At 37.5% G+C, this 72,089-nt stretch overlaps 1 protein-coding gene across 1 annotated transcript; it reads right to left on the bottom strand.

Moving 5' to 3' along the window:
* Window positions 1-26,710: 26,710 nt before the first annotated feature.
* On the bottom strand, window positions 26,711-54,879 carry TBX18 (T-box transcription factor 18). The gene is made up of 8 exons (XM_079148287.1): window positions 54,076-54,879; window positions 52,767-52,971; window positions 50,269-50,370; window positions 47,031-47,202; window positions 39,056-39,223; window positions 35,995-36,059; window positions 29,810-29,904; window positions 26,711-27,748 (listed from the first exon to the last, which is right to left on the bottom strand). The coding sequence occupies exons 1-8, from the start codon at window positions 54,380-54,382 to the stop codon at window positions 27,024-27,026; spliced, it is 1,839 nt and encodes a 612-aa protein (XP_079004413.1). The 5' UTR covers window positions 54,383-54,879; the 3' UTR covers window positions 26,711-27,023.
* Between the last annotated feature and the right edge of the window lie 17,210 nt (window positions 54,880-72,089).

Genomic DNA, 72,089 nt, shown 5'->3' with positions numbered 1-72,089 from the left:
TCACAATCAAGTTAGTTCACATTTAATTTATTTTCAACCACATTGGTTTCGATCAAATTATCGCCTCCTCCTTTGGAAGACCACAAGATCCCACATCTTTCCTGTATTTTTATCTTAGCCTCTCATAACTGTTATTTCTGTACTTATTTTCTAGACTGCTAAGTTGTAAATTTCTTGGGGAAATGACCTTTTACCTCTAGCTCCAGCACACCATAGAATGTCTACTGTTTATATTCACTTAATATAGTGAATGAATGAATACCATTCAAAATTATCTCTAAGTATGCTAATGTTTATCTTTGTAAGCAACTAGTTATTATGTTTTGCACATAATTATTATCTTTTAAAAATGTAAATGAGTCTGTTAACATTAGATAATTGTATATAAAATATCTTTGTTGTGAAAATGATGATCAGAGAATCCAAAATCATGATCATCCCCATGTCTCAGAGTTTTTGTAGAAAAGAGCATCTATTGGAAAGCTGATTTTTATTTCACTCACATCTGCCCTCCCTAGGATCACATTCCACTTAATTATTTATTAAAAAATATGAAAGCTCCTCAACAACTGGAACTTGGTGAAATGAACCTAAGAATGACTTGTCTAGTGCCCCCCACAAGATCAAAATGAATCCTGAGGTCCAAAATTTACCATATTTCACCTGTTTCCTAACTATTCCTTAATTCATATGTTGCTATTCAGCATTCTTAAATGAATGATTTTTATTTTAGAGAAAGGAGGGGGAAGAAACTTTAGTGTTTTCATAAGGTACTTCAATAAACATTTTCTCTCTTGAATATCAATCATCATTCATGATGACTCTGATGATCTAATTCATGAAATGATTTAAGCTATACATGCTATTAAAAGCTGAACCTAATAAGTAAGAATCTCCAAATATTGTCCATCACCAATGACCTGGATTTCTGATTCTGCAAAGACTTGATATTTGATGTCAACATCTTGATAAGCTTTGCTCGTGACTAGGTTTAGGTATATTTCTTTAAAGCATTTTTAAAAGTTTCTAGACTGAAATGTCAAAATCATTTAACAGAAGAAACTTAATTTCACTATTATTGATCCCATTTTAAAATATAAAGTGTTCCACTAAATTTGGTGTCAAAATTGGAGCAATCTTAGGTTGTGTAACCAATGTTAGCAACAATGATAGAACATTCACAGATCCAAATTCATTTGACACATAGCTGCCAAATGTCTTTCAATTCACTGATTTTTATTTTAATAATCAGAATTACTGTATACAAAATAGTTCTGAATATCAGTACTAGTGTACTTCCCCACTGTTGTGTACAGTATACAGCTAGTAAGAAAAGAAGTGAGATAGATCTGGTGCAAAATAATGGACTTGTTACCTTTTGTAGAGATTTCCAATTCCAATCAGTGGGAAGAAATGGGGAAGGGGAGGAGGTCACCTAACAGGCGATCTGTGCACTCCTTTATTATACAATATACCTTCTGGACTCCAAGAATTTTGGGACTTGTAAGAAATATTTCTAACAGTTTGTGTTCTCTCCCTCTCCCATGTTTGAGAACTACATATCTTTAAAATCTGAGCTATCCCAGGTATTAAGTATACTCCATATTATAGGGGACCAAATGAAAATTGATATGCAAATGAATATTCCTTTAAAAATGAAGATACAATGATTCTGTTTATAATAGTTTGAGCACTATATTCTATATACTTGGTATAATTGCAGCTTTCCCTCCCCCTGATTAAATCTGCCAAATAGCTTACAGAACTTCATCATCATTTTCTTATGTCTAATACCACCCAAATTTCTCCTTTTTTAGAAATTCTTTTGTTCAGCATATATGCCTGTACTTAATGTAGTGATGGAATGATTTCAGATTAATTATGTGCCAGGGTTTGTTAACAATGTTAGGTGTATAAGATGATCTAACCTCACAACCTCCCTATGAAATAGATGATGTTATTATTCTCTTCACAGACTAGGGAACTGAGTCTTAGAGGAGTTATGGGACCACCCAAGGTTTTACCACTACAAAGTGTAAGAAACTAGACTTGCAAATTTGACATGGTTCTTATAAAATGATCATATAGAAACCAAATGATTTTTTCTGTGCCTATAAATAAAAATAAAACTATTTTAGAATGTCAGAAGGAAAACATGGTAATTCAGGACATATAAAAAATCAAAAGCTCATGTGAATTTAAGTCCTATGGACTATCAACTGTCTTTGATTTTCCCTTCTCTTATAGAATGGGAAATCTGAGAATCCATATAAAGTTAAAAACAAAGTTCACACCATGTATTGAAATTAAGTATCTTACATGTTATTATTCTGTGAGCTATTTCAGAATGAGTCCTGTCTAATTGATAGCTCTCAGTTTCCCTTCATGAGTAATGAATTGGGATATTTGACTCCCACATCCCAATTTATTTATTTTTAATATTATTTTTATTTATTTATTTTGATTATTCATTGTACATAAATGGGGTACAATTGTTGTTTCTCTGGTTGTACACGAGGTAGAGTTGCACCATTTGTGTAATCATACGTGTACATAGAGTAATGATGTTTGTATCATTCTTTTTCCTTCCTCCAACCCCTCCCACCCCTCTTTTTCCTCTATACAATCCATCCTTCCTTCATTCTTTCCTCCCTCCCACCCACCTCCATTATGTATCCTCATCCACTTATCAGAGAGATCATTCAGCCTTTGGTGTTTTGGGATTGGCTTATCTCACTTAGCATAATATTCTCCAACTTCAACCATTTGCCTGCAGATGCCATAATTTTATTCTTCTTTATGTCTGAGTAATATTCCATTGTATATATATACCACAGTTTCTTTATCCATTCATCAATTGAAGGGCATCTAGGTTGGTTCCACAATCTAGCTATTGCGATTTGAAAAGCTATGAACATTGATGTGGCTACATTACTGCAGTATGCTAATTTAAGTCTTTTGGGTATAGGCCAAGGAGTGGGATAGCTGAGTCAAATGGTGATTCCATTCCAAGTTTTCTAAGGAATCTCCACACTGCTTTCCAGAGTGGCTGCACTAATTTGCAACCCCACCTCACCAATACCTATTGTTGCTTGCAATCTTGAAAATAGCCATTTTAATTGGGGTGAGATGGAATCTTAGGGTATTTTTGACTTACATTTCTCTTATTACTAGAGATGTTGAACATTTTTTCATATACCTTCCGATTGTTTGTAGATCTTCTATGAAGTGTCTGCTCATTTCCTTAGCCCATTTATTGATTGGGTTATTTGTATTCTTGGTGTATTGGAGATTAGGGCTCTATCTGAAGTGTGTGTGGAAAAGATTTTCTCCCATGCTATAGGCTCTCTTTCACATTGTTGATTGTTTCCTTTTCTGAGAAAAAGCTTTTTAGTCTGAATCTATCCCATTTATTGATTCCTGCTTTTATTTCTTGTGCTTTGGGAGTCATGTTAAGGAAGTCTGGTCCTAAGCTGACATGACCCACATCCTAATTTAAATTACTTCTCTTCATAATGAAGAGAAATTTACAAGACATGTGCTATGGTTTGAGTCTCCCCAGTAGCTGTCTATGTGCTAGGCATGGGATTTTTCTCACTAACTTCCTCTTGTTAGCATTTTTATTGCATAATTAGTAGTTTTGTTGTATTATGCAAGAACAATTAGCATAATTTTAAGTATATTTTAGTATTTTTAGGGATGTATCACTCTATTCCCATTCAGTTGGATAACAGGTTCCTCATACTGGAAGAAACTCTGCCTCATGATAGTTTCCTGTGAGAGGAAAGGCAGAATAGGGATGGTTAGGAACAACTCCCATATATTCAAATTATAGATAGTATTGGGGGGTTGTAATGAATTTCAACATTGGCCAAAATTTATATTCAAGATTAGATATTGAAAGAAGAAATATTTACAGATCTCAGCTGTAGATGGATCATGAGTGAAGGAGAAAGAACAAACACTCTTTACACAAGGCAAAAAGGAATGGAAAAACATTTCTAGTTGAACAGTATTTGTGGGGAATTGAGCTTGAAAAATAGTTTTCTGATGGATTGGCATTTAGGTCAGCCAGACAATCAACAAGGGGTAGTCTGGGGAGACCATTTCACCCTTCATTCTACTGCAGGCAAAACCATGTTGATGTATAAATGTACCTCCTGGTTTCCAATTGTTCTCACTCAGCAATGAGGCATGAAGCCTGGGAAACCACAGATACTTGGATCTAAGAAGGTATTTTATTTCCCCTTTCAGGACTAGAGAGTGGAAAACACATAAGAGCACTCCATCTTAGTTATGCGAGTTCTCACAGGCCTATAGCCTTCTTCCTCTGAGCTTCAGGCTCATTAACTTGATCTGTACATAATTCTGTTATCAAGAAGTACTCCCTGGCATACATACCCTAAGAAAGGGGGATAACCGGTTGGATTTCTTCCCTCCTCACAGGCTGCATACCCTCACCTTCTAGCCTTTCAGTTGTCAAGAACAGACTATTTTAAGATGAAGCAGCAATAATCTGTCCAGATATACTTTAATCTGCATATGTTTTAAATTTCTCATTGAAAAGAGAAAGTGGCTCTCCCCCTTGCCCTACACACACACACACACACACACACACACACACACACACACAGAGAGAGAGAGAGAGAGAGAGAGAGAGAGAGAGAGAGAGACTTTTTCCCCTGGAAATGTCCATAACATCTTAATTCCCTCAGTAATGAATCAATCCCAATCTTTTCTATCAGGGAAAACAGGAGACAGAGCAATGCCTGCAGGGCCCCCAGCATGGTTTTTACTTTCACAAATCCTTAGAGACCTTACTCTACAACTTTTTTCCCAGCTGTACTTGGAAGCTGTAACAGATCCAGAGACCATTTTAGAACCTCATTTGTATTGTCCTGACACTTAGGAATCCAGTTTCGGTTAGAGGGATGTTGTCCAAGTTGGTGGGCTCAAAACATGACCTACTTTTTAAAACCCATCTGTTAGAAGCCTATAGATTTTCTTGGTTTGTTTGTTTCTGACTGTCTACTGAAAGGGCAATAGCAACAGTCTCGCTTTCTAAATCCACCCCCAAAATAGCAATAAACTGAAGCTCATCAGTAAGGCACTGAATGTCTTCCAAATTTGTAACACACACACACACACACACACACAAACACAAACACACACAATGAAACCTCCCCAAGGTCCTTAATCTCCTGGATTAGAATAAAGTTACAGGTAGGGAAGGTGGAAAGGAAAGAGGGAGACAGAGGGAGGAAGACAGAGATGGATAGAAGAAGGGAAGGAAGGTGAAACAGGACGAAGGAGAATAGAAAAAAAAACAGGAATGAAAAATAGAGCATTCATATGTGTTGATTATTCAACTAAATACTTTTTTTGGTGGGGGGGGGCGGGGTACTGGGGATATAGCCCAGGGGGCTTTTACTACTGAGCTACATCTTCTGCCCTTTTTATTTTTTATTTTTTTTTTATTTTTTGGTACTGAGGATTGAACCCAGGGTGCATAACCACTGAGTCACATCCCTAGACCATTTTTGCATTTTATTTAGTTAAGTACCTCGCTAAGTTGCTGAGGCTGGCTTTGAACTCGCGATCCTCCTGCCTCAGCCTCCCGAGCTGCTGGAATTACAGGTGTGCACCACTGTGCCCGACTCAGCTAAATAATGTATTTACCTAAAAGTCAGATTCCAGACTTTATCAACATTTCATTTCACATCATGTGAACCCCAACCCAGTTTTAGTTACTAATTCAGCACATTGCAATATGGTTTAGGGTTTTGTTTTTTAGTTTTTAAATAAAGCCCAGCATACTCATATCCATACTTCCAATCACCAATTCTGTGAAGAATCTCCCTTTTCTACCACAGACTCTTCACTCCACTCCACTCCTGCTGCCCTTATGGCTAATAGCTGTCAGAGGCTCTGTCTGGCCCTTTGGAAAAGTCAGAGTTTATGACCTGACACACAAAGTCCTCTACAACTGACTCAAATCTTATATGTTAAATTTGCCATTACAGTGTGTAGATTTGGATGCTCCACAAAATGGTTCTTTCACCTCTAGAATCATATCTATATTTAAGTAGAAGAAGAGCTGGGAAATAAGAAGTGGCATCTGTACTAGGAAATCAAAAGTTTTTTTCAAAAAATGCCAAAAACACATCAGTTTATATCTTACTAGCCTGAAATATTCACATAGTCACCAACAGCTATAAGGGAGTCTGGGAAGGCAAGTAATTCCCAAAAGAAAACTGGGGTTCTGATAGTAAGGAAGACAGGAAGAAAGGTTATTAGGTAAGCAACTTATAGTGTATCTCAGAGAGCCTAAAACCAACAATGGAAAGAGGTTACCTGATATTCTGGGTAACAGAAATGAGACAAACACACCAACTGTACAGGGCTCATCTTTACACATTAGCCTTTGAACTTACAGAGGCCTTTGTTATAACAAGTCACCTTTAAGCATATAAGATATAAAATATACCAAATTATTACCTCTTTATATAAATATTTTTATAATCTTTTTGCTCTTCTTTCTGAGTTCTAAGATAAAAGTCATGAATTGTCAACAAACAGGTGATATAATACATGGTTAAGTTACTATAACATTAATAATCCAACTATTTTTTCTAATTGAAATATCTTCATCTAGGGATAAAAATAAACAAATATTGAAATTATCCAGTATTTTAGCAAATATTCTGAGTGCAGGCACATTAAGGTGAGTGATATTTTTGTGTTGAATCAAGCAAAAATTACATAAATATTTACATAGCATCTTAGTCTGAAGGAAAAGAACTGTTATTAAAAGGGGTTCTACATAAGAATTTGCATTAAAATTAAAAATAAATGAAAGCATTGTCCTGACACTTAGGAACCCATAAATCAGAGTACATATGTATTCTCTCAACACTGTCAGATAGGTCAATGCTAGAGGTGAAACAGGAGTGAGGAATTGTCTTTTTGATTCAGTCTGCAAGCCTGTAGTGAGTCACATTCTTTATGTATAAGAACTCTGATTAGCAGAATATTTTGAACTATTGCCAGGAGAACGAAATAGAGTTTTTTCATAATCACATTGAACTATGCTGGAAGCACTCCTTAAGGGAACCAAGGAGAAGTTGCTCCTGGGTTTTGCACCAGAAAATTTTGCTGTCCTTCTTTTACTTTGTCACCAGTGCTTTGGGCCAGTCTTCTTACCTTTTGGTATTCTAATTTTTGGCTTCTGTACTATCTTGATCTTAAAGTGTATGCTCCAAGAGTTCTGTGTTTTTTCTTTCTTTGATTTTTAGTCAGTGTCTAAGCCAACACAAAAGGTAAGTGTCCCATGCCCAGATCTGAAGAAACTCAGACACACACAGTCCAGGAACTCAGCCTTCCAAGCTGCATTTTGCAATGGATTCACCATGTTAGCTTTAGGCAATTCATCTCTCTTCTTCCATTCATTCACTTTTGAATGGGAATAATAGTAGCTGTCCTCACTTACAGCACTGTTTCCTTTGTCATTAAATATTTATTAAGCATCCAAATGCATGACACAAAGTTGAAGCTGTACAGACTAACCACACAGACGCTATCCCTAACTTCAGAGAGCTTTCATAATTGTACATTTTACAGACAGGCAGAATCTGGGCACATAAGTACAGGGTAAGAATGTGCAAACTTGTATGGGTGCATGCCCTAGAGAACAAAGACTGCAAACCACATCGCACTTGCTGTTATTTTGACTGTGTATCATGGCCATGAATAAATGGAAAAACATTTGAATTTTTTAATGTTGGATTTCATACCAGAAAATAATTAGTTCTGTCTTCTTTCCTATTTGTACAAAGAACATTCTCTAGCATATGACCAGGACTGTTCACATAGCAGGTACACAAGGTGAACCCTACAGAAGAATAATAAGCAAGCCAAAATTCACAGCACCACTGAGATTCTCATTTGTTGGTGTTACCTAAGTGCATAACACCACTATGGCACTTATTCTTTATGGAGGTCAACATAAGACTGAATTACAATAGTTATTTCTGCTAAAAAAAATACTTTCTCTAGACAGAAGAGTACATTTAGAGAAGTGGCAACCTGGAGGGTATAGAATGGAAATTATGCTATGTTAATATGTCTCCAGCTATGAAGCCTCAGCTTTTCCCATTGATCTTGTGTCAATTTTATAATAAAGAGACAGTCAATTATGCTAGGTACTTTATAATTTTTGTGTGTGTGAGCAATAGTTGGAAGTTTTCATCTGGGCCCTAACTGTGTTTCCCTTGTTTGCTTAATCTAGGCTTTCAGTCTTCCTGAAAGATGAAAGTCTGCCATTTTAGTCTCAATGCCTCTTAATGTATGTGTTAAACTCACCACTGCCTCATTATTTATTAATGTCAAGTTATTGCACTTCAGTGGAGGATGGGGGCCAGAGCCACACAGTGACAGATGTTCCAGCAGATCAGCTTATATAATGAGAAATTGGACCAAATCTGTCGAAAGGGGTGTTTTGTTAAAAAACATACTGACTTCAAAGAAATGAGTTGTGGCATCTGCAACATCTACGAAGCAGTGCCAACGGAGGCGAGAGGGTCTGCAGACGAGCGACTCAAGTCATGCGATGATGGGAGCTTGCAGCGCAGTGGCTAGAACAACATCTGGGTTGCAGCAAGCTGGCCGGGACATTTTAAAAGAGCTCCTGTGGTGCCTCAAACTTTGATTTTACAAAGCTGTGGGGAAAGACACAGGCTGTACTCAAGGGTTCATGTGTCTTGACTTGTGTGTTTTATCCTTGGTCACTGTGGAGGGCCCCACTCAGCTGGGGAATTGGAAGACACTCATGGTCAGTCATTTTCTGACCACTCTGCCAGCTCTGCAGGGTTGTGTTGGGGTCTGAACAGGCAATCCCTGCAGAGGATGTAAAATAAGAAACACTTCTCATCAATCTATGAAAATTATCCTGATTGTTTCTCACCAAGAGACTCTCAAGGGATGCATTTGTGCAAGAAATTGACACCTATCAGTTGTTTGTTTGCTTTTTTTTTGTTTTTGTTTTTTTGTTTTGGATAATATACCAATTAGAAAGTAAATTGTGAGTGAATATGTGTGTGTGTGTGTGTGTGTGTGTGTGTGTGTGTGTGTCCATGCAGGCATGTGTGTGCTTGTGTTTGTGGGTTATGAAGAAGTTTGAAGATTATGTCCTAAAACTGAGAAATTAAGATTATCCATTGCTGGTATCCATTCTTAGCATCAGTGTTCAAAAATACTTGTTCCCTGTCCCCTCTTTAGAACATTTCTTCACTGAACACATATTACTGTGAAACTACTGTGTATTCACATATACAGTAGCTGAAAGCATCCCAGACAAAGAGAAGATCTGGGAATCTCAGCTGGCAAAACACCAGCTCCCAGAGCCACCACTTACTACTAAAATGCTTTGGAAGGTCCACCATACAGTGCAGGTGGGGGACTGCAGGTGGACGCAGAGCCTGCCTCTGGAGCCTGAAATCTTGGGTGCAAATCTGGACTTTGCCACATACGACCTTGGATGCATTATTTAATATCTGTTTGTTACCCAGTGCCTACATCTGTAAGATGGGAGTAAGAATAAAAGAACCTTTTACAGAAATTTGTTAAAAGCAAATGTGTTAATGCATGTGATTCATTTAGAATTTTACTTGACACAGAGGAAGCACTATCAGTATTTGCTGTTAAAACTCTTTCCCATCCTCCAACTTTCTGAAATGACAGGTGATGTTTCAGAACTGAAGACATCAGATAAGAAAACCATTTCTTCTCATGTATTCATCCTTCTCTTCCCCACCTTCACTTAGCCAAACTCTCTTCTGGATTTTCTGATTCCTTTGTTTCCAACTTTGTTTGTGTGTGTTTTAATCAATTAAAACTCCTTTTCCTTTCAAGTGTTTTACAAATTACAGGGTTTGGACATTTCCACTCCCAAAACACAATGAGGAGCAGAACTCAACAGCATGTGATACATGTAAATTAAGAAAAGGGAAAGGAAGCACAGGAGTCTGGCTAAGACTAAGCAGAGGAAGTTGCTAAGCAGAGGAAAGGTGCTAAGCAGAGGAAAGACCTGGGGGCATGGGGATGGAATTTTCAACTTTCACTGATTATTGCCTAACATTTACACACCTTTGATAAAGTAGGCTTTGGTGAATCCCACGCAGTATGAGAGACTTGGTTTGAGAATTCTTAAGCTATGTGACTTTGGAAAATTATTTAATCTCACTGGGTCTTAGTTTCCTCAAATGTAAAATGAGGGTAATGTTATCTACCTCCCAGCACTGGAATGTGGATAATATGATTGATATACAGTAGGGGGAAAGATTAAGAGTTCCTGAACATAGTAAATTCTCAATAAAGAGCAGTTAGGGTTATTACCACTGCTGCCCTGTTTTCAAATGACACCACCTCCCTGGAGCATTCTCTCCCCCTACCCTCTTTCTTTTTCCCTTTCTCCCCCTGCACTCTGCAACAGAGACACAAGTGAAAGAGCCCTTTTTGAGTCAAGTCACAACCTAAGATCAGATTTAGGGAGGAGTATGAGGGAAGAAATAGCCTAAGGCAGTGAGGAGAAGAGAGGGAAACTTCCCAGATTTTTTCCTTTCTTGATTTCAAGTCACAGATACTTAAAAGCATCTAAAAATGCCTACTTCTCACTTCTGATAGAAAATAAGTGGGTTGATGAAAGACCCCAGGCTATTTTTTCTTCAAGAACACAGACTTGCATATATCAGTTAAAATGAAGACCACATTCCAAACAATTTGAGGAGTAAAACTTTGTTTTCACAATGTCAATGACCAAAGTTCTATATGCCCCCCAAAAAATAAGCCAACAGAGCAAAAGAAATTAAAAATAACTTTTTATGATCATAATCTTCATGAGGTATTGCATTTGATTTGATCTCTTAAAGTGACAATCATCTGATGGAACAGTTTATGTTCACATGCTTTAAGAACTTAGAGAACCATCCCAATGTGGAAACCCATAAATGAGTCACTTTGGGAATAGCAGTATTCTTTTTATAAACTCAGTAACAGCAGAAACAGATCATGGTCTCTAGAATCCACAGTGATAATCCTCTTTATCCAACCTATTTTCACTTCAGAATGAAAGATGGTGTTGGGGCCCAGCAGATTTTTCTTTAAGTTTATGGTGGGTCAACTAAACAGACAAGTCCAGGCCCCTCTTTGATATCTCCCTTTTTCCTCTTATCTAAGCCAACTCAACTTACTTTTTATTGGATTTCCATTACTTCAATGTTCTCCATGGAGTCACAGTTCCTATAACTGCTACAGCTGATGGTAGTTTAGTACTTTGAACATCAGTAATTAAACCATTGCATCACACAGAGCAGGCATATTTCCACCCAAAGTAGCTATCTTGTCCCCCAGCCTAGAAGACTTGGCATGGTGCCCCCTCAGAAAGCCTGGATTGCATCTAAAGACATGTGGCAGAGGAAGAAACAAAAGACAGGCCATCCTGAGAAGACTCAGACTGGGAACAAAACTCTAATCTCCAGGGGCCAAGCAATAGCGAACCAGCCACACTAGGAACTACTCAACTAGTCAGTCTACAAGTTCCCACCTGGTTCTGAGCAATTTACTTGTATCCACACCATCTGCCCCACTCCATTCCTCCAACACCTCTATTATTTGAAAAATAAATCCTAAACCAATCTCAAATATGTCTTCTTTACAAACTACATATAACTCTAGTATATTAGATACATCTAATACATATTATAAGTCAAAAATAATTTTCATGAAATATGTTCAAAAATTATCCAAAGGTTATCTTTATAGAGAACCCTCTTGAGTTATAACCCATCAACTACCTATAAAGATAAATAGGCTTCTTTTGTTTTCAGTTTTGTTCTTCTGGTTAAGTACTATGTGGTTACTATGATGGATATAGGGAAAGAAGTAAAGGAAGGTAATACTTACAAAAGACCTAGTATATGTCAGTCCTAGTCTATGACTTTAAAGATTTCACCTTCATATTGTTAATGTAAGGCTAAGCATTCATAACAATGGCTACCATTTTTGAAGGAGGTACAATGATACTATATTCCATTTCTATGGGTTTCTCTTTTCAGTCCTTATATTCTAAACAAAAGAATTAAAAGTTCTAAGTTCTATACAGTTTCTTGGGATCCCAGTGTTCATACCTCCCAATTTTCTAATTCAGGAATAAGACTGCATATGATAAAGTGTTTGATAGAATGAGATTAAATTCCCAAATTATAGAAATATTTTTCACACTGATGCTTAAGAACTATACTCTCCAATATGGTAACCACTAAACACATGTGGCTATTGTAATCACACTTGAAATGTGGCTAATATAAGTGCAGATTACAGTATTAATTTTACTGTCTTAATTAATTTAAGTTTTAAAAAGAGAAATAATGTAAAATATTTTTCTACTAGACACAACTTTATTGTTTTGGATACTGAAACTTCAGTATCCAAAATAAAATGTGCTTTTAGTATAAAGCAGACACTGGAATTCAAAGACTTAGTAAAGAAAGCAAAAGCATGTGAAATCTTTCATTAATAAGCTTTATATTAATTACATGTTGAAACTATATTGAGGATACACTGGGTTAGATTATTAAAATTAATTGTATCTGTCTCTTTTTTAATGTGGCCACTAGAAAATTTAAAATTATATACATGGCTTATTTTATATTTCTGTTAGGTAACTATAATGTAGAAAGAAAATTATAAGGCAAATAAAAAGAGTGTTTCTATACTAAAATGCAGATAATAAAGAATAAAAAAGAAAAAGAAATGAGAAAGTACTTATTTAGACAACTGGCTACATGAAAGAAAATTGACCTTATCTGAGACTAAATATGGGCTCAAAATTACCCATACATTTAATTTTCTATTCCATGTTCCTAATCAAAACTGACCTTCAGGAACCTTACACTGGCAAACTTCCAGTGATGAGATTGCTCTGCATCATTGACTACTCAATGCCTGGATAAGACATGCTCCCTCCCCTTATCAAAGTGCTTAACATGGTATAATAAACACACGGCTAACAGCCATAGCATTAAATGTCCCCCTCCATGGTATTAGAGTGGGGCTTAATGAAATGGAAGGATTACAGGAAAAGTTTGTGTCAAAATGATTCTTTAAAGTGAGACCATAGATCAAAGTTCACCACTGCCAAATATACAACTTGAGAACAAACTCAAGTGCTGCTATTAATCATGGTTTCTGGGATTTGATGACACAGATTAAACTGCTGTAAAGAATACTGCTGTGCATCATGTTCCTGCAACTGTCATCAATGCTTCTGCCAAGAGTCCACAGATCAGGATAAAAATGCTGCTCAGCATTGACTGGAGGTGTCTCTCACTGAGTTAGTCAAGAATCAGGGCAACAGGTTTAAGTTCATGACAACACCTAAAAGGTATTTGCAAAGAGCACCATTTTCATAGGAAAGAAAAGTCTTGGGGAGATTAAGACACAGAGGAGGTGGAGCATGAGGGCAAGTCAAATGAGATCAGATACCATAATAATTTCCATTTAACTTGCAATCATATATGCATTTCCATTAGTATTCTATAAAATATTTTAAATAATTTATAATGTACTATATTTCCAAGGTCTTAAGGTATGTAATTTTTTTTTTTTTTTACATTTAAAAATCTTCCAAACAGAAATGCAGCTTAAGAGTTGATGGCATCTCACAATTGCTACCGAGCAGTCGGCATGCTGGTCCAATTTTAGCTGAGTTCTTTGCACTATTGTTACAACATGAGTTGAGTTTAATTGTCAAATAAAATGTCTTTAAGAAGGTTACATTAGGATACAGTGTTGAGAAACAAAGGCTATTGTGCACATAAAAAGGAATAGAAAGAGAAATATTGGGCATTAATTTAACATTAGAGAAGCAAATAGTTATCATTGAAGGAATCACATCGATTCCACATTTTCTCACAAAACAACAACCAAATATTTTACGGGACCAAACGTGGGAGAAAAAAAGCCAACTTATAGATTGTTTGTGTAAAAGGATAGCCTATCACATGCCAAATAATGCCATGGAAGACAGAAGGATTTCAAAGCAATGAGAGACTGGTGTGACTGATTATGTGTTGAATAGGAATATGGATAAAACCTTCTGTAAAGTTATGTTTTCTTTCTAAGCTGTTTAAAAAATGATGACCCATCTTATATTCCAAAAAAATTCAATATGTAAGTAAATGCCTAAATGTATGATAAGAAAGAACTTGTCCCCTTAGTTTATTTTGGACCAGGGTGACAAATTCAAAAAGGGCTTCCTTATCTTTTTGTGAGTATAAGTTGTCCCCCATCCTCCCTTCTAATATAGGGGATGTTTGGATAAAATTTTTGTATCTCCTCTTTCACTCTAATGATTAGTTAAAAATACGAATGAGGCTAATGATATAGCTCAGTGGTAGAATGCTTGCCTAGCATGCATGAAAACCTGGATTCATTCCCCAGCACCTAAATAAATAAATAAATAAATAAATAAATAAATAAATAAAATCATTTGGTGTCTTATAGGTGAACAACTTTCAATTGAAGCAATGGTGAAATTTTCAAAAATGAAATCAAATAATCTGCTCTCCTTTCTTTCTTAACATCTAAAAGAAACAACTGCAAAGATTTACCAAATAATGTGGATAGATTGTTTTGACTGACAGGGGAATCAAATGTTTAACAGGTGAAAATCAAGTACATACCAGTTGTCTTTGTGTGTTGAATTCATTTGTGTATGAGGCTTGTGTTTTCAATGACATGCTTTGGCAGCCACACAGGAAATTTCTCATCCTTTGTTAGTAAAACAGTATCACAGACTTGGGTTGCAGAAACAAGGGGCTTGGAAAACTATTGCCACTCACATTGTGTTAGGGGCAGCAGTACAGTTGTCCAGCACCCAAGTGTACATGTTCAAGAGTCTATTTAGACTCAAGCCAGTGTCCTTTCTTCCATCGTATCCCCCTATCCATACTCTTATAGCATGGCTGATGCCCTTTTCATGGGGAACACCCACTCTGAATATACATATTCATTATGTATGTTTCCTCTACTAGATTTTACTCTAGTTGTTCAGGGAAGTTCTGTGTCTTACCACTATAATCCCAACGTCTAGAATCATGCCTGATTCATAATGGAAGTTCAATAAATATCTGTTAAAGATTGAGAGAATAGCCGGGCATGGTGGCCCATGTCTATAATCCCAAGCAGTTCAGAAGACTAAGGCAGGTTCACAGGTTTGGAGCCAGCCTCAGCAACTTAGAGAGGCTGTAAGCAACCTAGTGAGACTCTGTTTCTAAATTAAAAAAATAAAATGAGCTAGGGATGTTGTTCAGTGGTTAAGCACCCTTGGGTTCAATCCCTGGTACAAAAAAAAAAAAAAAAAAGATTGAGAGAATAGATGAAAAAATGCTGCTATTAATTTTCTGAAAGCCATGAGAATTATTTTAAGTTTCCATTTCTAGGATTATATAGTATTATTAACATACTGGAATTATATTTTTTTAAATTTTTATTGTGACAAAATATATAGCACAAAAAATTCAATTTTAAACCATTTTGAGAGTAAAGATCTATGAAATCCCATATATTCAACACTGATGTATAACCATCACCACCATCCATCTCCAGAACTTTTTCATTTTCCTAAACTGAAACTCTGTACCTGTAAAGACTTACTGCCCATTTCTCTCTCCTTCCAGCCCCTGGGCAATCCCCATTCTACTTTATGTCGCTACAAATTTGACAACTTTAGGTACCTCATATAAGTGTCTTTATATAGTTATTTGTCCTTTTGTGTCTGGCTTATTTTAACAGGCATGTTTTCAAGGTTCATCCATATTGTAACATATATGGAATCTTACTGATTTTTAAAGCTGAATAGCATTCCAATACATATACTACTTTTTGATTATCCATTCACCCAACTTTTGAGTTGCTTCCATTTTTTGGCTATTTGAATCAATGCTGCTATGAACATGGGTATCTGAATGCCTGTATGAGTCTCAGCTTTCAATTCCTTTGGTTATATACCCAGAAATGAAGCTGCTAGATGACATGGAAATTCTATTTTTCATTTTTTAAGGAATCACTAGACTGTTTTCCAGAGTGATGATTTAACATGACCACAGCAATGCACAATGGTTTCAATTTCTCCACATTCTTGCTAATACTTGTTATTTTTTATAATAACCATTCTAGTGGATGTGAAGTGGCTCCTTTTTGTTACTTTGATCTGCAGTTTCCTCATTATCAGTGATGTTGTGCACCTATTCATGGGTTTATTGGTCATTTGTATATCTCCCTTAGGGAAATATCTATTCAAGTTTGTTTAATCAACTTGTATGAGTTCTTCATATATTCTGAGTATTAATCCCATATTAGATACATAATTTGTAAATATTTTCTCCCATTCTTTGAGTTCCTTTTTCACTCTATTGATAATATCCACTGATGTACAACAGGTTTTAAATTTGATAAAACCCAATTTATCCATCTTTTCTTTTGTTACCTAGAATGGTGTTTTATAATACAGTGATTTTTGTGAAAACAGTTGTGGGATCAGATAGACTTGAGTTCAAATCTTGATTTTGCTCTTTTAGAGCTGGGTAGCTCTGGACCTTTCCATTTCTTGTTTTGCCTCATTTACTTATTTATAAATTTGTACTGAATAATATATTCTTTGTTTGGGAATCAAAATATTTATATTTAACTGCAGAGTCATAATTCATTATAAGAATATTAGTCAATGATGTCAATAATCGTAAGATTTAAATTTCAAGCTGCTGGAATTTTCCTTGAGCCAATTCAGCAATAAGATCAGTGAACTTTGGCATGAGGTAAATTTTACCTGTAAGAAATAAGTTTATATTATTCTTCTCTTGGTCTTCACTATCTCAACACATTTGCTCCCCTTTTAAAAGGTCTGGGGTAAGTGAGATAAGCCAATCTCAAAAAACCAAAAGATGAATGATCTGGCTGATAAGCAGATGATGATACATAATGGGGGGTGAGAAGGGGGCAAGAATGGAGGAAGAAGGGACTGTATAGAGGGAAAAGAGGGGTGGAAGGGGTGGAGGGGAAGGAAAAAATAACAGAATGACTCAAATACCATTACCCTATGTAAATGTATGATTACACAAATGGTATGACTCTACTTCATGTACAAACAGAGAAACAAGCTGTACCCCATTTGATTACCAAAAAAAAAAAAAAAAAAAAAAAAAAAAAAAGGTCTGGGGAAGAAAAAGAATCTGCTCTGAAGCCCTCACTATTGGAAATAACTTCCCAGAGCATTTTGAAGTTTTGTACATGTATCTCCAGGGGCATCAGTTTCATCATAAGAGAAAGTGGATAGTTTCACTTCTCCCTTTCCATTTCCTAACAGTAAACTTTTAATATCACCAAGGGAAATCACAGACACTGGTAACAGTTTCCCTGTTCAGAATTAATAGCTGTTCTTCCTATAACAACAGAAGGGATGTTTTGTCCTCTGCTTGATAGAAAGGAGAAATACAAGACCTGATCATTGTCATTGGGTGGTGACAAGTCCAAATGAGTAGAGGAAAGAACTGCTGAGGTGCTCAATAAACTTATTTATTAAGAACAGGTAGCCTGGCAGAATCATGTAACGTTCTTCAGTTTTAATAGAGTCACAGAATAACTGCCTACTTAGAATAACCCTGCAGAAGTATCACCCACATAGTGGGTGAACTGTGCATCAAGAGAGCTAATATCCCCACTGCCCTTATCCATACTTTTCTTAGAACACCTGATATTCTCTTCTTAGCAGAGTTTCTAGAGCTTCACTGTACAATATGGTAGCCACTATCACATGTGGTTAAATTTTAATTTTAATTAATTAGCATTAAAATTTAAAACTCAGATTTTCAAATTAGTTACATTTCAAGTGCTCAGTAGCTAGTTGGGCTAGTGGTTACTGTATTGGCCAGTTCAGAGAATGTTTACACCATTCAGAAAGTTCTATTAGTCAGTGATTTTCTACAATACTCTCCACATCCACCACCCCCTCCCCTGGCCTTCATCAAATGGTCTTTCATCTTCATAGCCCTCCTTAATCCCTTCTATCTCTCATGCAACCCAAGGTACATTCTCCAATGTCACTGCCACTCTTGGCATCCTCAGTTTGAACACCATAAAGGTTATTTGAATTGTCACCTTGATTGAATTAAGAGATACCCATGATTAGGAGGTTTGTGCTATGTCAGTAAGAGTGTGTCTAGGAATGATTGGCATGTGGGATAGCAAACTGAAATGTAGATCCTCCCTAAGTGTGGGTAGCATCATCTAGTAAGATGGTGACTTGGATGGAATAGAAGTTGGAAGAACAATGAAGCAGTAGTAGATAAAGTTTGATTCTTCTTGAATTGGTTCTTGATTGCTGCTGAAATCACCTGAGGATATCAGACTCTCACTTCTTCATTCTTCCGAAGCGGACTCTGCCAGTGATTCTCCAGGGAGTTTCCAGAAGCCCTCAGGTCTCAGACTAGGGTAGTACTGTTAATCCCTCTCGTCCTGAGGCTTCAGTCTCTTGGACTGTACCTATTGGTTCCTTTAACTCTCCACCCTGCAGACAGCCATTGTGGACTATCCAGCTTCTGATCATGTAAGTCAAGCTAATAAATCTCCTTTTTATAATTAAACTTCCTTTTGTTTCTGTTCTTCTACAGAATCCGATTAATACAAACACTTGCCACATTGAGCATCATGTATTTGTATAGGTCATCCTCTGATGAGGCCCTGAGTTCCCCAAAAGAGCATTTTGTTTCTCATCACCACATCTCCAGTAATGGATTCTGGCACATGGGAAGTGCTCAAAAAATGTTAATTGCAAGATGACTGAGTGATTGCACTTCATGTAAATAAACTAACACATGTGATTAAGGAACCCAGGATGTCACTCACACCCCTTCCCCTGAAGTTATGACAGATGCACCATTCACATAGAAAACAGGAAAAAAAAGTAGAAACTAATTATAGTTTTCTCAATCTAGGCAGACATCTGGGACCTTCAAAGCAGAGCTATGGTAAAAGCTGGGCTAGATAACTCTGGAAGGCCTCCTGCCTTCTCTCGACCTCCTTGTCCCAGCCTATATCCATTTCACTCCCAACCTCTTAGGTGGCACTTATCACTAGGCCAAAATACTCCCATATGTTACATGGAAAAATGAGCACACATACCCCAATATGTAGTGCTTCACTCATCTGAGTTGCTCACCCATTAACATAGTACCAGCTTCTGGGTCAACAGTCATTTACATGGATTTTATCCAAGCAAAGGTTTTCTTCAAAGTATCTTGGGTACACACCAAGGAAAAAAAATTGCCTGACAGAGCACTCCTAATCCTTGGAGGGTTGGAGAAATCTCTAGACGCTCTTCTATAATATTATTATTCGGTATGGGAAAATGAGTACACTCTTCTAGAAAATTTGAGATTTATTTGAATATCAACTCACTTGCACAGATGCACAACTGATAACCTGAAAGTCACAATCCCTTCAGAGCCCCTTTCCCATAACTACTGGGATTCAATGTGCTCATCTCTTATGAAGCCTGGGCTTCTCGATCACCCTAACTATCTCACTCCAAACAACAACACAACTGAGGTTAGCTGGGAGTCCCTTGGATAAAAAAAAAAAAAAAAAAAAAAAAGTCTTACTCTGCTTCTATTGTTGCAAGACTAAATGCTAGGGATGCCTGCAATAGGAATAGTCAATTCCTGAAACTATGGCTTAATCTTCTGAGGCTCCCTAGATTGGATTATCTCAAATGGCATGTGATACCTTCTCTTAGGAATAGTTCCACTTTAGATTCACATAACATTCTAAGAGCTGTGGAAGATGTTAATAACAAAACATCTTCAGTTTGGAGAAGAGTATCTTATATAAAGGCCAGTCACAACCCTCTGATCATATAAGGCTACTCAAGCAGGGGGAATAAAAAGCAAAGAAAAGAAAGAAACCTTTCCCTTCCTGCCTTTTTGTGAGGAAAAGCAGTCTTATATGGCAGATGGGTAGCTGGTCATGCAAAACCTCCAGGTCTTCCAAATTTGAGGTTTCATTCTAAGCCCACAAACTTCACTAATTCATTTATTCACTCCTTTATTAGTCACTCTGTTAGATGCTGAGGCAAAAATAAATGAGATACAGGTCCCTCCCACAAGGACCCATTATAGGTGTACTGGTTGACCTACCTGAAAAGCATACACATTAAGAGATATTCTCTTAAAGAAGTATGCACGGAGTACTGGGACACTATTTTAGAGGAAGAGTTTATTTCTCCTAGGGAAAGGTTAATGTGAGGAATAGAAATTAGGAAACACTTCACTGAAGAAAGAAGTTCTTGAGTAAGTCCTTGAAAATGACAAAGTAGGTGGGGAAGGACATTGAGGACTGAGGGAGAAGTGTGGAAAGACAAGGATGCTTGAAAATGCTTCATGGGGACTCTCAAGGGGACAGTTACTTAATTTGCTCAATATCTTCTTCTAAGCTTACAGATGGATTAAAATGGCTACTCTGGGGGTCATATGCATCTTCCACACCTTTCTCTCCTTCGGATAGCAAGGGACCTTCGAAACCAAATTTTTGCTTTTGTCTCCTGCCCTCTCAGTACCTGCAAGGTAAAACTGAGTAGACTTCAAATATTTAAACGTAGATAATTTTAGTTCTTCTCCTTCCCATACATCAGGATCATCAAGCTCAGAAAAATACAATAGAAATATATAAGCGGTCTGCCATGATGTTTATTCATTATAAGCCAACCTTCTCTAAGGCAACAACTACTGGCTTTGTAACATTCCTTGAAAGAAGTGCCTCTTAAGATTGTCTTTGTTATTGTGGAGTGAGAGCTTCCATTTACATATGGTTCAACTAATTTTCCCTTGAAATTCGATTAGGCAAATTAAGACAAAGGAATCTCTAGTCTGTTTCATCAATCCATTTCATCAAATACCTTTAAGAAAAACAGGGCTGGCGGGCGGGGGCGGGGGGAGTCCAAAACTTTAAACGAGCCAGGTTTTCTTTATTGCTAATGATACAGAAACATCTTATTACAGTTCTGTGAGTAGAGCTAAATAAAAAAAAAAAAAAAATTTTTTTTAAATGATGTTATAGTTTCCAAAGAAAACCACAAGATAAACTCAGAGTGAAGGCAATTAGGTATCCTTGCTGCACCTTAGCACACAAGCAAGCAGTCCACAGAGACCATCTGGGATATGTAACATCACAATAAGGTGGAGGGCATCAACTCACAAAAAAGTGAAGAGGCAACAATTTTTCCTAGCCAACTGTGATATATTGCACATGAAGGGGTTTTTTTCCCTTCAGCAAAAATCATTTCAATTTTTGGAGGCATTTGGAGACACTAGCAGTATTGTTTTCTGCTATATCTCCCAAGCGTCTAAAATAATTTCAAGCAAATAGTCAATTCATAATAAATATGTATTGACTGAATAAATATTGAAAGTACTAACCATTTTCTATGTTGGTTGATATAAGGTTCATGAAGACCTAAGATCCTTTTATCTTCTCCTTTAGACAGTGGAAAAAATAACTTATTTCTCCAGGAACATTTCAGGAGCATTGGAAGGAAGGGTAATTTACCCAGTAGTACTACATTTATATAAAAAGCACTTTAAATCCATTTCTGTCACTAGCTCTACTATGAATAAGAAATGACAGATTAAAAGAGTTCATCAAAATATCTTGGCTCTTACATCAAAAGCACAAACAAAAGAAGAAGAAATAGATAAATTGAACCTCCTCAAAAATTAAGACATTTTGTGCCACAAAGGACACCATCAGGAAAGTTGAAAGCCCACAAAATGAGAGATAATATTTTCAAATCATATATGATAAAGGACATGTATTTAGAACACATAAATCTTATACCTCAATAATAACAGAACAGCTATATTTAAAAATGTGTAAAGGATCTGAATAGACAGACATTTCTGCAAAGACATACAAGCCAATAAAGCACACAAAAAAGATATTCAATGTCATTAATCATCAGAGAAATGCAAATCAAAACTTCAGTAAAATATTACTACCCCTAGGCTGACTATAATCAAAAAGACTGGTAATAACAACTTTCAGTGAGAATGTGGGGAAATCAGAGTCCTCCATTGCTGGTAAAGAATGTGAAATGATGTACCTTCTTTGGAAGACAACCTGGCAGTCCCTCAAAAGATTACCTGAGCACCCTACAATTTCACCCCTAGGTATATACCCAAGAGAAATGAAAACACTCATTCACATATTGCATAAAAGTTATAGCAGCATTATTCCTCATAGCTAAAAAGTAGAAACAATTCATATGTCCATCAAATGATGAATAAACAAATTGTGATTCATTATGGATATACTCAGCATTAAAACAAAATGAAATATTGGTATATGCCATAAGATGGAAAAACCTTGAAAACATTATGTCAATTAAAGAAGATCATCACAAAGGGCCCTGTATTATATGAATTCTTTAATATGACATGTCCTGAATAATCAACTCTAAAAACAGAAAGTGAATTAGTGGTTGCCCGGGTTTTAGGGGTAAGAAAGAATTGTCAATGGGCACAAAGTTTTCTGAAGGGTGATGAAAATGTTCTAAAATTGTGGTGATGGCTGTATGACTGCACATGTGATAAAAATCTTAAATTGTTCACTTTAAGTGTGTGAATTGAAAGATATTATGATATATCAATTATATCACAATAGAGCTGTTATCTAGAAAAATGTCTTAACCTTATTATTGACTTATTCTAGTAATCAGAATAATATGATTCAAAACATGGATGTAGAATGTCTATGTTGATCTAGACTTGTATAAACTTAGTGAACTGCACATTAATAAACTGCTTCATATTATTGTATCTGAGTCTCAGCATGAATAAAGCCCTTCAAAAAGACAAGCTGAAGTGTTTTCTCAAGGATTTAAATGTATTTTGAGTGGACTTGGAATGATCTCTAGAAATTTCACTAGATTGTCATATTTATTACATAGTGATATAATTTACTCCATGCAATTAAAAGCATTATGAAAAGGAAATTTTATTCATATATTTTTCTGTTCACTATAAAGCAGCAAATATATTACTAACTATCATTTCCTTCAAATATAAAGATACTAACATTTGTCCTATAAATTATAACTGAATAAATATAATTCTAAGAATTCCAAGTAATCAAATAAATTGAAAATAATTCTGGTATTGTTTCATTCTTTGTAAATTGCGTGTGTGTGTGTGTGTGTGTGTGTGTGTGTGTGTATCCAAAGATAAATAGGCATATATTCTAATATAGGAAGTTCATATGAATTTAAAACTAGAGGGAATGTAAAGATTCTCCTCTGAGTCACGCCTTTCATACATAAGAATACTGAGACTAAAACTGGCTAGAGTTTGCCCAAAACCATGATTGAAAAATCTGTGGTTTGAAATTAGCTTCCCTATTTCCAAGGCTAAAATGATACTTTTACCACACCAAAATTCCACAAAAAGTTACTCATCTGAAAACCTATCAGCATGTAGAAGAATTCTAAGTTTAACCCCAGTCATATGCTTTATATTTGAATATACATTATTTGTTTGTCCCTATCACTAATTTTTAAGCTTTGAGCTCCTGGAATGCTGAAATCTGGTCTATCCGCTTAGCTGCTAACATACTTAACCTCACTCTCAACTTATCTGAGCACTTATTTTTAAAAAAAGATGATCAATGAGATTAAAACATTTGGTAATAATTTAATAAAATTATTAATTCCTAACAGATGGCTTAGGAAAATATCCATGTAGATAAGCCAATAAATTCCCTATTAGGAAACCCAATACTAGTCCACTTTGGGAATAAAGAATTCTTTACAATTCTCTCTAACTGGAGAGAGCATCAGTGTAACATTTACCAAATTTACCATGGTTATTTTTGATGGCTCTCTACAGTTTAGTTAGTGATCCCTCTTCTTGCACCTTCTCCTTCCTTTCCAAATCTCCCCAGAATTGGTCTGCTCCTAATTAAATCTCCAGCTATCTCCAAAGCTGCCGTTTATTTCACACTAAGGTTGTGAATAGTGATAATTTCAAGTCTTGGTAGCATTAAAGAGCTATTTGCATTCTAAAAAAACAAGGTTTCTTTTTCACAAAATTTCATTAATTAGTGTACAGAGAGGGTGTAATCCTTCCATATATAGGCTACACTGTGTCTTCTCTGGGAACCAAAGGTCTCCTGACCCCCTACATTCCAGAAATCAGGGGTCAGCAACTGGGTGCCCCACTTGTGAAAAGCCGTTGACCTCAGGGAGGGAGCTTGTATGGAAACAAGTGTTAATTTTCAGAATGTGACTGGTCTTGATAGCAGCAACCTCATCCCATCACGATGTCCCTTGGAATGTTTTCCAGTCAAGGGGCCCAGAAGTAATCTGTCATCACTGGTCAGTCCTGCAGGCAGCCCATTCTTGAATCCTTGCCTTTCTCTCCTGGACCTGAAACAAAACATACCACTCCAACCGCCTCCTCTCACGTCCAAATTTTCATGTGTTCAACATTTGTCAGGGCCTTCACCTTAAATGACATGGTCAACACACCAAGAAATTATACTTAACACATGAAAAATGAGCAGCAGACCCATTTCCCCCTGCTTTGTAATCGAGAGCTACAGAATCTGTGTTTTCAGTATACATATGTGTGCTTATTCTTGGGAAAATATTTATAGAGACTTAAAATGATTGCCCTCCAAAATCATAAAAAGATTTAATAACACACTTTAATATAATTTCTTAAGCATTTTTTAATAAAATACAGATATGTACTTATAATTATCAATGTATGTACTTCCTTTAATATAACAATAAAAGGTTAGTCTTTGATGTGACATGGTAATTAATATATACAGTAAAATCTAATGGAAATAGCATTTGTACAAAATTGATAAATTTTGCCAAAAATTATTTAAAACTTCTACTCATATTGTGGTGTCATCTCAAATTACCAATAGGAAAAAGGAAAAATGCTCTACTTACTAATACATAGAGCATTACTTTGTTTCTCAAAATGAAAAAATATTCTCTTTGAATTACATAAAGCACTAAGACTGAGATGAACTCATTCTTAAAGCCTTTTCCCAAATATTTGTTCAGATATTACTATTGTACACAGAAAAATCTTATATAGGTCTACTTATTACAAGTATTTCATGCCCCTTAATGTTAATCTTAAATTTAAAATCAATATTAATTTTATGAACTGCTTAAAGAATCCATTAAGAAATTTGCCAATATCTATAAACAGAGTCATACCCTGTGCACATTCTGTTCAAACACTATATTAGCCTAAATATCTAACAATGGTGCTGTTTTAAAGAAGCAAATCAGGAGTTATACCCTTCCTCCCCAACTAAACTAAGGATGAGTTACAGCCATTTGATTAAGCAATGAAAGGAAACACTCTTTTTGCTTGTCAGATATATGAAATGTAATGAATAAGTCAGACACATGATTTTAGTTTCTCAGCAGAAGGGTAATGCATATTATCATGCATTCTTAGCCTTTTCTATTTATCTCATAAATATTTTTTATTTCAAGGAACTGTTCAAAAAATGTAGTTTTGAACTCTTAAACCATGTATTCATTATTTTAGGGGCTTTTAAATAAGTAATGCTGCTATCATTTCTTCATTTCCAAGGTTAAAAATGCTATTGAGGTTAAAAGTTTTATAGTTCCTTTATCATAATTAGTATCTTCCTCCTTAGTCCTCCAAGAGGGCCTTTATGGTGATGGGCTTTAGCCTTTGACTACAACACCCACAAGACAGATTGTCAGAGATAACCCTCTGAAAATTCCTTGCAGCTTTGGCACCATAAAGGCCTAAGACCCATCTGTTTTGAAAAAGACTTAAGACAGAGGAATATGGTCAAGGAAGGAGAAGGAGAGTTCCAATTTGCAGGAGTTATTAGACATAAATAAGTAGCATAAATGTCTTTTCCTTACTCACAAACCAGGGGTCTGGATATTCAAAGCAAGATGGAAAAAATAAATGAAAAACCAAGCAACACAAAAAACCTAAGGGATAGTTGATAAAATTATTCCTTCAGATTAGAAATATAAATGTTTCTCATTGGAATTGGAGAATTTGAGGTGGATTTATTTTCTTTTTGCCACTACTCAGATCATATATTTTTGCCCTAGCAAAAGTGAATTTGAAAATGTTTATAGGACAGTTTTCAATGACCTATTTGATAAACTAAATAAAATAGCAAAAGATCTTAAATACTAGGAATCTATTCTCTGCAAATGAGTAAGTACCTCTTGTATACCCAATGGAAAATGAAAAAATAATCACAATCTTCTCCACCTTCCATCAGAAAATAAAAATTCTGAGTTATAAATTTTATAGACCTTAGGTCATATAAATCTGTGGCAAATAAGAATAAGCAAGAATGTAAAAGCTAATCCTTCATAATTAAAAATACCTCAGAACTAATACTAGCACTTCAACTGGCTTTTGCTTTTTAGATTCTCACACTCTATCCAAGAATAACAGAAATCATAAGATTCTATGCTGGTTATCAACACTCAACTCTGAAATTGTTTAGAACATTTTTCTGATAAATTAGGTTACATGTCTTCATCTGGTTAGTATCAGTGCCAAGTTTTAAGTTTACCTCTTTGTTTTTAAGAGTCTGAGAATTTTGATTAAACATACTATATGTATGCCAATACTCAGCAACTGGGTGAACAAGGAGGATATAAAAGAGACTTCAATATGCCACACGCTATGTATATACAGTATCCACATACACTATAGATAATTACAGTCTCACCATGAGAAAGTCAAAAACCTCAGTGAAACTTAATTTTCTATTATATGTATATTTTACAAAAGTTACAGGTAGCTCCTTTCCATATTGCTTAAAAAAAGAAAAAGAAAAAGAAGATAAAAATACATTAGACAGGTTCAAATGAATTTAACTTAAAGGCTTCATCAGACCATATGTGCAGACACTTGAGATGATGACAGAGTTAAGCTTCCTAGGGTCCTAGAGTCAAAGAAACTCTGCTGACCCCCACTGCTAAGCAGGTGCACTCCTTCCACAGGGGGCAACATCTGTCGATCAGTCATGGTCCCACTTGGGGAGGACCCCAAGAAACTCCCTTGGGAAGAAACAATTTTCTCAGGACTGGCAGCCAGTTTGGGGGATGTAGAGAAGTTATATCCATATAAGGCACAGGGACTGTGTAACCTGAAAGTGTTATAGGAGCCCTGGTGGGTCTGGTTAGTAGCAAAGGCATTGCTGGAGGGTGAAGGCATGATGTACTGGAGCTGAGGGGACATTCCTGAAATCTGCATGGACAAGCTGGTCTGTGGGCAGCTGAAGGTGTCCCCATCAGTGCCACCCATGGACATGTTCACTGAGGTGCTGCTGCTCACACCTACATAGGAAGGAGTCCTGGGCGGAGCGAATGTCTCGCTGGTTTGATTGGTGAGCCTGTTGTAGGTCTCGGCCAGGGATGTGCTGTATCGGTTGAGGGTGAGGCCTGAGCGGGCACAGGCAGAATAGTCAGCTGGGGCCAGACTACATAGCTGGCTGGTGTTGGGCCCCAGATGGAAGGCAGGAGAGGAACAAGAGGAGCCAGACAAAAGGTGAGGATGGGTGGCAGGAACACCATTCCCAGTACTTTGCAGTAAGGTGGAGGAACTTGCATTGCCTATAAAAGAAGTTGAAATGTAAAGAATGACTCGCTGTTTTTCCTTTTAGTTTTACATGATACACATGACTTGTTACAAGGGGTGGCAGGGACTACAAAGATGAGGAGGAATTTATGATTTCTCAGCTTTGAAGGAATTTATAACCTTATTGAATTCATACTGAAACAATCTAAACACAAATCTTCTCAATATATTTTTCTTTTTCCAGTACTGGGGACTGAACCCAGGGGTATTCTACCACTGAGCTACATCCCCAAGACCTTTTATTTTTTATCTCAAGACAGGGTATCACTAAATTACTGAGTCTGGTCTCAAACTTGAAAGCCTCCTGCCTCAGCCTCTTGAGTCACTGAATTATAGGTGTGCACCACCATGTCCAGTTCCTCTCAATATTTTTTTAATTTTTTGGTGCTGGGGATTGATCTCAGGGATACTCAACCACTGAACCACATCCCCAGCCCTTTTTTGTATTTTATTTAGAGACAGTGTCTTGCTAAGTTTCTTAGGGCCTTGCTAAGTTGCTGAGGATAGCTTTGAACTCATGCTCCTCCTACCTCAGCCTCCCGAGCCTCTGGGATTGCAGGTGTGAGCCACCACACCTGACACCTCTCAATTTGTTTTTGTTTTTTTTTTTTGTTTTTTTTTTTTGCTGTACTGGGGATCGAACTCAGGGCCTTGTGCTGGCAAGGCAAGCACTCTACCAGCTGAGCTATCTCCCCAGCCCAACCTCTCAATATTTTTAAGACAAATTATCTCCTTAGGGAAAGATGTGTTTTTGTATTGCAGATAATAAAAAAATACTACCACATAGACTTTTCACACTTCGTCCCTCAATAAACTTTCTCAAAGTTTTCTTACTTAGTCTAATAAATATTAGAAATGCTGAATTTATTACTTTATAAAATATCGATCTTTTCTTGTTTTATATCTTGTTCCAAAATTGTAATCAATACCCCTTTTCTACCCATGTTCATCCTCTCTTTCAGCAAAGTTTGCTTTGGATCAATGTATTTTCTCACAAAGAAAGCCATGACTCAAAGAGCTAAACCAATCCACGCCCTGCTCAAGAACATCTGAAGGCCTGTGTGTATCAATGACTACACAAGGCAAGTCTTGGCCATGCAGTAAAGCAATAGTCTAGCCCCTCAAAAACTTCACTTCCAACCAGAAAACATGTTGGTGAATCACATCCTAACACAAGAGTAGAAGTTCAGCAAATAAACAGTCCTGTGAAACTTTGAGAAGGTAATTATCCTGCATCCAGTGATGGTGATGGTGACTGACTCTCCCTCTCTGGATTTGCTGATAGACTGATGTTTGCAAATTTGACAGAACTTAAAGGGAGAAAAAAATCCCCAAAGAGCTAGACAGGTTGTAAAACCTTCGTTGTTATAGTGACAATGTTATAGTATATAGCTTCTTAAAATAATCTAAAAGCTCAATATGTTCTATGATAATCTAAAACCCAGCAGGTGAAATTCTCATTGCAAGGTGGCAGGATCCATGGCAAAAAGCCTGCCACAGCACTGAGCTGATGGTCCTACCTAATGAACAGACCAAAGAGGTGTGTCATCCTTCTCACAGAAAGTACAAGCCCCAGACTTGTGGAAAGTATTCAGAGATGAGCCCAGTGATACCTGCCTGAGTGTACGGGACTTTCTCATCATAAACTCAACAAAAGAATGCTGCCTAGAGTCACTTACACTAAAGGAAGAGAAGAAAGAAGCTGGTAAGAAAAGGTGGACTGGAAACAGTATCAGCAATTTCTTGTGTAGGGTACTTGGCCTCAGAACCCACCGTGCACCTCTAACATTACTACAAAGTATAAGAGTCAGGTAAAGGTTATGACATAAATAAACAGCCTAAAAATCAAAGATTTAACCTCTGACCATGACAACCATTTTTTCTGACCATCCCCATACCATATAGAAAAGACACGGACCCTAGAACTGTTGGTGATGAGGTTGCCAACACGTTTGAAATAACTGCACATTTTTTAGCACCTGAGCTTTCAGGCAGGAATTGGCTGCAGTTATAGCCCAGGAAACCATGTGAGTTACCTTGCTTGGGAATTCCAGGAATATCTTCAAAGGTGAGGGTCCGCAGTGAAGGTCTCCAGAATGCATAGGATTCCACCAGGGCTTCCAAACCCATTCTAAACAGAAGGGTCAGGATTGGGGTGAGATGGGAGGGACAAATGAAGTCTAGTTAGGAGCAGTTGGAGCTTTCACCATTAATAAGCATTTTGGAAAATAAGCCCAGAATTGACAGGACACACCATACTGGCAGGTTAGGAGCTTGCCATGGTCAGAAAGAAATGTTTTGGAGAGGGAAACTTGAAGAGAATGGAAACCACCCAAAATGCCGTTAACATTCTTGGGAACCAAAGTCAGCCAATATGGGGGAGGAAAAGCTACCCCTTTGGGCCAAGGAGCTGAGGTGAAGAGAGTCCATTCTCACTGCTGTGAGTCCAAGGCACTGCTGCAATCTGGAACACACCTTCTCCCTGTGATAGAGCTTTTCGCTCTGTGAAGAGGGTGTTTCCACAAAAGAATGTTCCTGTTTTAAAAAAAAAAAAAAACTTTCTAAGAGGCATTTTTATCCATCATTCAGTGCCTCAGCAGCCAGCTCAGGCTGGCTTTTCTTTATTCATCCAAAGAAAACCAACTTTGGCCAGGGGCACCATCTCCACCATGAGCCAAGCAGGACCTGCCTTTCAGAAACAGGAACGCCAGAAGAGGGCAGCACTGACTTCTTCTGTCCTCACCCAGCAAGGTGCGAAAGGAGAGCAGGAAGATGATCTCAAAGGGATATCTGCTACATGGAGTTAGTATCCCTATCACAGATTTACTTTAAAGCCTCACCACCTATACTTAGAAAAAGGTGGTTACGGATTATTTACATGACATATATGTATTTTAAAAACATCAACAACTAAATATATGTGTAAATCGTCTGCTACCATAAGTGATTCAATCTTTCCCTCCTTATGTCAGGTGTGTAGTCCTCTAGGTTCTGGGATTGAAGCCCTTCACTCAATTAGCCATTCTCAAAAGAGCTAAGACCTACCACTCATTCCTCAACCTCCTCCGTCCTAAACGATTGTTAATCAAGATAACATTATAGCAGCGTTCAGTGTTGCACATCTGTAATCCCAGAGGCTCAAGAGGCTGAGGCAGGAGGATTGAGAGTTCAAAGCCAGCCTTAGCAAAAGCTAGGCACTAAGAAACTTAGTGAGACAATACAAAAAAGGGCTGGCGATGTGGCTCAGTGGTCGAGTGCCCTTGAGTTCAATTCCCAGTACTCCCCCCACCAAAAAAAAAGATAACATTGTGCTTTTTATGAAATGTATAGTTTTACCATAGGAAACGCCTGCTTCCTGAAGTATCAAATACTACTCAGACATCTCTTGTGATTGTCAGATATGCTTAGTAGCTAAAACTCAGGAGCTACCTCCTCTGGGTTCCCGGTATCCCCAAATCATGAACTATGGACTAAGACTAGAGGAAAAGACCACCAAGAGTCACATCACCTATACAATAGGGTAAAACCTCTCCAATCAGCAAAAGTGATTTGTGCAGATAAAACCATCTCACACCACTACTCCTTCTGTGCCAATGTTTTACACACAGAATTTGCTTCCTTAGAATGTGCAGGTATAGTCTCCATTGATCTACTGATTTCTGTCCCAGCTCAATGAGAAGCATGCCTATCCAATCTTAGTAACAAAAAGGACAGTTATGTATGGGTGGATGGGTGGCATGTGTGCATGAATGAGCACATCTCCTGAATACACTCAGGGACCTGACCCATCTCTTCAGTCGCAGGCTCAGGGGAATACTGTTCTCAGAGCATTCAAAGAGGCATCCCCAGTTCTACAGACACTATGAAAGGGCTGCCAAAGGAAGAGGAGGGTACAGAGGGGACCTGCACCGTTCTACTTGGATTACCTGGGAGAGAAAAAAAAGAATCTGACTTCTGATGTAATCAATGTGCCACAGAAAGAATCATGGCAAGGTCACTAGACTGGGATCAGAAGAAATAGGCTTGAATGCAAGTCACTGAAACTAATTGTGATCTTAATTTCGTAACCTCTCTGGACTTCAGCTTCCTACAAAATGAGGATTAGATTATGAAAGCTCTGAAGCCTTTTCTAGATCTAAAGTTGTTTTATTCTAAGTGACTTCTCCAAATCAAACATCATATTTGTGGCCAAAATACAAGTGAAATCCTAGATCATTCTGCTCAGTAGTATTTTCTGTACATTAAATTATTGATTTCCGTGCAGTTTGGCAGGCCTACTCAACCTCAAAACCCCAGGTTGCCTGTGAGTTCTAGTAATACTGGAGTAACAAATACTGGGTGCTATTTAGCTGAATATTCTATAGTTAGTGTAAACCAATACTAAATTTTTATGACTTTCCAGAAATAAGATTTTAAAAATGCAAATGAACATTAGGATATAGCTTTAGTTTTTTAAATTGCCTTTTATTATCACATGGATGAATTTTGATAATGGTAGTTTTCAATATTAAAGATACCAAAGTAGTTACAAAACAGTCTTGGGAGAGTTTATTAAGGTAATAAGACTTAGAAATTCATTCACTATAGAGATGTGTATTACTGCATTATTTACTTGAACAGTGTAAACTTGACTATGCTTCAAATCTATAAATCAAATTTTTGGAAGAAGTTATTAAGTATCACAAATATATAATGCTAAGCTTTAAAGAGATGCTCTGAAGGTGATATGTCTACAAGTGATCTGATTTGGAGCTATCGATATTTTCATGAGGCTGCTGTTTCACACCACAAGTTCCAGAAAGGATTTCAGATATTTTGCAGGAAACAGTTATAAAATATTTATTAGCTGAATCTGGACTTTTGTTAAAAAGCCTTCATTTTCTCCAGTAATGGAGACTTTTCCCATCTAGTTAAAGAAAAGATGAAAGGCACCTCCTGCAGGAGAGTAGCTAAGGCGATAATTTATACAAGGTGCCTTTGAACAACTTCCACATTTTATCACCACCCTAATTTATGCTATCAAATGGCCAAGTTTATTTAGTAAAATGGTTATGTTTTTCCTGAAGTATTTAAAGAGAAGAAATTTTTGTACCTTCCTGAGTAAAACATTTTATAGGGTCAAACCTAAGGCCTAACTGAAGAATGAAACTATTCTCAGCACATAAATTCGCTCTCACATAGCAAATGTCTTGCAGGAGAGCTTTTAAGGGACAAAGCTACTGATTCCTATAAAATAGGCTGTGGAGTCATAAATAGCCAGGAAAGGATAATTTTTAATTAAAGAAAATTGTTTTATAAAGTTTAAACAATCATAAGTCCACATTTATTTCTTGTTCTGCTCAATTTGTTTATTTTATGTATGAGGAAAAATTAAAATAGATATTTGTTTTTTTAAAAAAATAATTATACAACAGTATCAGGTCAATAAGGGACTATTTTTAATTTTTTCTCTTGAACTTTCTTCTCTATCAATAAATTTTAAAATTACATTAAAATGGATCCCACTATTATGTAAACTATAATGCACTAATAAAAACTCTTAAAAACAAATTCTAAAATATTGTAGTTCTCCATACCCCTAAAACTACTGCACTCTCCTGCATATAACTTAGGTTCTTTTTTTAAAAGGAAAATAATACATAAGTTCTAAATATTTAAAGCTGACCAAATTCTCTCTTCTATATTTGCATCTTTGGTAATTATGAGTCAAAAAATGTTAATATCAAATTTCTAAATATGGAATATCAATTTATAGATATTTAATATTCCAATGTGGCCCATGAAGAGCTTACCTTTGATAAACAAGATAGAGAATTTCAAGAGAAAAATAAGTTGCAACTTTATTTCACTAGCAAAAAAAGTAATGAACAGAGATCATATACTTCACCTATAAAAAGGTACCTAAACACTTGGAACAAAAAAATTTAATTTCAAAAATATTTGAAAACTGTTAAAGTATAATTCGTTTTTTCTGTGTGTCCATTAAAAACATTAAAAGTTTTATTACAGTAATGGAAAAAATAATAGCAAGCACCACTGGATGCCATGCCTACACATTCCTGAAACAGTCAAAGGGAAAGAAATATCAAAACCTAGCATTTTGACCTTACCATACCAAACAGCTTAGTAGTTTATTTTTATCAGTGCTACTGATTTTTTTACTGACTAAATTTAAATAAACAAATGTCTTTTCATTATGCTGGCATATCTAGTATACTTCCTGAAAAGTTGTCATATACATCATCTCACTTCTACTTGTAAAAGGTTCATTCACTGTTATTATCTACATAAAATATACTTGAAGAATATTGTTTAATTTTGGCTTCATAAGTGAACTGACAAGAGTGTAAGCAGTGAAATCTCCAGTGTTTGTGGCAAGTGAGATTTGCGGGAACAATCAATAGCTTAGGCATGGTTACTGGCATATACACACTCAATTTATTTTAATAAATGCCTTCTCTACTTAAAGAAAAATCTCTGAAACCAGTGCAAGATTCTAAAGTGGGTAAATACTAATCTGATATAAACACAGTCACAAGAAGATTCCATCAAAGCATTTATCAAGGTAGAGGAGTCATCGCAAAGGTTCCCTTCAGTCAACTCACTACATAATCTTAGATTACTAAATTATGGTTTAATTTGCATTCAGTTTTCAGAAATTCATCTGAAAAGCAGGTTAACCAGAAGCTATTAAAACCTAGCAAAAATCAAGCAAACATTGTCTCCATCTTGAAGCACATATTTAAAAAGACACAAAGACAGATTGTAATCCCAGTGACTCAGAAGACTGAGGCAGAAGGTCAGAAGTTTAAGGCCAGCCTGGGCAATTTAGTGAGGCTGCCTCAAACTAAAACAAAAAGAACCAGGGTTGTAGCTCAGTGGTACAGTGCCCCTGGGCCCAAACCCAGTACCACAAAAACATTTTTAAAATAAAAATAAATTTTGAAAAAAGACATAATTTCAATATAGGAAACAACTTATTGTGCATTGGGAATACCTGCAACCTTCCCACAGGATGACGAATTTCATAGGGAAGCCTCCTATTGATCAGTCCTGTTGATTCACCTACGCTAGGTTGACGGTTCTTCTACTCTTGCTGTATTTTAATTGCATTTTAGTTCTTACACTGCATGATATTTAAATGATGCCACTGCATATGAAGATGACATCAAGTCTCTGCAAGCAATTGAGTGTGTTCTGAGAAAAGGTCTTTGTTGCCTCCTTGCCCAATTAATCAACTGAAAGAACTAAAAATCTAGACTATTACCTGATGGCTTTCTTCCTAAAACTTCAAATGAAATTGTCTCTAAAATAACTGAAGATTTTGACTTCGCGTAGACAGACATGATTAATACTAAGGTTTCAAGAAGTATTAGAATAATTTTGGGAGTAAATTAACATTTAAAAATGTTTAAATACTTCTTTTTAAAGACAAGATACTTCTGAAAACATGTAAGTCAAAGTCTTACCCCGAAAAGGCATTTGTAGGACGTTAGTCTACTATTACTCTCTGTAACTAAAAGTTATTGTAGAAAATATTGCACTGAACTGTATTGGAATAGAATCATATCAATAAATTTTAACACTCTTGGCACACAGACTAGCTGATCTGCTTTTTGATAAAAATACTAGAGTGGAATTCATTATTGTAGCTCTCCCACTTAGTATAAACACCATAAACAAAACACTGAAAAAATAAACTGTGCAACTGTTAGCAGAATCAAGATGAATTTGGAAACTAAAGAACTTCAGCTCTTTTAGCAAAGGGAAAGAGTTTTATATTCCAGTTGGAAACCTGAGATAACAAGGGACCTAATCGAACTCACCAGACAGAATCAATAGACAGTTGTGTCATTGCTAAGGAAATTCTAAACCAACAGCAGAGGCAGAGAGGGTATCTACTTGGGACTTACTGAGGCCCTTGGCCTATAAGGGTAGACGTCTTCAAGGCCTCTTCAGAAGCAACATGCAATGTACTCCCTGAGAGCTTCCATCTTCACCCCAAAATCACACATGAAAGATCATCTCAGGGCAGCCCACACCATCATGCTCCAAAATAAGGTACATCCAAGGAACAACAGTATTAATCAATTTAAATTCTCCACAGAAATTATTTCAATACCATGTCAGTAAATTTAGCCATTTAGTTTGTAAAGGAAAATTCACAACAAAATATCAAATATATTTTATCACAAACAAAATGGTTTTCACTAGGACTCACCTGTTTCGACCAGAGTCTCGGAAGCCTTTGGCAAATGGATTCCTATCTATCTTAAGGCGTGTAATCTGCAGAGTGGAAAAAAAAAATCACATTAAATTTTATGCAAACATCAAGTAAAGTTATAAAACACAGAAATAATTGTGTAACTACAGATTATTCAAAGGTTAACTTGATAGAGAAGGCTACTGTGCTCCTCTTTCCATTCACCACATATTTTAATATCCTCTCAGTAAAGTTAAAAGAAATTTTTGGAAAGCACCCACAACATTCATATGCTATGAAAAAGATACTTTCTAACTCCTTTCAGTCTCCATAGATTAAAGTTTGCTTTGCTTTTAATATTCCTTTTTTTTTTTTTTTTTTTTTTTTTGCGGTGCTGGGGATGGAACCCAGGGCGTTGTGCTTGCAAGGCAAGCATTCTACCAATTGAGCTATCTCCCCAGCCCTGCTTTTAATATTTCTAGAAAAGGAGATCTTGAATCATCTGTTGATGATTTGCCTTTGCTTGAAAATCCTCTAGAAACTGAAGCTATTCCCTTGAACTTTGTGATGAGGTTTAATTGTGTTTCTCTTGCAATAGTGGTGATGGGAAACAAATAATAACTAACTTTTACTTATCAGCCATTCATATTCTTAAATGTTACAAAACTCCTCCACTGTCTTCTTCAGAATTAGGTAATATCCTTAAATATTCTGCCTTTATATTTTTCTTTGTCTCTCCTTTCCTTTCTAGTGCTCATCTGAAAATTTTATTCTTTTGTCTTTTATTTGTAGACTCTTAACCTGATCTCAGCACTACAGTGAACCAGAGGTAACCACTACTTGAAGATTCTAATGAGATCAAATCTTATACTTGTAGTAGAAATTAATGACAATTTAATTTTAGCAAGAGTTCCAATTTGTTGTCTCATAATCAGGTTCTTGCCCACTAAATATCACAATATTTAGGAGGAAGGGGGATTTACAAAAGTTCTAATCATCTCCATTAAATATTTTCAATTTTACTTCTGCCATCCTGAACTTGACACTAACAAATAACATCCCATCTGTTTCTTACCAAATCTGTACTTTGCCCAAAGAAATTTATACTCTGTTTTTTCAGAAGTACACTATGCTGTGCACTCTAAATTCCTTGGCTTAAGAAATCTACAAAGTTAAATAATATATTTCTGATTGCACCCATCTTCACTGAGGATGAATTTTGTTGCATAACACTACAGCAAAGAAAGGCCTCTGCAGTTCCCCTAGACTGCCTATGCACGCTCTCATCCCTCCTCCAATCAGCCATGCAACACTTAAGACACATGTGCTCCATATGACATTGTCTTGATATGTGGATAGAACTACATTAGAAAGGACATATGAAAGGGTTTGTTAATTAATTCACCATGTCTTCCAATCTATCAGTGAAGGGAATTTGTCTTCACAGATCATTATAGTTCAACTCTCTGTTCATTTCAGCAATGTTTAAATAACATTAAATAATTTAAACATTTAAAATATTATTACTAAAAAGACTACATATTTATATAATTGTGCCTGTCTAAATAGAAATATGTCACAATTACTATTATCATAATTTTTATTACTAACTTTACCACAATTATTGAATGCAGACTATGAATAAGTATATGAAGTTTTATGAATATCAATCATTTAGTTATCATAGCAACTTATACACAGCTATTATCACAATTTGGTTTTCTGTTGAAGTGACATTTTACAAGTAACTTTCCTAAGGTCATATATTATTAGCCAGTAGAAATGGACTAGGAAATCAAAAGGCTGTTAACAACTGGATGAATCTGCTTACCAATTTTCCATAAGTTCTTAAAACCAGTAGCTGGGACATTAAAAAGTGAATGTGATTGCATATTATTGTTACCAATTTCCCTTCTAACTTTTCCATTCTCCTATCTACTTGTCAATGTTTACTAATTGGTATTATTCGCTAACATGTGCCTAAAACTTACTACATTAGACTTACTGTACCAGAGGGTGGGAGAAAATACACACAGAGCACAGGTAATTCGTGTGTGAGAGAGAGACAGGGACCATGAATTGGTGTAGTTAAAAGCATACTAACACTCTGTCATTTTCTCCTCATGCACTGATTTCCCTAGGAAAATCATTCCCTGACCCTTATATTTTGAGAAGATCATCCTAATTATCTCTAGACCTTCTAAAGGTTCCATTTCATGTTTCTACCTAGAAGGGTATATGACACTGCGGCAGTGTGAGTGTGAAAAACAGGACAGCTTTGATTGAAGGACTAGTGTTGCCACCAGATAAAAGTGTTTAGCCCCTCAGTTCTGAGGAAAAACACATGGAAGGGATCTACATCTCCTAACAAGTTTTAAAACAGTGGATACCACAACAGAATAAAAATATCCTTAAACTTTTAACAGAAATATATACAAAGATAGGAAGAAGTGAAGACCCAAAACAATTTGGATGACCACTGAAATTTAAAAGAAAAAAATCTACCACAGGCCACATCAGCTATTACATAGTTATTTCTTATGGAAACTGGCTGGAATTGCATGTACTAAGCATTTACCTTTGATTTAATTCTCTACTTACTTGATTCATGCTTATGTTTACTAATATAGAAGAGAAATATTTCACTTTTCAAATTATTTCTAACTTTAATGAAAAGACTACCCCATAATCGCTAATCTCTCAGACTACTACACTTCTATCACTCTTTATCATGGATAAAGCACAGTTTGAAAGGAAAAAAGCCCTTTTTTGTAAATACACAAAAATGAATGTACAGGATAAATGGTTCTGAAATATTTTCATGGCCTACAGTTTAAAAACTAAATCCCATGCTTTATGATACAATTCTCTGTTCATATTTTACATGTTCATCTCCTCTCATCTAAAGAAGTCCTCATGGGAGAAGCCTTACTTGGGGAAATCATGGATAAAGAATACATACACACACTTTGCATGTCATATTTGGCAAATATTGTATGATAATTCATGACATTTAGATATACCAATAGAACACCTATTTTAAAAAAAATTCTAAAAAGACACCAGCTGAAAACAATACCTGCTGATTCTGATAGGCAGTGACAGTTGTGAAGACTGTCTCTGGAAAGGAGAATGCTTTCACTCCCTCCCCAGAAGGAACAGGCTTGATGGGAGAAAGATCATCTCCACAGTCTTTGCGAATCACGTGCACTCGTGGCTGGTATTTGTGCATAGAATGAAGAATAATCTACATCAAGGAAAGAAAACTCAATTTAATCAGAAACCTCTGACAAATCTTGACACTAAAACTAAATTTAATACATAAAATAAATTCCTGCTGAAAATTAACATTTCCAAGGATGAAGAAATGCCATTTTAATAAAATATATCAAACTGGAGAGGAATGACTAGGAAGTTATTTGTAAAATGTACATAAACATACAAAACAAAAATCATTATTTTAGTGAAACCCTACTTAGGGAAATCAATCACAGGAAATCAATATCAAATTTACTGTTGCTTAAAGTATACAAATAAACTCATATGAATTGTATTTACAATGAGTCAAATTATAAATCAGACCAATAAACCAATAAAAATAAAAATGAGATTGAAATGATTAAATTGCATAAATCATCCCCTAAAAATAAGCATTTATACACAAAGTTTTCTTCGGAGGATACTTTTCCTTCATCTGTGACTGCACATGTCCATTCAAGAGCACAAGGAACTTTAAAGACATCTTAGCATTTGCTTTGTGTGTGGCTCACAAATTCTCTGGATTGCCAGGAGAACCTAGTGTCTGTGTCTCCATCACAAGGCTTCTTCAAAACTCAGACTTAGGATAATGGAAAAGCTGGCCCTCTCAGACTCTGCTGTAGAAATCCACAATGTGGTTCAACTACCTTTTACTCAATTATTCCACTCTAAGAATTTATGCTAAGGATGTATTCCAAATTCAGAAAAGCTCTACATGTACAAAGATGTGTAATTTGTAACAATGGAAAAATTATAAACCATTTACATGTCCAACCTAGGTAAGTTAGTTAGGGAAATGAAAATTCATACCATGGAATTCAGGAGTATTCAGCTGTTACTAAAACTGTTTAGGAAATATTTAACTATAAAATGAAATATATCCTTTTAATCTTAAAATGATAACAGCACCAAAATTGTTTATAAATTTATCACAACTACATGGAAATATGGTAACAATGACCCACACAAAGATATGAACGGTGATCACCTCTGGATAATGAGATTATGGATGAATTTTTTCTCCCTTGTAAGTTTTATGCTTTGAAGGCTGAGGGAAGATTGGGTGAGGAAAAAATGTCTCATCAAGTGAGATTTTTCTATTCATTGCTGGAATTCTATATTCAGATACTCATAAATGAATTTAATTAACAAACTATTATATCTTTCCTAAGCTATAAGATTTAAATTCAGGTTTGGGGATATTATGAATTTGAAGGGGAAAAAAATTATGGGAACACAGCAATTGACCTGCCTCATATTTTTCAGGATGTGGGCAGTTTAATAAGCCAAATTCAAAATCTTATGTCAGCTCAAACAAAACTACACCAATACCTGAAGAGTGTATTTGCAGTCACAACAGGATGTCTTCACCTTCTGGTAATAAGCCTGTAGTCAGAGGTTTGTTGTCATTGTTTTCTTTTGTTTATGTTTTGTTTTACTCTAAAGTTTTTCTTTCTATTAGTGGAAGAAATGCCTGGATAGCAGTTCCAACTATTTTGCTGATTAGACATGCCTCTTAGGGAGGCAGTGTGAATAAAAGAAAAAGGCAGGAGACAACAGCTCTCATCAGCATCTAGGGACACAGGAATCCACAACCTCTGAAAATTCTTTCCAGGTCTAAGAGAAGGGCAGAATATCCATGACCTATTAGAGGCTCATGTAATCAAGTGAAAGGGTCACAACCAGAATTTTTTTTTTAAATAAATAAAATTATAAAATACAGTAGAAACTAGAGTGCATTGCTTATAGTAAGGATAAGTACTAAAGAACAGTTTCCACTAGCTGTGTGTATGTGTGCACTAGGTAATGACATATAAGGTATGTCTTGGGCTGGGGTTGTGGCTCAGTGGTAGTGTGCTCACCTAGTACACGTGAGGTCCTGGGTTCAATCCTCAGCAGCACATAAAAATAAAATAAAGGTATTATGTCCACCTACTACTAAAAAATATATTTTTTAAAAAAAGGTATGTCTTGTTATGAGTCTGGTAAGAAGCTTGAAAATCACAGAAACATTTAATTCTAATGATTCTAATGAATGATCAGTATAAACATATTTTCAGTAAGTATGGAATTTTTTCTCATTCCCTCAGTATATTATTCCTAGCAAATTATGATCACAAATCTTCATTTTGAAAGATGTAATTGAAATCTAAATTTATATCCCTGGAAACTCAATATCTCAGCAGGACTGAAAGGTATCTTATATTTAGTATTTTTTTTTTTTTTTTTCAAAACTCTTGGGAGAGGAAAGCAGATGACAGGTAAATTGAGGTCTACTTTCTGTTCTTTAATAAGGCCATGGCCCTTCCCTTTTTTAGATGAGGGTTCTGTGTAACATTACATTTAACATTTCTAAGTGTGAAAAAAACTAACATGAATATCGCATCTTATAGATGATGAAGCTAAGGCCTACAGAAGCAAGAGACTCCTGAATCCTCAGGGCTGGATCTGGAAGCCACTCCCTTGACCCGCAGCCTGTTTCTCACCACATCTGCTTGCATTCCTTCATGAATTTACACTGTGTGAACAGGCATCATCACTGGGCCAGGCTCAACAAGGGAAGTACAACTATGGTTCTTAGCCTATAGAGGTAGTACATTCAGCCCCAACAGGCCATCACTTGAAAAAATCATGACATAACTGTCCTGGTCCTCTTCCCAAATTATTTATTATAAATTTTTACCTTAACACACATTTTCAAATATGGACATAAAACCAAATGGCCAATTTTATAATAATAAATATTAATGTAAATTCTGCTTCACCCCTTTTCTATTTCTTAACTAATTTCTCTCTTGAGAAAATTGGTGTATGCTTGACATCTTGGGGAATACAAGAGTTTGAGGGAAAATGCTTCCTCTTCTCCAAGCTAAGAAACAAAATGCCTATGGTAAGCAAAGAACAGCTCTGATAAAAACCCAGAGAGAACTGGCATACCTTTTAGAAACAAATTACAGATCAATAGGAAAACTGAAGAAAAACTACTTTGCATTAAAAAAAAAATGCACAATTTCAGAAGATTGGAATGAACTGACTTGGAATGACAGAAACAAAAGTTTATTTGGGTTTTCTGTTCACCAGACAATGAAGAGTAGGTTCTTATTTAATGAGGGATCTGATTGGAAATTTCTCCATGTAGAAATTTTAAATAATTTATTTATATTCTTACCAATTAAAAATGACTTCAGGTGCATTATTTGGGGTAAGGTATAGAAATGACTAATGTATGCCTATGTATACATGTTAAGGAGCACTCGTCAATATCAATGTGAAGATTATTCAAGCAAAATAATATGTTTTCAACAATATAAGAATTTATCATATTTCTGAAATTTTTTTAGAGAATGCCATAAAGTTTCAGTTCTTCTTTACAAGATAGCATTATTTGCTTTTTAATGAACTATCAAAATTATAATGATGAGTGGTTAATCTTAGTTTGCTTATAAAGTAGAACAAGCAGAACCAGGAGAACCACTGGCCTTATTAAAAAAAAAAAAAAAAAAAGAAAGAAAGAAAAGAAACCGCAATGATAATGTCCATCACTGAAACTCAAATAATTACATCTGATGTGCATGTTCTAAGCTCTCTGTTCTGTTTAGACAGAGGATTTGGGTATTAGCACAGTCACACAAATCTATGTCCATAAACGCAGAGTACTTCCGCTGTACAGGCTTATACATGCTTTCTACTTTAAAGACTAGATTTGAGTCAAAAGAAGTATGATATTATTTATTTCTGATCTGATGAGTTGAAAGTGCCTGGGGTTTGACAGACAGGCAGCTGCGTCTAGTCTTGCAGAACAGTTGAATAGGGAAACACCCTGCTGACTGGAAATTTTCCAGATGACTTAAATTCCCAGGTTAGAATAAGTCAAGCAAAAGACCAAGAAGAAACAGATAGAAAAAACCTAGTTCCCTGTATTTTTGGTGATACCAAGTACCAACTCACTTTAAACGGTAGGGAACAAAACTATAACATCTGACTCACAAACTCTATAGCAAGGAAGCCTTATTTTTGTTTTATATGTGACACTGTATAAAGCACTCCTTAAAAATAAGTACTTTCATGTTCATCAGCTCACCTGATTTATTCAAAGTTATCTGATTCCAATATAGCCCATGAGAAAACCATGCCTCAAAGAGTGAAGTGATTTTCCCATGATCACCAGGGAGACTTTGTCAATAATATCTGTAATATCTTGTTTCAGCATCCAATTCTCAAGGGGGAAATAGGAAGATAGTGAGTGAGGGGATCTGTATCCTTGAGTCCTCAGCAGTTGATAACACAGGCCCTCCCACAGGCCCCTGACTATGACTGCATGGCCTGGCTAAAATACTTTCCAAAGCATCGCAGCACTATGGGTACAAGTTCTGCTGAGGTTTAAGTTGCAGCATTTCCTCTTAAATGTCTTCTAGCTTTTCAGGTAGATGCTTATCTAAATGTTTTCCTTCAGATGGCAAGATCCAAGTGAACAGGGAAACATGCACATAATGAGAAACTACCCAACCCAAGTATACTAACAATCTGCACATGGGTAGCCCAAGGACCAATTCTGCTTTATATAAAAGACAGTATAAAACTTGTTGAAGATTCTTCAAGGATCAGGTAGGGATTATAAAGTGTGCACAACATTCAAAGATTCTTAACTTTGGCATGAAGACATATTTCCATTCTGGATTCTCAAAAATATTCCTTTCTAAATAATCCCTGGTATTTAGAAAGCTGAAAAGTCACTTTGGGAAAACCACAATAATGTCATATCTTATGTGGTCCTAGGTCGAGTCACAGCCTGTGAGAATCTAATTCCTGAAATGGCATTGCATTAAATTAATAAAAGTTCCAGATCTATATGGAGTTAACAAATCACAATGCAGTATGCTTGCATATCTTTAGCAGAGTAAAACTGGGAATTGGACAAAAAAAAGGAGGAAAGCAACTTAGGAAATCACTTCTCATTTGAGTCCACAATTTTACTAGAAGTTACAATAACTTCCTTAATAATTAGAAGTGGGTGCTGGGGAAGGCAGAAGGGTAAGTACCTCTCGTGTGCCAGGAAAGGGACTATTGAATTATAAAGTTTCACCTGAATGGTATGGTTGTCTTGGTAGACCCTCAGTCATAATCACCAATGGAATTAGAAATAAATTCCTAATCTCTATTCTATCTTCATTTGGGGTCATAGAACTGAGTGAATAGGAGAGACACCTTGTACAGGAAGCCCACCCAATTTCTCCTGGATGTATCAAGATGGCATCTACCTCTCTGAGCTGGTAGGATGATAATCTGTGTGAAAGTTCCCTTCCTTCCCCATTTAGGCTAGAAACTCACCAAAGGTATGAACTACCACTTTGTATCTTTCACTACATTTTACAAAGTTTTCAAGGTATTTTAAATGATTGATGGAGAGAAGCACTTTCCCTTCCACACTCTCCTCTAGTGTAACTGACAGGTACATACATTTTTACAAAGGCAGTTTCCTTGTTTCCAAATTGCATAGAAACAGCTCTTTCCCTGCTCCCTGCACACATTAACTGCCTTCTTTTATTAAACTAGTACATCCTGCCACAATCTTAAAATTTTCACAAATAGATGACACACTTCTCTAGATTTTACAGCTTCTGTTGTTTTATTTTCCTGATAGTGAAATATTTTAATTATTTAGATTTACAGAGCTGAATTTCAATCTGTAATCTATTCTTTTATGTTTTAAATAAATGATATTGATAGTTAATTTTTTGTGTCAACTTGGCTAGCCACAGTACCCAGATACTTGGTCAAACACCAGTCTATAGTTTGCTGTGAAAGTATTTTTTAGGAAACATTAACATTTAAATTGGCAGACTTGGAATAAAGAAGATTATCCTCCATATTGTGGGTGGGCCTTATCCCATCATTTGAAGGTCTTAAGAGAAAACAGATTGAGGTCCACAGAGGAAAGGGAATTCTGATAGCAGACTACCTTCAAGGTTCAAGGGGCAATATCAACTTACCCCAGGTCTCTAGCCTGCCAGCCTGCCCTGTAGATTTCAGACTTACTAGCTCCCTGATAATCACATAACCCAATTATTTAAGTCTCTCTCTTTAGCTATATATATGTGTGTGTGTGTACATATGCAAATGTAAATACTCTTTGTATGTATATATACATACACATACATACATATAAACATACATGCATTATATTTTATGAAGAATGCTGTTTTAAATAAAGTTGGGTTCTTTGCAATACAAAATTACAAAATTAAAAATCATAGTAAATCACTAAATCTATATCTAATATTAAACATGTTAGATATTAGATGTAAAGCTAGTAATTTGGACTGAAAGAATCAGAACTATAAAATAATTTATTGATTTTAAAAGTTCGTACTTTATATATGATAGTAAATAGTTTTGGGATACAATTATCTTTTCAAAACATATATTATCATACTAGGAGAACTCAAAAATGGTAGGGTACTTTTAGGTTTCCAAAATATTTAATGCTAAGTGACGTTTATTCTAAAATTTCCTATGCAAAAAAGGAACTCTCAATGAATATTCTACCAACATTTCACAGTCAGCTCCCACAATGAGAAAGAAACCAATGTTCTTTCACTGAAATGAAGAATATCCATTTTAATTTGTCAACATTAAATTATAAAAAAAAGCATAAAGAATAAAAAGAAGGGAAATGAAATAATGCACTAAAATGTACAGCATGAAAGTGGATTCAGGAAAGAAATTTATATTATTTTTCTGATTCTGTTTGAAATCATAAAAGGCGACAATTAATAAACAAAAGCGCTACCAATGTGAGGTTTTACTAGATGTGTCCTAAAAACCTACACACTGCAAATGTACCACAATGAAATTAGTACTCGAAGGTTTTCATTAAGGTAAAGTGTTTAAGACACTGTCTAGCAACTTGCAAACCATATCCTGTCATCACCATATTACAATTTATGAGTTTGTATTTTTGTTTTAAAAGGTTTTCTCATAAATATGCTATCTTTATGTTACTCCTTTGAAAAATGAATACGTTGCTGTTTCTTTTATGTGTGATGTGTTCTTTAAGGCATTTCAGTTCCAATTCAATCAAAACATTCTTAAATGATGAAACCTAATAGAAATGTTAGTTTTGAACAGAAATCAGCATGCATCCAGGGTTACTTATTTATTAAAATAATTAAATAGAAATCTAGCATAAGAACAATGCTGCATAAAATTAATAAGGTGTTAAAAATGTATTATTGAAATGACTGAACTTTAACTTACATATCATGTTTCACCAGTTTTAAGAACAAAAGGAATTCTTGTTATAACATATTTTGACACATTAGATGTCATTACAAAACAACTGGGAGTTTGCAGATGGGACACACAAATAGCATAAGCCTGGGCTAGTACTGAGCCTCAGTTGAGAAAAGAGTTGAATGCAGGCAGTATACAATAAATCATTATTCTTATTGACCCAACTCCCAAGTAGTATTCATATTTAGAATATAAAAACTAGCATCTCATGAGATTTCATACAAATATTTTAGCTAAAATAAGAGTCTTTGCCTTGGATTTTTTCTCTCCAATGCAAATGTAGTATCTAGTTTTAACCTATTTTAAGTTTCATAATATACTTCAAAACCATAAGCATAGTCTCTGATGCAAATATAATCTGATTTTTGTACAGATTATGCATGTGCTGATCAAACAAGAAAGTAATATTGTGATTTTAGAAGTGTCCATTTCCTTCAGTCAGGCACAGCATAGATTTGGCCATGCCATCCAATGGTGGTGTATTACAGAGGCCATCTACTCACATGGCCTTGGTCATCCAGTTCATTGTTGGTGAGCTTCAGCTTGTCGAAGCTGATCACTTGTCTCATCCAAGTCTCCCCGGAGGCAGGTGAGTCTGGATGAATATACACCCGGGGTGGCACAGGGGAGTCAGCATTACCTGCTACCATCCATTTAGAGCTGTGGTAAACATACCTAGAAGGCAAAGACAAGATTCTCAGAATATGGACTATTTGTTTTTAGGAATTTCCAACTCAATAGTATCAGATGAAATGTGCATGCTTCTTTTTTAAGTATAAAATAAATTTATTTCCTCTTTATTTCCAGAATAAGCATTCAGGCACTTTTGAAACATATTCTGAAGTTTCAGGGGCCTACTGACAACTCACAGTAAGCAGGACATTAAGGGCTTAGTGAAAAATACACACACTATCACCCCCATAAATTTAAGTATCTTAATTCTAATGAATCACACTTGCATTAAAAATTCTATCTTTAGTGTGAGATTTTCCATTTTTCATCTGTCATGAAGAAACTATGAAGTTGTCAACATCATCTTTAGGTAAATCTCAAAATACTTGACAGTTATTTTAAAAGATCCCACTTCCTTAAAGATTACTTCCCATTTTAGGCTCTGTACAGATTGATGGAATAGATAACAGAAAGATGAGAGGAAATGGTCATATTTTGATAGGAAAATAGTCTTATTTGTTATTTAGAATTTTTTTCCTAATATTATGACATTACAAGGTTGAGGTATTCAGTTTAATTTAAAAGTTTTGAATAATATTAAATGTAGGCCTTGATTCATCTCTGATGGTTCTCTTTCTTGAAAGAAAATTATTTCAAGTAGTTTTCAAACACCACTAGTCAAGATATAAATCAAGCTTTGAAAATGATGGTATACCAATAAATGTTATTTTTCTAATAGACAAAATATCCTATGCTGTTTAATTATATATGCCAAATATACATAATTTAGTAAGAACACATTTAAATAACAATATTTCAAGTAATACATAAGATTTAAAATTTAAACCCATAATGACAATAATATATTAATGTAAATTTAAAATCTAGGAACTAGTATATTGGATAAAAAGAGTATAAAATGAAATTATGTCCTTTTCAATATTTTTGTTACCTTTGAGTATTAAAAACATGGCATACAATTTACAGCAATAATTTCTGAAACTATTTGCAAATGGTTTCAGAAAATTCTACCTGTGTAAGGTACAAATTTCTTTTTAAAACAGCATGAAACATTTTCATCACCTCTCTGGTGAGACTCTTTATTTCAAGTAGGGTGACATATTTCATTCCCTTTTGAACTCAATGCCTTCTATTATTTAATTCCTTTCTTGGGAAAAATACATTAGCAGAGAATTACAAGTAATTTTTAAAACATTTCTTTAATCGATATGATATTTTGATGAATAAGTTTCTGACTCTGGGCTTTTGTGGTTACTCATTTTACATTCTGATAAGGGGCAATCATTTTTAACTTGACCAAATACCACCAGTCTTTGACATCAAAGAATAAATGAAAATATTTTTAACATTACTGAAAAAGTTGGAAAGTAAAATGGAAATTTTAGAAATGCAAGAAAAAACTGCGCCATAGATATTACTACGTTACTACCAAAATAGAGTTACATGCTCTATCAAAATATTGCAAAATTATACACACTGAGTAGTTCAAAACTCCATACTCACTAAGAGAATAAACGTTACATGTTATACATTCTTCATAAAAGAGTCTAAATACCTATGCTAAATACAAATTCCTTTTTAGGGAGCAACAAAAGTGAAAGCAAATTTGTGTTTTACAGTTAGATGTTCTAAAATCTAGCATTTTAATACTAATATGTAAATTTTTCATATGTTCTGAGAAAGACTAAATAAGAATGAATTAAGTAAAATAAAACATCTAAAATATATAGAAGAGATCTTTAGGAAGAAATAGGACACAAACTTAGAAAAGACAGGAATAATTTCCAGGCTCATTAAGAATTACATTATCTCCCTCAGCACAAAGTACAAATTATAATATGAGTTTTAAATCACATTTAAAGAATGAACTTCAATACCTTCTAGCTTCTGTTATGCAACAATTTTAGCAAAACTTCCTAACAATTTATTTTAATTAAAATAAAAATTAAAATAAGTTGTTAGTCAATAAGTATATAAAATACAACTTATATACAAAACACAAAACTTTCTATTACCCATTTTTGTAGTATTTCATGCATGCCATTATACAAATTGAAACCTATATACTTTTGACACCATAAACCTGTTTGTCAAAAACAACTCCCTAATTTTTTAAATGATTAAAAACCAAATCCAATTTCACTTTAAAACTTATTAAACACTCTATTTTTAAAAGAAACAAAGAGGAGCAAAATTTAAACTGTATCCATCATCTTATCTTCCTAATGCTCAAAACTTCCTTTTTAAAATGTTAGTGTTTTTAGCTCTTTGGAAAAACAAAAAGCATTGCCATTGAAAGTAGCCGATTTACTTTCTTACAAAAGAAAAAAAGAACAAAGTTTGGCTCGAAAGTAAAGAACATGCATCTTTTCAAATTTCACCTAATGTCTAGATAAATATACTCTTTCAAAATCAAAATATTCTAAATGTTTTTAAAAACTGTTAACTATCAACTAAAAAGTCCAAAAGGTAACAATTCATTGCCAATTTAGAGAAGTCTTAATATCAATGAATTAAGAGATTTTATTTTTCTTACTTGTAGAAAATCTTAGTAATTTCCTCAAATTAAATAGAAGAGGCCTACATTTATAATTTTGAATATAAAAATATAAAGGAAGTTAATATAATTTTTTTAAAAAATATTAAGGATATAAAACATTTACCATAATGTCTATCTACAAACTTTACAAAACATTTCTTCCCAGAATCCTAACTGAAACATGAATCAATATAAAAGATATTTAGTTTATCATCAATTTTATTTAAAAAAATCTCTTTAGCAATACCAAATTGGACCCTATTAAAAGTCTTCAATTAAAATGATTAAAGACATTTCTGTATCTATTAAAGGCAAAACAAAAATTCAGTTTCCATATTTTCCTGCAAGAGAAGATATTATCTGGGCTGCAGAAACCCATAGGCACTGGATTATAGATGTAGAAATTGTACAGGCTTCTGGAAACAAAGATCATAGAAGTCACAAGTGAAACAGGGACTAGTCTACAAAATCCTAATATTTTCTTATTATCATGTATCCAAACGCTGTACCTGTATCTTTTGTTGTCCACTGGCACAATATCCATGGCAATATAGTATTGCTGGTGAGGATCTAATCCAGAGATCTTCACTCTCATTGCTGGAAACATGCGCCTATTTATAAGGGAAGGGAGAAAGTAGATTTGGGTTTTGTTTTTGTTTGTGAGTAAGAATGGAGAATGATTAAAGCAAAAAAATTTCTCTAATCTCTATTTTCAAATTTTTTAATTTGTTCTAATTAGTTATACATGACAGTAGAATGCATCTATGCACTTTGATAAATCATACATAAATGGGATATAATTTTTCATTTTTCTTGTTGTACATGTGGAATCACATTGGTCATGCAGTCATATATGACATAAGGTAATAATGTAGGTTTCATTCTACTATCCTTCCTATCTCCGTGTCCCCTCCCCACCCTCCAATCTCTGTTTTTAAAGTGATCAAATTCATAGCACTCCCTTCGGTGATGCAATTCAAAGTGTCAGAACATAGAACATATTCAAACTATTTCAAAATGTAATTTTTGCACCCTATGTATATGTGCTCCATGTTAACTAAAATGTCAACTAGCTAAAAATAAAAGAACTATTCCTACACTGAGGGAGTGATAGCACTAAAGAAAGCAAGCACTTTACTTCTTAAAACAAAATCAGTAAGCATATTTACTTTAATAATACAAATAATAAAATGGACCAAATTTCAGAAATTCCAAATTTCTGAAAGTGATAAAATATATTATAATGTGAAATTTTAAAAGGGGTTATAAAAAACCACAAGGAGCCAATGTGCCATGCTATAACCAAACAATATGTTCTTTATTGAGACAGGACTTCCTGTCTGCAGCATGGTAGAGGTGAAGTGCAAAAGTTGCTCTAAATTTGAAAGGTATAGTAAAACTTCTTTATTGAAAGCAGAAACTAAACATAATGTATATTTACCAAATAATTCCTTCCCCCATCACACCTCAAAAATGCTTTCTATTTTAACCAATCTTACTCAAACCTTCGCTAATTAAAACAAATGAAATTCCCATTTCTCTTGACTTCCCAGAGATATATATCAAAGGAGATACTAAAGTAAATGTACCTATCCTTTGAAAAGGGCACAGTAGCAAGAAATACAACAGCAAATTATTGTACATACTTTAAAAAACAAATACAGAAATTCCTTTTCTAAAAAATATCTTTCATCTTTGATTTATATCCAGAACTTCCAATTAATCTAATTTTGACTAATTTAGCCTCATAACACAAATTTTAGTAGTTATTTACCAATTTTTTTCTAAAACAATAATGCTATTAGAGACTAATTCCAGAGAAAGGAAAGTCCATTATTCCTAACTAAGCATGAGAACAGTTTAATATGCTGACTGTTTTAGTGTTATTTCAGTGCACCTGTAAGATAAAGAGTAAAGGTCTTTAACTACATCCTTTATACGACAACTGTTGCTTTGTGTTGTTGAAGACCAAATTTGGATCATTAATAAAAGCTCTGTGAAAATGTAGAAGGTAGCATATGGATTCAATAAAATATGTTTTTGTAATTTCTAATAAGTTCGGATACTTTTATGCTATCCAGGTTTTTACCATGTGTACTCCCTGAAAGAGTTGTGTGTGCTTTTTAAAGTTCCTTTTAAGGAAGCATATTATTAATAGATTTCACTGCACTAAATGAACTGAAAGTTTTTAAATGCAAATATAAATATCTCTGTGTCCACCTCAAAATAACACAATCTGACCAACAAATCAATTTATTTTACTAACTGATGAATGCGCAAATTTTATACTTAAAAAAACAATTTCTCACAGAAGGTTTTTTTAAAATTATTCTTCAGCTAATTTAAGTTTATGTGTTAGACTTCATTTAGGAAAAAAGTAACTACATAACTGCAGATCTACAAATAGGAGTTTTTTAAAATCAGGGTAATTATTCTTACAGTTATACATGATTAAATATATATTGCTGGTTAATTACAGTGATTTTTCATCCAACTCTAATAACAAAAGAGCACAATACATCATGTTCTCAGTGCCAGGAAATCTTCTGATAAAGAAACAACCTGGAAATTTCAAATCTGAAAAAGCGAATCATAGTTTGCTAAAGAGTAAACGGTTTTAAAAAGTAAAAAAAAAAGAGTAAGGGGAATAATGTACTTCCAGAACTGTTAACCGGAGCCTATATAAATACCTGGTTGGACTTAAATATGACCTCGAATCTGTAAGAACCCTACATGAGGAACGTCAGCCGCGATAGCTGAGGCATTAGCGGTCACACTTTTCTCCTGGCACTAACAAGTGGGCGGCCAGGCTGGGCCCTCCACCGACTGCACTTGGTGAAAAATAGGAAAGCCAGCCTCAAAAGTGAGCATGTCTGGGCCTTGTCCTATCTGTCAGAAAAGGCGACCCAGAGCTCCCGCCACGCTGCAGGTCCTTCTCCCTACTCCGGCGAGGGCTGGGTGACACCCTCCGGTTTGGTGGGGGCATCAGTTCCAGCTCGCCCCTTACCTGCCCGCCTTGGTGATGATCATCTCGGTGCCGATCTCGTGAAAGCGCTTCCAGAGTTCTGCTCCTTGTAGATCTACCCTCGGCGCCTGGGGAGAGGGCAGCGGCGTCCCAGGCCGGGCCAGGGCGGGCGCGGGGGACCCTTTCGGGGAGCCTCCCGGGGACGCCAGCGGGGAAGCGCCCGGCAGGAAGCCGTCCTCACAGCTGCCTGGACAGCAAAAGGCAGAGAGATGACCGGTGAGGGCTCCCGAGGGGAAGCCGCCCAGGAAGACAGACTCCTTTGCGGGCGGCTGAGGAGAAGAAAAGGACTGAGGGAAAAGGGGAAGCGTCAGTGACTTCGGGGCCACCTAGCGAACAGGCCCATCGATGGACACGGCTCCCGTGAGGCCCGCCCGGCCCCCAGGTCCAGAGCCCCGGAGAGGGGATTTGCTAGGCCGAGGCCCCAGAAGGTTTCGCGCCTCCGCGGGGTGTACGACGTGCGCCAGACTGTCTGACACAAGTCCCGGAGTACAGTCCCAGTGTAGACTCCTACGGAACCCGCGCCCCGAAGAGCTTGCCGCTAAAGCGCCAGGCGCCTGGGCCCCGGGTCGCGAATGCCTGGGCCTGTCTTCACTACAGGCTTCTGAGGCGCCTCGCTCTGGGCTCTGCCTGAGGCATCCTCTAGAAACCTTTTCAGACCCCGCTCCCGGCCGCTCAGCACTTCAAGTCCAGCAGCAAAGCGGCGAGAAGAGCGCAAAAAGCAAGCCAGCTGTCGCCGTCGGTCTTGGCAGGGGAATCAAGAAGGAAAGGGAAGGGAATAGCTCCGCTATCCCCGGGAAACCACGTTTGCAAATACGCCGCCCTCTTCCTGGTTTAAACAAACGGTTTAGGGCATTCGTTCCGGTTTCGGGGGGGGTTATGCTGTCGCTCTACCCTCCCCCCGCCCCAGGCTTTTAAAAGTTAGGAAAGAAAAAGGAGCACCCATTGGCTGGAACCCCAAGGGAGGCAGATGCGAAAAGCACGGATCGGCATCGCAGAGTTTCGCAAACAGCCGCGGCTGTCGGCGCTGGATGTCGAATGGGCGGCGGCAGCTTGCTGGGTGAGGCTGGAAGCCTCATTTTAACCATACCGAGAGTGACCAGGTTTCGTAGCGAGCCTTGTACCTGACACCCAAGGCCAAGGCGCTCCTGGCTCAGTTGCCTTAGTCGCTTAAGGACACCGCGCTCACGCACACCTATAGACTATCAGTTCAGGTTCGCCGCGGCCGTGCGGGCAGGCGGGACCTGAGAGGGGACGCGCCGGAAAGAAGTTGGGCTGGAAGGGGCAAACTCACCCGCGGCTCCTCGGGAGCCACAGCTCCGCTCCAGGTCTGCGCAGCTCCGGGCTGGCCCGGACGACGCTCCAGCTGGCTGTGGGTGAGCAGCGCTTTCATCTCCCTCCGAGGAGCTCTTCTCGCCGGCGCCACCTCCACAACTGCAACCTCCGTCGTCCGCGGCCCCTGCCGCCTCTTCCGCGCCCAGCCTTCGCCGCTTCTTTTGAAGCTGTTGCTGCTTCTCTGCGCCGATCAGCGCCTCCACAGAGAAGGCGTGCGCCTTGAGACTTAGCATACTGCACGGCGAGCCCCTCCGCTTCTCGGCCATCCCCGCCGCCCGGTGCCCGCCAGCCCCTTTCTCATATACACTCACGCGGGCTCACGCACACACTCGCTCTCCTTGCCCCACCAAAACCGGAAAAGTTCTTGGGGTCTTCCGTATCTGTCCCCTTCCCTGCCGCGGGCAAGAAGAAATTTGTCGTTTCCTCTTTCTCGCTTCTGTTGGGATCCGAGGAACCAGCACTGAGATCGCCAAGTTTCCTTCCCCCAGTCTTTCTCGCGCTTTCTCACTGATGCACTCCTTCGTTCCCACCCCCTCCACCTCCTTCTGCTGCTCCAAGATCTGCCTCGACTGATGCGCCAGAAAGGGCTAACATGGGTAAAAAACACTCCGCGGACACAAATTAGGGATTGTAATTGAAATTTGTTGCCTTGATCTGTCAGCACTTCCAGGCAGGAGAGCGGTGGGAAGAACTTGCTCATTAGTGTCAATAAAGCAGTGGAGGCGGAGCCCGGGAACCTGTCAATCGCCGAGACAGGTAGCCAATCAGGAGGCACCGACTCCGCTGTGCCCGCGCCCACTTCCTTACAAGGTAGCAAAAAACGTGGAGTGAAAAGCGCCGCCATCTGGCTTGGAAGTGCCAGCCTAGCGCTCGCTGAACCCTATCAGTCTGGCTGCCTCCCACAAGCCCTTTCCAGGCCCAGATTCTCCAGCTTTTCTCACCAGGGCCTGAAAAGGCGGAGTATTCTGTGTAAACTGAGAAAAATCACCAAGTTAGCATATCTAGAATCTTTCAAGGAGTCTTAATTCCCGGTCCCACATTCTTATCACTTCAAGGCGGGGAGAATTTACAGCCACCAGTAGGTCATTTCTCTTTGAACATTCACGCATTTAGTAGTGCCCGCTCTGGACACAGCATAGCATTAGGCTCAAATTTTACTCCGTGGATTTTTCTTATTGGTGACAGGTTCAAAAATATTTAAATCACCTACATTTAGAAACACAACGTTACATTATCACTCAGGTGTCCTTATAAACTACCAGGAAAACCACCCCCCTTTTTTGGAGACCCCTCGTTCTTTCAAAGAATTGTATTTATTTTAAAGCAGATCATGGAATTTTGATTCTGTATGTTTTAATGATATAAACTTAACCTTAAGCCCCTTTTAAACTTCGCGAATACAATAAATTGTAAAACGCGATTGCAGCTTTAAAACTTTTTCTGATTTAACTTCATATTCTTTCTAGTTTAACAATGTACCACTTAATTTTTTGAGAATCAACTTGTTTCTTTAAAATAAATTCAAAGGAAAATAGCACTTTTCAGTTGAATGACAAACGTATATAGTTTTGTAGCTTCAACTCGATTTTTTAAGATTAACAAAAAACGTGTTTGGTGTAAGCAAATTGTAGAATAAAATAATGTGTACTACCTTTTGGTATAAGACACATAACTAATAACTGCCTTTTTTTCTCTCTCTTGTTCAATTCAACCTCCACAACCGTTAGCTGCCCTATTTTATTCTGACTTTTCTATAAGCTTTCAGGAGAGTGGCTTCTGGAAGTAGCTTCGATGTTGGGACCAATCTTTTTGCTGCACGTAACTTGGGGTAATTCTTAGTTCCTTCAAGACTGGACAGCAGCAGAGGAGCAGAAACCTAGCAGGCGGTGCCCAGAGGCACATGCAGGCGGCCCTGCCGAGCCTGGCTGTCTCAGGATCATAAAGGACTCCGTAATATCCTTGGGAAGGAGGCCACTTCAAATGCTTGGGAAACGTCATCAACGGGAAGGGTCTGTTTTGCATTTCAAAAGAAAACCTCGGTCACCGGTTTGGAGATGTTCGGGGACCCAAACTCAAGCAGTATTCCAGGACAATATTATGTCTTTAAAAAAAATAAGTGCAAACTCTGTTTCTGAAGTTTGGCAGAGAGCAGGAAGGGATGAGGGAAAGCGGAGAGGCAGCCCGGAGAGCTTGGACGGGGAAGGGGCGGGGAGACCCACGCGGCCGGAGGTTACTCTTTATGCACCCCGGGGCTAGGGAACCTGAAGTCCGTTTCAGTCTGCAGTGAGAACAGGAGCCCCGCCCCAGAACCAGGCTCTCGGTGACCCGGAGGAGGAGTGATTAGTTTCTTCTCCAAGTCGACCTCGCAGTCTTGGAGACTTGCAGGCATTGCTGTCCAGAGGTGGAGTCGCGGAAGCCTAAGGGCCTACTCGGGTCCAGCAACCGGAGGAGGAGGAGCGGCTGGTTCCGAGAAACCGTCAGGGACAAACGCGGTTTCCAGACTCGAATTCTTGTCCCTTTATATGCCCCGCAGTTTAAACTGATTATAAGAAGTTTATACGGTCTGCACAGCACTCCCAGGATAACGCAGTTCCAAGTCCTCTTTTCCTCTTCCACTTCTCTCCCCTTTTCCCCCGGGAAACTAGAGGTGCAAATCCCGAACCTTGTGGAAACCCGGTACTTAATGTCCACATAACAAACAAGCCGGAAAGCCTCGCCTCACTGACATTCAAGTTGTCCCAGCCCTTAGAAATAATCCTAGGGTGCTCCGGTCGCCCAGGAAGGACGAAGGTCCTAGCTCCCTTAATCCTCCTACACGCTGGGTTTGGGAGACCTTAGCAATTGGGCCGCACCACCGCTCAGGCTCCCAAACTGAGCGGGACCAACTGCCTGCGACCCGGTGGAGCAGTGGGTGGCAGACAGCAGCGCATCTCTACCTCGGTTCCTATAGAAGGGGGCAAAGAACCTCTCCTGCGCACAGAACGAAAGAAACCCAAATTGGCTGAGGGGAGTCACGGCCTTCAAAATGATGGCGAAGCCATCGGGCTAACAAGGCCTTTTCTCAACAGTAGGGTATGCTCCAGCTAGGACAGAATCAGATCCTGACGCTTTTGGAGTAATCAAAGTGGGAACAGGGCGCGTCCCGGTGAGAGGAAACGTTCGCTTTTGCATGTACGTGTGCCTGTGTACACATGAGTGCTCCTGTGTGCACATGTTCATGTACACATGTGTACTTGCGCATGTACACCTGCGCACACACAAACGTGGCAGAGAGTCCATGTATGCGGGAACGTGTCCTCCTGACTCCTCGGGAAAGAAAATGTCTTTTCCCAATAGGACCTACGTTAAAGAAAATTTAAAACTGGAATAAACTGTCAGGCCTCTCCCAGGACCAGCAAGCTTCTGTTTCCAAAAACAAGTCACCCCAGGAATGGGTCAATCTCAGGGACCTGGAGGGAAGGGGCGGGGGTCCTTTTGTGTCCATATAAAGTACATCCGCTCTGTTATTCTTGGTGCAATTTAAAATTAGACAATTAAGAAAGATTCTTTTTAGAAAAAGATCCCGCAGTATACACTATACACAGTATTGATATACTTGATATACGTGTGAGTAGTTTGCTACTTCATCTTACCTGATTTATAAGATACTTGTATTTATAAACAAGTGTTTAAGTTCCATAGCTAAAAGCCTCACACATCCGAATGTCATTCTCTAGGTAGATTTATTTTTTCTTTTTTCTTTTTTCTTTTCTCTTATATCTGACAAACCTTGTAAGAAGTTTTAACTATTATGTTTGATTTCCTGGACTGGAGAACTGATACAGGGAGATGAGCCCGGGCATACAGGAAAGCCTGTTCTTGGCCCCTGAATTCGGGGTGCATCTGGTGGTCTCAGAGTTTCCATACAGAATCCAGACTTCCTTCCCACACATAAAAAGACATTTATTATTAGCTAAAAGACTAACCGAACGAGTGAAATACAGAAACAGGAGAGGAAGTGGAGGGGAGTAATGGCTGAATTCAAGCTCCAACAGGGGTATTTGACTGTTACTTTGTAATTTGAGGAGACATATCTTAATTGGGGACCTAAACACCAGATATCGCTCTGAGTCTCCGGCAACGCCACTTGTCTGAATGAGGGCTCCCTCTCTCCGCCCGCACTGCCCCTACCTTTCTTCCTTCCTTGTACATACTCTTCTTGCTCCTCCCTCTAATCTGAGTTAATGAAAATAATAAGTTTTAGCCAGTATAAGTTTACAAGGGCCACGGGAGTAAATTCAGGAGGCCGGGATTCGGTGGTTGCGCCCTCCCGAACCTCCTCCCTGCCTGGTCTGGAGCTGCAGCTGTAAATCCAGGATTGGAGGAAAAAGCGATCCAGAGCTGCAATTCCTCTTTGCTCTCTGGGGTCTTGGACTCGCATGCAGACATCATCTCCTCATGTGTCGTCCACTGTTGCTTTCTCTGCCAACAAGTGGTCTCGTCTCGATAGCAATAGACTGAGACAGAGGCCCGCTTATCAAAGAACCCGCGCGCACGCAGTGGAAGAACTCTTGCTGGGCTCCTCAAACTCAGACCCGGTTCGGTGTCCAGAAAGTTTTTCTTCTGATGGTGATTTTTTTCCAAATCAATGCTCACTTCTGGCTGGAGCTCAAGGGAAGTGAGGGATTGCGGGAGAACCAAATGAAAGTGTACTCCGAGGGTAAGCTGGGCTTCCTTGCATCCTTCCCTCTGCCCCAGGTTCTCCAATTTGAAGAAGGGGAAGGCAAAGGGAGATGGGGGCGTCTAACCGATCACATCAGGGGAAGTGAGGAAGTGAGGAGCCTGCGATTTGTACAAAAGAAAATTCCACGCGCTGAATGATTGACTTTCCTTCGTGTTCAATTTCCAACAGTATCTGTTCTACCTCCAGACCACATTGAAAAAATCTCCACCTTCTCTTCCTCATTCGTTGATTCAAACTCTTCCCACAACCTCACAGGTTAAGGGTCAATTACAGAAATGTTTCAGAAGGCCATACTTTTATTTATTGGTCAAATCTAATCCAAATATAAGATGGCTTGAAGGAAGTAATGAAATTAACACAGAGATGTGAATGAATACCTGCAGATGGGTGGTTGGATATTGCTAATATCAATACTGCAACAAATAGATTTGGACATAAATTGAGACAGTGAAGGAAAAACTAAATAACATTCTCTAATTAATAATAATTAATTTGAATAATCTATATAAAATTTGAATAATCTATATAAAATCATGTTTAAATTGATGTTTAAAATATGCAGCTTCATATTCTTTAAATTAGATATATAATGCTATTTTCCCTATAAACAAAGATTGCCTTGGGTCTGCCAGTTGAGCAAAATGAGTTGAAAATGGCCCTGTTAAGATATTTTTTGATATTTAGGTCTCACTGTGTTTCCCAGACTAGTTTTGAACTCCTTGAGGTCAAGCCATTCTCCTGCCCAATCTCCCACCTGAGCCTCCCAAGTACCTGGAAACTACAGGCTTATGTCTCCCTGTTGGGCTTTTGTGCTTAACTTTTCACAAAAATTAGCGTATCTTACAATTGGTTGTAAACTGGGCCCTCTTTCTGGATTTTACATTGGTAGTTACCACAGTTCTTAATGAAAATTTGTGCACATTCATATAATCTGCTAAAAGTATGAACAATGAAGAATGTGTCTGAAGTTTATTCATATTTTTGTTCTGACAGATAAGGCATTTTGATTTCAGCTGAATGACAGGACTTTAAACAAAGCAATTTAAAGCTAGCATTAGAATTGTGCAAAAAGAAGTAGGCTATTGAGATCTAGTATTAGCTTAGGGAGTGAATCCTGGATTTAAGCCCATAGCAAAAATTTGAATAGAAGACATCAATAACTTTTCTACATAACTTGTTTTTGTTTTTGTTTTCACTTTCAATCATGCATACTCTTCTGTCTTTTAAAAGTGAATTATGAACAATTCAGATAGATGAAAAATGGAAGAGAATAGGGGTTTTGCCCTTTCAATATAAAATCTTAAATTTTTGTCTCAAATAAAACATCATCTTAGAATATATTTTCAAACTGGGGTTTTAGCAAGAAGCAAAAGGCTAAAGAGTGGTAGTAACAAGATGAACTCTATCAAAAAATGTGTATGTTCTGTAAATGTTGCTTGAAAATTCCAATTCTGTCACATGAAGGAAAGGAGAGGAAAACTCTACTCCAAGCCATGCAAAGTAGGTAATGTAAATTTAGGATAACTAGCATTTCTAGAAAAACTTGAACGTTTTCATGTTCACCTTTAGTCTTTGGTACCAGTTCCTTCTCAAATTACATAAAATGTACTTTAAGAAGCACTCACTACCTGCTACAGATGTCCAGGAAAACTGAATTATGGAAGTCGGAAACATATGGCAGTTGCCTATTGCACAAGGAAGGTACATATGAAAGTTATAAATTTCTTTCCTTAAGTCAGCATTGTAAACGCATTTTTATAGGGTTCACAGTATGTATTACATCTGTAGATTTAATTTTTGAAATATATGTTTTTTGAGATATTTGTAATTTTAGATTCTAAAAAAACCCTCATCTCCATATATTAGAAATAAAGAAAAACTCTAACAAATAAAAAAAGTAGACAGAAGGGCAAACATTTTTCTTTTATTTCACAGCTGGTTATACTGAAAGGACATCAGGTCATCTATTGGCAAAGGATTACTCACAATACAGGAGGTGCCCTTCAGTGGAGCAAGCTGCATTTATTGAGTTCCCGTTGTGAAGAAGCAGAGATATCAATTTGAGCAAAGCCAGCTTGGGACCTATATAAAAACCACCAGATTAAAAACCCGACCACGCAAATTTCAAAACTGTGCCTTTTCAAACTGTTCATGTCAAAATGTTCTTTTCAAATGTTTCAAAATGTTCTTGTCAACCATTTTCCCATCTTAATATTAGTTTTAATTTTGTTTCATTTAATGCTTTTGAAACCACATTTTGATTGCAATAATTTAAATTACATATTCAGTATTATCAGTGGATACTTAGTACTACCTACTGCCAAAATATCTTCCCTTACACCTTCAAAGGTGTTTTAAAACAATCCCTCTATTTTTCTACCTGAACATCCCTGTGTTGTTTTTAAATTTGAATTTAATTATGTGATTTAATTATGTGATTTAATTCTCCTTGCAGTTTGTTTAAAGACATATTAGAGGTAAGTCATGTGAATGGTCTTGGTCAAAAATGACTTCAAACAAATATTTACTCCTATTCTCCAAAGGTCAGGGAATTGCCTACAGGTTAGGTAACTGTGAGTTTAAGTTAAAAAAAAAAAAAAGAAAAAGAAAAAAAAAAAAAAAAAGCTTAAATTTCTGTAGTGGAAGGGAAGGGAAATGTCCAGACTAGTCTCACTTTGTTGCACTAGAATGAAATTTACTGGAGAGGAGAAATAATGCAAAGTAATAGCAGATGCGCCCTTCCCAGGCAGAAGTTTTGTTTGATTGTGTTTTGGGGTTCTCTTTTGTAATCAGTGGCAGAGTGGTTGTTTGTATGGGTTTTCTGCTCTTTTTCAGTTCCTGCCTTGCTGAGGGCTCCTCTTGTCCAGGCTTTTGATCACACCTTCTATGTGAGGTGGTAATAATTTAATATTAAGGGCTTCCAAATAGATGAAGAGAGGAATCCCTGAGGTGCAAACTATCAGATTATTTTCCATCCATCCACGGAAAACTCGACACAAGAAATTTCCCGACTTCTTTCTTTTACCAAGTTTAAGGTCGCTTCCTGAGTTCCCATTTTGTCCTGCCCAGGCCCTTCAGCGTCCCATTTCCATTTATAATTAGTTATAGAGAAACCCAAAATTGACTTCACTGGAGAGCACGCTTAATTGTTTTATTAATATTTTAAACTAGCATTTATATTATTTAATAACAAAACAGCAGAAAGTTTTTTTTTTTTTTTTTTTTTAAGTCAGTTCCGTTTCTGGGGGCACCTTAGAATCCAAGAGACGGATCCTGTTGGTAAAACATTCAAGAATTCACATTTCCGACGAGATTCCACACCTGAAATTAAAATTTAGTCTGGCTTTCCGAAGTTTGTATTGCTTTGGTCAAAATCTGCGTTTTCTTTCATTTTTGTTTCCCTTCTTTCTAGTTTTGGAACTTTTTTTTTTTTATTGCTGAAGACAACAAGATTTACAGTTTGACTGAGAGTTGCATTTCTGTTTAGAAGGTAAAACGTCCAAGTCAGTTAGCCAAATTATTCCCCGACGGCTCCAATATTGCGCCAGAGTCCCGGAGTCAGTTATTTTTATGTCTGACTGTATTTCAAATGTTCAGGGTGATAAATAAAACCCGCCTCAAACTTCAACTATCTCAGTGTGATGAGGAACAATGACAAAAATTAACCCAGCCAAAGCGTTAGGGTTCTCGCGAGTCGCAGGAGCATAAATCAGAGTCGCGGCGGCGTGGGAGCCGCGCGGGATGCAGGCGCTGAACAATTCCAGCCAGAGAGAGCAGGGCTCCGCCGCTGGGGTTCCAGCGGGGATCGAATCATTTGAAAAAGGGACTTGTTGGGGGAGAAATGCATGGCCACGCCTAAGTGACCCCCTAATTAATCCATCATCAAGAATTCTCCATTGGGGTGCTTGTGTGTGTGCATAAACTCAAAGAGGACTTGGGAGGTAAACTTGGGATAAAGTGTTTAAGGAGCAAAAATTCCCGAATCCCCGAGTCTCTATGGATCCCAGAGGAGTTCCTCTGATTGCACAAGTCACTTGAAAGGGAAATTCCTCTTCAGCCATTAATAATTAACTCTTTTTATGGAACATCAAGGAAGGCTTCCTGGGAAGTTCGCGGCGGTGGCATAGCCGCTTGGAGTCGGGAACCCGCTGGCGTATTTACTTCCTACCTTACATGCCCCATTCCGGCATCCCGGCTCACACTGAACCCGTGCCCCCTTCCTGGGATCCAAGTGGTCAGCCGCGGTCCCTCGGGGCGGGGTGTGTGCGTCTGGCAGGGCAGGAGGTTCGTCGCGACCGGTGTCCGCGGGCACTTGCCACCAGTTTGAGAGCCTACGCCCAAGATTCCGAGCCTGAGCCCGCGGCGCGGAGCTCGGACGCCACAGGGAGTTGGGGGCCGCGGGTTTCCGTTGATAAGTGCAAAGAACAGCCCTCTTGGTGCTAAGTGCACAGTAAGTGCGAAGAATAAATACATCATCTCTCAGGGAGTCTGTCTTGAAAGGGTATCTCACCCACTGCGGTTCAGAGCCCGCCAAGAGATTAGTGGGGCTCCAGTGCCGCGCCTGCGCCTCTCGGAGTCGGTTGGGCAGGACGCGCACCCCGGGCTGCCGCGCACCCCTCGCCTCGGCCGGAGCTTATAAAGTTCTTCAAAACCCTCAGCAACAGCCGAACCCAAACCGCGTCTTAGGCCTCGCCCGCACCCTCGCCTGAGAGGAGAACTGAACGCGGGGACAGAGTTTGCAAGCGTGCGTGTGCTGGTTAGCCTTAGGCTGTTAATCTCAGTTACCGCAAAAGAGCCGAGGAGGAAATGGAATGTGGGAGAACGGGCTGTTACTGTCTTCTGGCTACTTAAATTAAGAATTTCTTTTAAAAAATAGATTTAGAGCAAAGTTGAGTGAAAACCTTAGCCCCTCCGTAAGGAGCTCTCGTCCCAGACGGCACAGCCCCCACTTTCCTGCCTGCAGCTCCTGGGAGTTGGGCGTTCATCGCATCGGCTGCCGAGGTTTGGTGGCCGCGTTCTGGGAAGCCTGGGCCTTCCTGTGGCATACAGGCTCCGCGGGGCGCGCACACCATTCGCGCTCGGCTCTGCGTTTCCTGGCCTTCGCGGACCTAGCCAGCCATGTCGCCCTTCTCTTTTCCTCACAAGCGGAAACCTGAATACCCTCGAGCCTTGGGCCTCCGGCCTCGGCCATCGCTCTGGCCTGCCGCCAGCCAGGCTCCGGAGGATTCGAGAGCTGGGGAGGTGGACAGAGCTTGGCTCGCAACGAGATTCCGCATGCGTTTATTTACTGACCCTAACCACGACCCGGCCTTAACCTCAGCGTTACAACGGGGATAATAATCCTTGCCTGGCTGGACCCCTGGGTGGTGGCAGAATAATATATTCCAGTGGGGAAAGGGGAGGCAGTGCAGAGAGACGGTAAACTATTCTGCTGTGTGGCTGTTCACAGCCGTCTCAGATTTGGGTAGGGGTGGAATTCAGGATCTGCTGCACCTCCGCAGAAGGGGGCTCGTGGGATGTTAGATTTTGAAGAGCTTCCCCGCCCCGTTTCTACCGGCGGGTACGCACCACCGGACACCAAGTCGGGGCACTTGGCGCCCTCTGGGGACCGTTAGCAGCACTGCCTGGAGCTGGCTTGGGACGGAGCGGCTTCTCCTGGCACAGCCTGCAGACTGTCTCTACCAGGCGCCCATTTCAAGTTTGCAAGCTGACCTCTCGGCTTGGCTGTCACAGGCAACTTTGGGAGACCCCAGCTGTGCCCTTCCGAAGGGAAGGGGTGTACCTTGCCCTCTTCTGCAGACCCGATAGAGGTGACCCTGAGTCACTTGGGAGAACAAGCCTATAGAAGTCACTAACTGCTGTCAAGCTTCTACTGAGAGAGATTCTCCCAACACTTTACAAAAATACAGTGCTATCTGGAAAAGGAAGCATCCACATGGATGGAGAAAGACAGTTGAAAATAAAAAGGTAATTAGAAGAAGGAACTGGAAAAGAAGGTTAATACGTGTGCTCTTTGCAATTGAGTGTTAACTTCAGAGTTTTAATGGAACTAACCAACCAGTCAAGACTTAAGTCCCCCCAAACCCTGGGCCAGTTAAGGGATATTTTTCCCAGTGAAGTTCTGACGAACTGTAACAGTTATTTCCCCAGATGACAAGAGGGGAATGAGCTTCTATAATCCTAGGACACTTCGCCTAGTAAGCTTTTTTTTTTTTTTTTTTTTTTTTTTTTACTTCTCTCATTAGTGAGGTTCTCTGCCTTTCTTTTTTTGAAAGGCACATTTCACAAGTTAATAAGTAGGTCAACTGTTTCAAACTGCCCCATCTTAAATGACAGCTGACTAAAAAAACAAATGCAAAGTAACCTGTATATAGGGTGGTGATCTAAGGTAGTTATGGACTCTCAGCTGCACAGTTATTTCTAAGATTTCTTTTAAACAATGAAACATTTTGGGGCAGTTACAGTTACATTAGTACATGTTGTGGAAATGAACTTGCATCTAGAGAAAAATTATTAGAAACAGCTGTGACGTTAATGTTTCAAAACCCGAAGTACTGAGTATGCTCAGTATCGACTTTTCATCATAATTTTTTCGTGTGCATCCACATAATGCATACTCTCTGTGTGTAATACAAGACACTTGTTTAATAAAGCAAACTATTGTCTGTGTCAGGGAGATTTGGTCCTCTCCCCCTCTCCCAATCCATGTGCAGAGCAGATCAAAGACCTGAATTACCTCTGACTTTCCAAAGGCAGCCAGATGGTGTCTTGATTTTTCTTCAGATTTTTTTTTTAGCAGTACAATTCAAAGTACTAAAGAATCTCTATGATGCAACAGATGAAAGCCCAACTCAGGTAAATTATTATTTTTTTAATGTCATGCATACCTTACTTTATCCCCACTAAGGTTTTGAGAACCCTTGTAAGATTACATATAATAAACATGATAATGATGAGTTAAAGCTTAGGACTGGTTAAAATTGAAATCACAATCCAGGACCAACATGAGAAAAAAAAATAAGAACTCTGAGATGCGTGGGGGACACTGGACAGTTATTAAAGAGGAACTTTAAATTTGCCTCTGAATATACTAGCAATAAGAGTAAAAAGTAAAACAAGATCTGCCTCAAACACAAGGAGATATATCAGTTCCTTAAACTAAGCAATATATTCTCTAAGGTGATGATGATGATATTAGCAGCATCAACAATGGCATGTTTTACATGCTGCTCCAATTGGGAGATCAACTGTCCCTATCTCAGTGGACACATGTAGATACTCTGCTTGGAATATTTTTTTCCTTTGTTGCATATGGAGCAAAGCTGCTACATACAGGGAGGCCCCTTTCTAGGAAGAACTTCCAAGTTCAACAGACCTGTATTCAATGTTGGCTTCTTCATTTAGCTTCTGCTACATCCCTTGGCAAAACACTTCATCTTTTCTCTCTGAGACCCCCTTTTCCCTCTCTCCCTCCCTCCTCCCTCCCTCCCTCCCTTCCTTCCTTCTTTCCTCCCTCCCTTCCTTCCTTCCTTCTTCTTTCTTCCCCTCCCTCTCTCTTTTTTTCTTTCTTGTTGTGTTGTTTTTCTTTAATTATAGCTTTCTGGTTATGCATAGTAGTTGGTAGTTGGGTTCTTCCCAACATTCTCATACATGTATAAGAAATTCATTTCAGTTCATGATCCCCGCTTTTTCCTTCCCCTTTTCTCTCCTGTCCTCCCTCCCTTCTGCCATTTTCCTTGCTCTACTCTACTAGGCTTCCTTTTGCTTGTCTATTAATTTATATTTGATTGCTTCTTTATGTTATCCTATCCTTCCTTCCCCCACTTTTTAAATTGACTCCAGCTTCCACATATCAGAGATAACATTCGACTTTTGAGTTTATGAGTTCATTAATTTCACTTAGCAGGATAGTGTCTATTTCTATTCATTTATCAGAAAATGCCATAATTTCATTCCTTTTTTTTTGTGGCTGAGTAGAACTCCATTGTGTGTGTGTGTTTATATATCCACAATTTCTTAATCCATTCATCTATTGATGGGCATCTGGGTTGAATCCATAATTCAACTCTTTGTGAATTGTACTGCTATATACATTGATATGGCAGTATGTTTATTTTAGATCTTTTGGGAAAATACCAAGAAGAGGGATAGCTGAGTCATATGGTGCTTCCATCCCTAGTTTTTTGAGTACTCTCCATATTACTTTCCAGAATGATTGTACTAGACTGTAGCCCCACTAACCAAGTAAAATACACCTTTTCCCCCTACATCCTCTCCAGCACTTATTGTTCATATTCTTGATCATTGCCATTCTGGCCAGAGTAAGATAAAATCTTAGTGTAGTTTTGATTTGCATTTCCCTGTTTCTAGAGATGTTGAACATTTTTCATGTATTTCTCTTTTATTAAATTTTTTAAGTTCATTCTAATTGGTTATACATGACAGTAGAATGCATTTTGACACATTGTACACAAATGGAGCATAATTTCTCATTCCTCTAGCTATACATGGTGCTGAGTCATACCAGAAATGTAATCATACATGCGTATAGGGTAATAATGTCTGTGTCTTTCTACTATCCTTCCCATCCCCACTCCCCACTCCTCCGCTCACTCCTCTCTGCATAAAACAAAGTTCCTTCATTCTTCCCTAACCATTGCCTACCATGAATCAGCATCCCCTTATCAGAGAAAACATTCAGTTTTTGGTTTTCTGAGATTGACTTATTTCACTTAGCATGATATTCTCTAATTCTTTCCATTCACCCTTCAAACGCCATAATTTCATTCTTCTTTAAGGTTGAGTAATATTGCATTGTGTTTGTGTACTACATTTTCTTTATCCATTCATCTGTTGAAGAGCACCTAGATTAGTTCCATAGTTTAGTTTTTGTGAATTGAGCTGCTATAAACATTGATGTGGTTGCATCACTGTAGTATGCTGATTTTAAGTCCTGAGCAATGGGATGGATAGCTGTGTCAAATGGTGGTTCCATTCCAAGTTTTCTGAGGATTCTCCATACTGCTTCCATAGTGGTTGCACCAGTTTACAGTCCCACCAGCAATGTATGAGTGTACCTTCCCCCTTCCCCATCCTCACCAACACATACTATTGCTTATATTCTTGATAGTTGCCATTATGACTGTAGTGAGATGAAATCTTATAGTTTTGATTTGCATTTCTCTAATTGCAAGTGATGATGAACATTTTTTCATATGTGTGTAGATCAATTGTATTTCTTCTGTGAAGTGTGTTCAGTTCCTTAGCTGATGTATTGATTGGGTTTTTTATTTTATTTTATTTTTTTTGGTGTAAAGTTTTTTGAGTTTTTCATGTATTTCTTAGTCATTTCCTCTTTTGAGAAGTTTCTGATTAGTTCTTTTGCCTATTCATTAATTTTGGGGTTTTTTTCATGTTAAGATTTTTGAGTTCTTTGTACATTATGGATATTAGTCCCCTATTGGAGGAGCAGGCAACAAAGATTTTCTACCATTCTGTAGGCTCTCTCTTCATATTATTGATTGTTTCCTTTGATGTACAGAAACACTTAGTTTGATGGCATCCCACTTATTGATTCTTGGTTTTATTTTTTGCATTTTGAGGGTCTTGTTAAGGAAGTCAATGCCATCACCTGCATTATGGGGTGTTGACCCTATGTTTTCTTCTAGCAGTTATAAAGTTTCTGGTCTAATTCCTAAGTCTTTCATCTATTTTGATTTGAGTTTTGTGCAGGAAGAGAGAGGAGGGTCTAATTTCATTTTTCTACATAACTATCCAGGTTTCCCAGAACCATTTGGGAAAAAGCTATCTTTTCTCCAAGCCATATTTTTGGCACCTTTGTTAAATACATATGGTTATAGGTATGTGGATTTATCTCTGTGTTTTTAATTCTGTTCCATTGGTCTTCATGTCTATTTTGACGCCAATATCATGTTGGTTATTTTAAATTTTTTCTGTCTTCTTTTGAAGTTCCTTTTAGTTATACATAGTATTAGGGTTCATTTTAACACAATTATATAAACATGGAGTACCCTGAGGACTGAATTAGAGCAAATTATAGTATAATCCCATTTTACTATAGTTTTATAGTACATCCCATTTCTACCCCTTCCCTTTCTCTGTTCCTTTTCTCTACTGATTTTCCTGCTATTTATTTATGATTTTTTAAATTAGTGCTTTGTGTGGATGCACGACGGTGAGACACACTGTGGTATATTCATACGTGTACATAGGAAAGTTATATCAGAATCATTCTACCATTCTTTCCTCTTCCCATTCCTCCTCCCACTGCCTCAATCCCCTTCCCCTATTCCATTGATTTCTTTTCTACTTTTACTGAATCCCCCCTTCCTTTATCCTTCTTTCCTTCCTTCCTTGTTTTGGTCTAGCTTTTGCATGTCAGAGAAAACATTTGTTTGTGATTTTCTATGAGGCCCAATTTTCTTTACAAAATGGAGATAATACATTGCTATTCCATTGGTTTAAAGAAAGGCTATTCCAGAGCCTGATACCTAAGTAGCTTTTTGTAAGTTTTAAGACTATTATTGCTGCTTTTATTGTTATCAGTATACCACAGATATTAACTTCCTTCCATCTTTCCACAGCTGCATAGTCAGTATTCAAGGGTACTTCTATTTTTGTGCCAGAAATTGGACTCTAGAACCTCTCTGTAAAGTCAGTTGAGCAAGATTTCTGAGCTACTCTGCCTTCTCTACTTGCCTGTCATGATTAAAGAGTGGGACTGGTTTCTGGGAGAGAGAAGTGGGTGTTTGTAAGATGGACTCCACCACCTTGAATAAGCAAAGATCAAAGTGGCTCATTCCTAGGCACAGGGCAGGGGCAGCTGCCTGGATTGCCTTGATATTTGGGATGAGTTGTGGCATGAATGTGTTCCAAAAGTGGGTAGGCTATCTGAATATTTGGAGGGAGAGGGTACCACTAAGGCTTTGCAAGCCACTGCAGACACTACAGAAAGTTACTATTCTCCTCATTATTGATGGTTTGGATAACATATACACAGTGACATACTCCTTCCCTAATCCTCCTTCACCCTACCTTTTCCTGAATAGAGCTTTTAAATTGAGTACCTGCTAAAACCCAAAGGCTGTGTTAGGTTTTATGGAGACACGTTCTCTGTCCTGGACCCAACGCCTAAGACTATCTGGAAAATTTAACTCCAGAAAGGTCTTCTCCCTTGGTTCCTCTTCCGTCTTCTATGTTTATACCTGCTCAGCACATTTTAAACTCTCATCCTTATTCTCCTGCTAAACTTTTGAGTTGCTAGGGTTAATTAACAATCCAGAGTGTCTAAGTCCCTATTTAGTCATGTCTCAGGACAGGTACAAAGAAGTATATGTATGTGTTTACCTATTCTACTAGATTATAAGCTTCCTTTGGTGAGAAACCTCATAATATATAGTCAGCTCTTTGTCACTTTGGTCAAAATACCTGACAAGAACAACTTTGAGGAGGTGTTATGGATTGAAGTGAGGTGTCTCCTGAAAGTTCATGTGTGACACAATGTAAGAAGGTTTGTAGGAGAAAGGATTGGGTTATGGCCTTAACCTAATCAGTGAATGGGATTCCTGATGGGATTAACTGAGTGGTAACTGGGAGGCAGGTGAGGTGTGGTTGGAGGAAGTGGTTCATTGGTTGGGGGTATGGCTATGGAGTATATATTTTATATTTGGAGCATGGACTCCCTTTCTCTTTTATCCAGTTCATCATGTGAGCTGCTTCCCTCTGCCACACTCTTCCACCATGATGTTCAGGGACAATGTTCTGCCTCACCTGGAGCCCTGAGGAATGGAGCTGGCTTTCTATGGACTAACTCTCTGAAACCATGAGCCCTCAAACATTTCTTCCTCTTTAATTTGTTCTGGTTGGTCATTTAGTCACAATACTGACAAATCTACCAAAACAGAAGGAAAAGTATTTTGGGTTCACAATTTAAAAGATTCAGTATATGGTCAGCTGACTCCATTGCTCTGAACCTAAGGTGTGGGTAGAATATCATTGTGGAAAGATGTGATTGAAGAAAACTGTTCAACTCATAGTAGCCAGGAAGGAGAAGGAGAGAGAGAGAGAGAGACAGAGACAGAGGGACACAGAGACAGAGACATACAGATAGAGAGGGAGGTGCACCAGGGATAATATATAATCACCAAGGGAACACCCCCAGTAACCTACTTCCTCCTGCCACACCCTACCTGCCTACAGTTACCACCCAGTAATCCATTCACATTATTTATCCATCAAATGGATTAATTCATTGATTATATTACAGCTCTTGTAGAATAATTCTTTTATCTCTTAACATTACTACATTGGATATCATGTTTTCATGAGTTTTTCAGGAGACATTTCATATTTAAACCATGATAATGTGTATGAATTAATTGACTGAAACTAAGCAGCAGAAAATTTGTTTCAGTGTGAGGCAACCCCTTACCAAGATGCCAAGAAGCTGAATAACATAGCAGGATGAGCAAGGACTTGAAGTCAGAAGAAGGGGCAATGTTTTCTTGGCTCTATGAGCTTGAGAAATCATGTAACATCCTTAACTTCTACCTGAAGTATTTAGTTGAAATGATCCCAATGGCATCATGTTGCAGCAACATTTTATGATCTTAAATCCACTTTCCAACTAAAGTAATCTTGTCTTCCTCTGAATTAACCCTCCTGGTATGTTTTTAAATTGACAAGTAAAACTTGTATTTATGGTGTACTATATGATGTTTTTATATAAGTATACATACAGAATGGCTAAATCAAGCTATTTGATATATATATATGTACTATATATATATATATATATTACCTCATATACTTAGTATTTATGGTAAGAACACTTAAAATCTACTATCTTCTCATGGCATTTTATTTCTTCAATAAAGGCACATAACACTCCTACCTTTTATTAAAATCATTATAAGCAATTTATTATGTTCTGTGTTAGATATAAACCCTGTGAGTTCTGGGAAGAGCTCTACATTAGTGCTCCCCAAAAAACACACAGGGTTTTGTATCATTGTATTCAGTTTTTTTTTTTTTTTTTTTTTTTTTGGTGCCGTGCATGGAACCCAGTGAGTTATACATGCTAAGCAAGTGCTCTACAATTGAACTACATTCAGTTCTCAATAAATTTTTTTTGGAGGGGGCTACCAGGGATTGAACTCAGGGACACTCAACCACTGAGCCAAATCCCAGTCCTGTTTTGAATTTTATTTAGAGACAGGGTCTCAGGAGTT

The sequence above is a fragment of the Sciurus vulgaris genome (assembly GCF_902686455.1).
Source record: "Sciurus vulgaris genome assembly, chromosome: 7".
In the NCBI taxonomy this organism is placed as follows: domain Eukaryota; kingdom Metazoa; phylum Chordata; class Mammalia; order Rodentia; family Sciuridae; genus Sciurus; species Sciurus vulgaris.
Note: the sequence above shows the minus strand (reverse complement) of the source record. Positions and strands in the feature narration are given on the sequence as shown.

Coding starts and splice junctions, on each gene's coding strand:
- TBX18 (XM_079148287.1), bottom strand. CDS start 54,382: ATGGCCGAGAAGCGGAGGGGCTCGCCGTGCAGTATGCTAAGTCTCAAG. Junction 50,371..52,766: donor ATCATCACCAAGGCGGGCAG/GTAAGGGGCGAG, acceptor CCTTATAAATAG/GCGCATGTTTCCAGCAATGA. Junction 47,203..50,268: donor GTGGACAACAAAAGATACAG/GTACAGCGTTTG, acceptor TTTGCCTTCTAG/GTATGTTTACCACAGCTCTA.